Source organism: Dreissena polymorpha, chromosome 3 (assembly GCF_020536995.1).
Source record: "Dreissena polymorpha isolate Duluth1 chromosome 3, UMN_Dpol_1.0, whole genome shotgun sequence".
Classification (NCBI taxonomy): Eukaryota; Metazoa; Mollusca; class Bivalvia; order Myida; family Dreissenidae; genus Dreissena; species Dreissena polymorpha.
In genome coordinates, this window is record NC_068357.1 from 87,408,089 (window position 1) to 87,469,036 (window position 60,948).

Sequence of the window (60,948 nt, forward strand, 5' to 3'; positions counted from 1 at the left end):
GGAGAAAGCCACAATGCCCACGAGGAACCCCACGATTCCAACGCGGAACGCCACACGCTACACGCCACAGCGGACCGATTTTATGCAACCGCGGACCTACGTAATGCCACCACGGACCGACTTAACGCCAAAACGGAGCGACACATTGCAAACGCGGACAGACGTATGCCACCGCGGATTGACACAATCCTACCGTGGACTTCTGAAAAACCGACGCGGGCCGACGCAATGCAACCGCAGACGACCGCAGTGCTACCGCTTACAGACGCAATGCAACTGCGGATCGACGTAATGCAACCGCGGACCAACGTAATGTCACCGCGGACCGACGTAATATCTTCATTGACAGACGAAACACAACCGCGGATTGATTTAACGTCTCCGCGGACCGACAAAATACCTACATGGACGACGTAATGCCATTGCGGACGGATGTAATGCAACCGCGGAACGCCACAACGCCACCGCGGACCGACGCACTCCAATCGTTGACCGACGAAATGCAACCGCGGATCGCATAAATGCCACCGCGGAACGCCAAAATGGTACCTTGGAACGACGCAATTAAATCGCAGACCGATGTTATACCGCCGCGGATCGACGTTTTGCCACCGCGGACCAACAAAAATCTGGTGCGGAATGCCACAATACCACCGCGGACCGACGTAATTTCAACCGCGGACCACCTCGGTGTTACCGCGACTCGAGTATCGTTGTCAGTGCCCGCAGTAACACCGCGCTCTTGAGGTTCACCACCGGGATACTACGCATTGAGTACAGCATAACGCCATCTTTTGTGTTCACACGAAGGCTTCCAGAGTGAACACGATGCTTCAGTGAACACGTGGAAAACATGGAAACGACACAATTATGCATATACAATATATGGTAAGTCCTTTTTTCATTAAAGTCATTTTATGCCAAATAATGTCAGTTTATTAGTCTGATGCAGAAATTAATATCGAGATATTATTATTAAACGATTTACCCATACGTACTCTTTATATATTTATCGCCTCGCACTTACATGTATTTATGAAATTACTGAAATAATCGAACTTACTTTGTGTGTCTTCATGCCACTTTAAAACCTATAAACCACGTCTCATTTTATAGGTATTCATGACATTCCTTGAAATTGACCGGGACATTTGCTGCTGTGATTCTGATTTCATCGACAGAATATGGATATTTAGTTGCATAAACTCCGGCAGATCTGTATCCGTATTCATGCTGACATTCATGTCATACGTGGTTATTGTTGAAAAGTATTGTCACTTTGTTGTTTTTTGTTTAATATAAAGTTAATTGTGTTATATTTAACTGCTTTTTGAAGCACATCCAACAATTCATCACGTTTTAAAGAATGTTTTTATTAAAAGCATATCTGTGATACATTATGCCATTATTTACAATCACATCTGGGTTGTTTATCGAAAATCGTAATAGTTGTAAGTACAATTAGTACATTTATTTTGGTTTCCATAACCATTTATTTTAAAAGTTATTTATACCGACAATAATATGTGGGATTTTTTAAAGGAGTTTATTTGTTAAGTCGTTACTGATAAATTATAATATCAGGTTTTTGTGCTTACTATTGTTGATATTGTACGAATTTCTTCGATGATATGCTATTGGTATTTATATTTTGCATGCATTTCTATCATAGGTCAAAGGTTGTCTTAGGTTTACAAACATATCTTATGTATTTTTATAGTTTACGTTTACAAGCATATCTGTGATATTTTATGTATTTTTATAGTTTACGTTTACAAGCATATCTGTGATTTTTAAGATAATTTGCATTAAAAATATATCTGTTATGATTTAAGATTTTATGTTTACATGCATATCTGTGATAAATTTAGATTTACGTTTCCATGTTATTCTGTGATATTTTTCGAATTTATGTTTACAAGCATATCTGTGATATTTCAAGATTAGATGTTTACAAGCATATATGTGATATTTTAAGATGTATATGTTGTAACGCATATATAAGCATATATGTAATATTATGTAATATTTTGGTCTAAAAATAAATATTTGATAGTGTATTTCATTTATGTTTAAAAACATATGTGAGATATTTTGACAATTTTATGCTTACAATTAAGTCTGTGATATATTCAGATTTTATGTTTACAAGCAATGTCTGTGATAATTTGAGCTTTTTTTATTAACAAGCATATATGTGATATTTTATAGTTTTATGTTTCCAATTATATCTGCGATATTTTAAGATTTTATGTTTTGGGCAATATCTGCGATATTTTAAGATTTTAAAGTTTAGAAGCATATGTGTGATATTTTAAGATTGGGTGTGTCCACGCATATATGTTATATTTGAAGATATTTTTAATGCATATTATATTTTAAAATTAAATGCAAACAAGCATGTCTGTGATATTTTAAAATGTTATGTTTACAATCATATCTGTGATATTTTAAGATTGTATCTTAATAAGAATTTCTGTGATATTTTATGATTTTATGCTAACAAGTATATCTGTGATATTTTAAGACTTTATGTTTACAAGTATATATGTGATATTTAACGTTTATTTCTGTAATATTAATAGATTTTGTACATGCCTGTGATTATCTGTGATTAATTTTTTAGATATATGTTTACAAGCTTTTCTGTGATAGTTTTAAATTTTATGTTTAAACGCATATCTGTGATATTTAAAGATTTTATGTTTTGAAGCATATATGTGATATTTGAAGGTTTGAACTTTCCAACAATGTTTGTGATATTTTAAGATTGTATGTTTCCAACCAAATCTGCTGTGATATTCTATTATCTTATGTTTACAAGTTTATGTATAAAAAATAAAAATGTTTATATAGATGTTGGTTTTGTTTTTATTATTGTTGTATATTTGTTTTTGCATTAAAATCCATCTGTTGATAATTTTTAACGTATTTCACTTTTGTTACCTTTTTAATGATTAAATGCACGTGCTATATGAATACTGAAATAACTGAGTTTAAAACATTTAAGACGAATATCTATCAAATACGTTGTATGCTCAATGGTCGGTGAAAATAATCTCTCTTCAATGTAAGATAGCATGACAATATCTGAAATTGTTATGATGATCTGCTTAAACGTATAGTTATTGCTTTACAATACACGATAAGTATTGATGCATAGCATCAAAGGGCGTCGGGAATTTCAATGTAAAAGGCACTCAATGAAGTTACATGGAACGATTTTTTCTACTGTAAATATTAATATATTGGCCGATTATTTTAAACAAAATAGAAAAAGATACTGGTATAACCAATATCTATGACTTTGTGTTATAACCCCCTAATAACCATTATCTATGATGTTGTGTTATAACCCCCAAATAACCATTATCTATGACTTTGTGTTGTAACCCCCAAATATTTCATAGTTCATTTTATTTACATTGGTTTCCTTTTTTTACTGGCATCCGTGTGCAGTTTTCATTTATGGAACAGAACTGTGTAGGTTTTAAAAAATCTGCTTCATCTTGTAAGCGTAATTTCATATTTTTCTCAACTTCAAGGGGAGATGATTCTGAACTTATTCTTACGTTGCTCATTCACGATAGGGGTTGAGTACTCATTAACATGAAAACACTGTAAAAGTTTTAATGTGTTAACGACCCCCCACCCACCCTCTCACACATATATTTCAAGGGCAAAATAAAAACAAAAATGGTTACAATTAAACAGCATATTTATTTAAATTAAAATGTCTACATCAAAACAAAAAGTTAACATAGAACACAAAACAATTAATTTGATTCTACTGGGGCTCGAACCTTGGGCCTCTCACATGTGAAGCGAGCGTGTAACCATTACACTACGGAACCGCTTGAAAAATCACCTTCTAACTAAGATATTAATAAGCTATTAATAGTCGGTTTAAATGTAAACCCGGAAGTTTAAACGCTGGATAGTGAGCGGGGTTAAAGGTCCATACCAGAGGGTCCATACCACTGGTAAGATACGGGTCAGGCCTGTGTCCTTCTATATGTGGTTCTTAAAAAAACCTGTAGGAGGACTTGATAGTAATGAGACTGGGGTGCTGTGATGGTGCTCCTCATTGATAAGCGGCTGCTTCCTTTATCAAGACTCATTATTACAATTAATAATACGTGTCGCGCTTCGCGCTCTATAGCGCCTTTACTAGTAACTAGGTGGTTGCTAGTATAGTGGAACAAAAAAGTTTTGTTTTTATACAACACCAGACAGTTTCACCGGTTCGCGTATTTGCCCAGTCCCTGTGATCTTTTATTATTACCCAGTCCCTGTGATCAGTTATTAATTAAAAGAATTAGCTTTGCATTATTGGCAATAAATGTTGTAGTAAATGTAATAGCCACAAATGCAATACTTATTTACACTAATTTACACAAAAAAAACACCACTATGCAAGATATTCTGACAACAAAAAAATATACATTGATCCGTAAAATAACTTCTTCTCCAATAAGCGAAAAAACAAACGTATTACATACTAGTCGCCGCTCTTAAGTGCGACGCCAATAATTATTAACCTATAAAATTGAACAGTTATTAAAAGCAGTTATAGAAAAAGTCATTTAACGAACGTATGCGATGTATACAAATACATATATTGCCAACGTATGCGATGTATACAAATACATATATTGCAAAATTGTGATCTTAAAAGGTCTTTCCAAATATCACTTTTCCCTTCAAACAAAGCTATTATATGTTTGTTAAACTTCCGACTTGGTTTCAGGACTGTAACAAGCACAGATGCTCGCGGTACGACTGCAAGATGACGGACATACCGGCGAGAGAGAACGCCGTTGTGACGTTGACTGTCCACGTTGCTGGCGACACGTTTGATGTCGTCACGGTAAGAATCCCGCCCTGTGCTTGGTTGCACTTAGTCCCGCGTAGAGATTACACTGGTTTTGTGCACAACTCTCATCAAACCGTAAAATTAAGGGGAGGTAATCGCTGTCGTTTTAAGACAGGCAGTGGTGCATGCACATGATATATGTAAACAAAAACTGCACATCGAAGCTGTTTAGAAAGCAAAATCCAGTTTACTATGTATATTTTACTGAATCAACATGTCTATTTTTGTTCGTAAATTTGAATGCAATATTCTAACGGTCTCTATAGAACCATTCATGCACATGCCAAACTGCTTAACATTGTCTGGAAACGTTTGACTTAAGATGAGCCGCGCTCTCTTAAAGAGGTTATTTATATATGTGCGTATTGGCCCAGATTAGCCTGTGCAGTCATCACAGGCTGATTTTTCGAGGACACTTTCCGCTTTAACTAGATTTTTGATAAGGAGAGGCTTCATTTAAACGAAAAATACCAGCGGTATAAGAGCGGAAAGTGCTGTCCCTGATTAGTCGGTGCGGAAACTTCTATCATTGTAAACCCCACCGCATCCGTGTTGCATATGTGCCGGCTGTGTTCCAGGGCGGCCAGACGCTCACTATCCGCTCTGAGGCGTTCGTGCGTCTGGACCGACTCGAGCGCCTCATCACCGACACCACCACCCATGTGACAGACGTAAGTGTGATATGAAGACACGTGACTGCCACGTGCTATATTCCTAAGATGCATTCAATGCGTTTAAATAAATTATGTCATTTTATAAAATATATTCATAAAATATATTCATAGTCATTTTATGTGAATGTGTTAGTAAGAAAGTCTTATTGCTCTAGTGAGATCTGTATTTTAATTCGCCTTATGATATACTGTTAATATTGTGTGGATAAACTGAGTATCGTGAGTTCGATCCCAAACAAAGACACGTTTCATTTTCGTGTTTAATTACACTGCATGTACATAAATTTGCCTATAAATGACTTTTGCTTTAGTGTATCGGACTCTAAGATGTTTTATTGTATATGTATAAACTTATAAAATACTTTGAATAAATATTTTACGAATGTAAACGAAGCCATCTATATAACCAATCTTATAAAACGTATTTGAGCGAATGTGGGTTCCGTTTACTGATTCCACGTTCGCAATTGTCTTACTCAGTTGCTATGGTTATTGCAAGTGTTCACTGACCTAGTTCCGATGACGCCGCCCCGGAAGCCGCTCGCGTGGTGGATCATCCTGATCAGCGTCCTTTCGGGACTCCTTCTGATCCTGCTAGTCGTCTTCATTCTCTGGAAGGTTGGTACTCGGCTGGTTTACAGTCGGTATAATATGTGGGCCCCGCTCTGAAAAAACAAGGTAAATGCATGTGAAGTTCGAAGCTAATCAGTGGTGACAATTTAGGCTTTTATATCATTTCACGTCTAAAAGGAAGTCTCTTCTCAGCAAAAATCCAGTAAAACGGAAAGTGTCGTCCCTGATTAGCCTGTGCGAATATCATAGGCTAATCTGGGACGACATTTAACGCAAAATATAATATTTATATGTTAGGAAATCGCAATCAGATATATTGGTTTCTCAGTTTAGATAATTTTGATTTTGATATTCTACTCTTTGTTTGTAATTATTACACAATTTGACTCCTTTGTAATTCTGCAAGAGATTACAGACCCGAAATATCAGATATGATATTTATTCATATCTTAATAACCTTGTTGTTTAATGTAGTCGTCCGGTTTACATGGTTATAATATCGACATAGCATGACTAAAACTAATATACCAAATGTAAGACCTGCATGCCTTCAGCTGGTTTACATGAACGCCGACATTAAGTTAAAGTTTGTTGCAACAGGTAACACATCTTTTTCTGTAAACGGCATGTGTTGTGCGTACCTGTAAACAAACCTGATAGTTGTTATTAAGAAAATAAATCGCCGCCGACTTTCACGTTGCCTCATAAGTCGACCACAAGTGGCAGTTATACCACCACGTACGGCGTAGTGCCAACCCAACGTTATGCCTCTGCAGACCTACGTTAAGCCACTGCGATCCGACGTAATGTCACCTCAGAACTACATCATACCACAACGGACGAAAGTAATTTCACAGCAGAAGGACGAAAATCCACCGCGGAGCGACGTAATGCCACCACATACCGAATTAATGCCATCGCAGACCAACCTAATGCCACTGTGAACCGACGTAATGCCACAGCGGTCGACACAATTCCATTGCGGAACGACGTTATGCCACCGGAGAAAGCCACAATGCACACGAGGAACCCCACAATTCCACCGCGGAACGCCACACGCCACAGCGGACCGATTTTATGCAACCGCGGACCGACGTAATGCCACCACGGATCGACGTAACGCCAAAACGGAGCGAAACATTGCCAACGCGGACAGACGTATGCCACCGCGGATTGACACAATCCTACCGTGGACTTCTGAAAAGCCGACGCGGACCGACGTAATGCAACCGAAGACGACCGCAGTGCTACCGCTGACAGATGCAATGCAACTGCGGACCGACGTAATGCAACCGCGGACCAACGTAATGTCACCGCGGACCGACGTAATACCTTCATGGACAGACGAAACACAACCGCGGATTGATTTAACGTCTCCGCGGACCGACAAAATACCTACATGGACGACGTAATGCCATCGCGGACGGATGTAATGCAATCGTGGAACGCCACAACACCACCGCGGACCGACGCAATGCAATCGTTGACCGACGAAATGCCACAGCGGATCGCAGAAATGCCACCGCGAAACGCCAAAATGGTACCTCGGTCGGAACGACGCAATTAAATCGCAGACCGATGTTATACCGCCGCGGATCGACGTTTTGCCACCGCGGACCAACAAAAATCTGGTGCGGAATGCCACAATACCACCGCGGACCGACATAATTTCAACCGCGGACCACCTCGGTGTTACCGCGACTCAAGTATCGTTGTCAGTGCCCGCAGTAACACCGCGCTCTTGAGGTTCACTACCGGGATACTACGCATTTTTTGCGGCGTCAAGGCGGTATCTAAAAAATTACTTCACTCTACATTGTACTATTAAGAAAGCATACTACTGTAAGTATTTTATTTTATTCCTCACCAAAAGTTGAATAATTACTTTAAATTCTACATATTTTTTCTTAAACATGACGACTCAAACAATTATAGAATTTCATCTTATAGACGTAAGAATATTAGAATATGCAACTTGCTCAATACAGGGAAGATACTTCGAGTAACCCATATGGGCCTTTCTGAAAGAAGTGTTATTGCAAACAAGTTGTAATGGTCTCATGGTGCGATATGGACATCAGTTGTGCCATAGGTGGACTCCCATGTAGGTGCAATAGAGACTGTTAAATGATGACCAGGTTGATGTAGGAACAATGTTAATCATAGATTCGAATATGATGAGATCCCATCTTAAAAATAAACAAAGTAGAATTATATCAGACTACTCATAAATCAAACAGGTGGTTCAAGGACCATGAACATTAGTTTTCTATTTTTATTGCTTTTATACTGTACACGTTCACAGAGTTGAATGTTTTAAAAAAAATCCTTTTTATCATTCAGAGACTAATTTACAAGTAGTAATGAAAATTGTATGCAAACCTTTGGTCGTTATTAATATTAATATCAAATTATATTGAATATATGCATAAATAGTGTTTATTATCTATTTACATTCATATGTTTTTTTATTTATTATATCGGGAGATCGTTAATTCAAACATGTCTTAAACATAGTTTTAAATGTTACATATTAACGTTGATATTATCACCAAGTATAATCTACACTATGTTGTATAAAAAGCGCCCTATTGGAGCTTTTTTAATCATCGCGTGTACATCAGTATACAAACAGAAAAATCATATATAAATAAACAATTGTCCTATGAAAAAACTTGATATGTGTGATATTTTCAATTTTTGAATAGTCTTAAAGAATATGTTAAAATATCTAATAATGCAATCACCGACAATAATCACTCTAAATTGTGATGAGAGATTTTAACAGTTTGATGTGGGATTGGCGATTGAGCTGTTTTAGGCTTGCCGTTAACACGTTTCGCTCAGAACAACACGTCGAAATCAAAAACAATGTCAGGCGTGACAAACTCGCGCGGTCGCAGACTCTCGGTGTTTTAATATAAAGACGTGGGTTACGAAATGGTCGTTACAACACCCTCATCACTCGGACAGAGAGTATCAGAGGCCACCGGTGGACTTTTGTATTCATATTGCTGTACGTGGGGTCTAACTGTAAATATAACAAAAACGAAAATAATGGTCTTTCGAAAACGTGGGGCGCTATTAACAAACGAAAAATGGACCTATAATAGCCAGCCAATTGAAGTTGTTGATGATTTTAACTACCTAGGTACTGTATTTAATTACACTGGAAACTTTTGTAAAAACATTGAACATCTCAATGGAAAAGCGTTAAAAGCTTTAAATGTTCTAGTTTGCAAATGCAACGACTTTTACCTTTCGCCCAAAATATTTTGCCAACTATTCGATGCATTTGTAACACCCATACTTAACTATTCTTGTGAAGTTTGGGGTTATACCAAATCAAAGGAAATAGAAAGAATTCACCTTAAATTTTGTAAACAACTATTAAGAGTAAACAGCAATACGTGTTCTGCTGCAGTCTATGGTGAGCTGGGCAGATATCCACTCTATATCCATAGATACATTAGAATAATTAAATATTGGTTTAATATCAAAGACAGTGATAATATTATATTAAATGTTGTTTATAACGAGGCTCTCAAAGATTGTATTAACGGGAAAAGAAATTGGGTAACAAATGTAAAACATCTCCTAAATGATTATGGGTTCGCATACGTGTTCGAAAATTATCAGTATATTAACAAAAACGCTTTCTTGGCTGAATTTAAATGCCGATTCATAGATTGTTTTAAACAAGATTGGTTACGCTCGCTTGAAAGTCCTGTTTTAATGTTGTACAAAGAATTTAAATTAACGTTTGAATATGAAAAATACCTAGATGTTTTACCTAAAAGTCTCAGATTTTACTTCTGTAGATTACGAATGTCTAGTCACCCACTAAGAATCCAAACGGGTAGGTTTAGTACTAATCGAATTGCTAGGGAAGAAAGATATTGCATTTGTTGTAGCTCACGTGATATAGAGGACGAATATCATTTTATTTTAATATGCCCTTGTTATAACGATATCAGGAAAAAATACATCAAACCTTATTTTTTCAAGCGACCATCAGTGTATAAATTTCTAAGCCTTATGAGACTGTGTAAAAAAGAAGAAGCTATTAAAATTATCTGTTTTTGTTAAAGAAGCACTGTTGATCAAAAAGTCCATATTGAATATTGTTCAGAATACAAATACAACCAACTGAGTGCCAATATCCGCCGGTTCTATTGTATGTTTGTTTGTACAATAATTTGTTAAATGGTATGTATATAATATTTTATATCAAATCTGCACAAATACTTCTAATATAATAAGCATAATGCTCAATACCTATGTATAGCTTTATGTTATTTATTTTTTAGAAACTCTATTGTTAACATTTATTGTACGGAACTAAAAATGTATCTCTATAAATGTGTAACAGACATGTTTCATTATACATGTTGCTGCCTTATATAGCCAGTGCAATATATGTTGGCTATTTCCTTCTATTAAATAGCATAACAGCGCAAATTAAATACTTAAAATGACTAATTTGTATTTAGTCCCTTTTCATATATGTTAACAGCATAATAGCTGATTGCCACCCTTTTGCATATTTTTTGATGTAAAATGTAGTCACTGTTTTTGAGGTATTCCCACTACTGCCATGTATTATGTTTATATATGTTCATTACTAAATTCTGTATTATCACTTACTTTTCACATGACCTATTGATATATCTATTATAGTATGGTTAACACTGACGATGTACTATGTACAAGTCGTAATAAATATTCTGTTCTGTTCTGTTCTGTTTATGGTCCAACTGGCGTGTTTCGTGGACTGTGTTGTTGAAAAGATAGAAATGTCCGCAAAAGGGTATTTATTATATGATATAGTTTTTATTAATGAATTAACATTTATCTTAAATGCAAATTTTAAAGTATTAAAATGTAAAAACAACTTACTTGAAATAATAAATTATAGTTAGTACAGAATTGATAATTTGATAATAAATTAAATCGTGTTCTAATTCCAAAACAGATAAGAGGAATACAACAAACGATGCATAAAGCAGGTTTAGGAAAGAATGCGTACAGCATAACGCCATCACTTGTGTTCACACGAACGCTTCCAGAGTGAACACGATGCTTCAGTGAACACGTGGAAAGCATGGCAACGACACAATTATGCATTTTGTTACGGCATTATAGCAATATATGGTAAGTCTTTTTTCATTAAAGTCATTTTATGCCAAATTATGTCAGTTTATAAGTCTGATACAGAAATAAATATCGAGATTTTATTATTAAACGATAATAAATTATAATAAATTGCCAATAAATTAAACAATTATTTTATAACGACGTTTAGGGGTGTTTGGAATGCTGATCATGTTTATAAGGGCATTTAGCACATGATATCTGTGATATTTTTATATTTTATGTTTACAAGTTTATCTACTGAATCTACTAAATAGTATACTTAAACCTTTTAAAATGTTGTTTTTTGGCTTAATCGTGCGTGGATTCCGTTTATTGCACACATATATTGTGCGCTAGTAAGAACAATCAGCACGGTCAGCTCAGTGGTTAGCTAAGCTTGACCGATATCCATTTGGAATAGCAATAAAACACACATTGTTATATTTTGAAACACATTTGTTTGCGAAAAATCTTGCTTGAAAACCGTAAATACATCCTCAACACCATGTTCTTCTTTGAACTTTTGCCAAAAAAATAAAGGAAAAAACGCATTGCACGTAAATATTCGCTTTACGCAAATACAAGTTGGTTATTAACGGAGCTTTTGCTCAACGAAGTACGTTAGTCCGTTAGACGTTCTCAAATATTAAGCTACTTTTTATTCCAAAGAATTTAGCCCATATAAAAAGTATCTCTTAATTCTTTACGAGAGAGAGAGAGAGAGAGAGAGAGAGAGAGAGAGAGAGAGAGAGAGAGAGAGAGGGGGAGAGAGGAGGGGAATGAACGAGACGAGAGAGAGAGGGAGGGAGAGGGAGGGGGAGGAGCAGGGGAGAGAGCTTTAGAGGGAGAGAGAGGATATGCAGAGCGTCTGGTGCGAGAGGGAGAGGGAGAGACTCTTGAATCGAGGGGGGGGTGTTTTTTGGATCGGGAAGGGAGAGAGTCTCTGAGGGAGCAGTTTTTTTCTTTCCTTCTTCTCGAGAGCTCTCGAGCTCTCTTTCTTTTTTGAGGGAGATCTCTTTAGATCTAGAGGCGGTGCTCGAGAGGGTCTTTGTTGAGGGATTCTCCGGCTCCTCTCTCATCTCGAGTCTCTAGGCTCCGGCTCCTCTTCTTTGAGCTGGGGCGTTCAGCAGTCTGCGGAGAGAGCTTTTTTTTGAGTTTTGGTGTGGGCTTTTCGTTTCTCGGCCGGGGGGGCTCCTCCTCTCTCTTTTTTCTTTCTCTTTGGGCGGGCGAGGGGACGGAGGGGAACTCCTGAGAGGGGATTTTTTTTGTTTTTTTTTGTTTGCTCTCTTTTTTCTCTCTTTTTTTTTTTTGTCTTTGGAGAGGAGAGAGAGAGAATATGTACATTTTATAAAACTAAACAATATAAACTTAACATTATTACATATTTCCAAAACAACAACAAATTAGCAATAAATTTGAACTTTCTAGTCCTCTAGTCTCAATTTTGTGTTTACAATTGAATCGACTTCTCTTCAGATCAAATTTGACAATAGTGTGCAACTGAAAAGAAGAAAATAGAGAATAATAGATACGTGTTGATTATAGATCAGGTTTATCATGCGAGGCTTAGACAACAAAAAGCCTCAGCCGGGGCTTTAATCAACCGAATTCGCTTAAAAAGTGGGATAAACAACATTTATTGGAAACACCCAGAAAAAGCAACATTTTATTTCAATTGAATGATATGAAGTTTGAGCGAGTAATAGTTGCCGTAGTAGAATGCCCATATATGTAAAAATACAGCACCGTCTAACACGCGCATCACCATGTGACGTTATTTTACTATGGAATGTTTCTATTCGGTAAAATAGCAATCGAAAACGTTAAATTCTTTCTCAATCATTAACAAACTTATGTAACTGTGCTCGATTTTACCGCTGACATTGTATTTTGTTATAAACGAGAACATAGTTACCCGTAGACAGGCCATTAAACGGTTACTTTTTGTTTATAATTAAGTAAGACAATTTTTGTAAACATTCGGTACCGGAACTAAGAAGTTTTGGGACAGATATTCGGCATGGTTTAGATTACATCGATACGTCGTACCCACCGATAAGCAGTACTCGATGTATACGGTATATCCATTTAAAAAATAAACATTCAATTCATAGGTAAATCCAAATTTAAGAACAAATTAAATATCTTGATACAATTTTTTCTGCGTAGATCTAAATCGTCTAAAAAATTTAACTGCGTTTTACCCTTGACCGAGAGTTGAAAGGCCGAAAAAAAGTAGTCCTTATGTACATGTACTAGCCGTAGGATAAAGCTAACCTGTTGGATAAACCTTATCTTTATCTGACGGTCGTAATCTGTTATATAAAATCATTTAGCTGTAGAATAAATAGAGAATACTAGGTAAGCGTTGAATAAAGAGAAGTTTATGCTGCGAGGCTTAGAAGGCCTTGAGCGCGAGCATTGGCGAGCGCTTTCGGTGTTCGAGCCGAGCAACATAAACTTCCCTCTATTCAACTTTTATCCTAGTATTCTATTTATCCCATCGCATTTTTACATAACAAGAACAATAACAAACCAACACTTTGTGCACATGCAGTAAGCTCACTTTTCCCAGAGGAAGGCTCAACTATTCAAATACTTATCTTACAAGTTTATTCAACAAGGTGGGATAGAGGTTTGTTTATTCCATATGGTGTTATACCGTCATTGTCGCGGTGAAGATGGGATAAAAACGATTATCTATATGATTTTAGAGATATTCGAAGCACAATTGAATAATTATCATATTTACTTCTTACAGGCATTCGACACGGTAAAACGCAATCGATTATGGATTACGCTTGTTCCGTCCAAAATACGTACGGACAAATTTCAAGTTTTCCAATGCGTGTTCTAATGTTGTCAATATAGTGAAATCAAGTAGCCGACCCATCACCTTAATGAAAAATGCAATTTCGGGGGACGATGACTCACGTAATCTATCAATTTGGTCCTCTTGTGTTTTATGTCAAAGTGACAGTATTATATTAACTACTTTAATTTGTACGCCGATTGTCCTTAATTTTATATGAAATCTATGCATGCACTTCAAAATGCACGTCATAATACATACAAAATATTGGCAACAATTGATCATAATAATTAGACAATAACACACGGCTGAGCTGGGCCGGACGTCTATAATCGGCCTGCTGTCGGCGTAACGGCCCGAGGGCCATTCAGCGGCTAGGACCGATTAAAGACAACCGGCCAAGCCCGGCCGTGTGTTATCGTTTATATTACATATAACTGTTTTTAATCAGCATTTTCTTTCTTAATCTCGTCATAAAAATATTGTAATTCAAATAATTACTTCCGTGTGACAAACTTGGTTTTCAGTTTGAACGAAATTTAATACTTAATTGCATTGTAGTGTATACAAATGAAGATATATGCACCTGAGTTGCACCAAATAGCCCTCCCTTAAAGTCTTTAAGTTGAAAAATACTTAACATGGTGGTTAATACATGCCTTTTAAAATACAATTATTGGAAATATTCGCATTGCGATGCTAGGTTTAGTTGGAGATTGAACATTGAATTACATGCAATAATAGAACGAATGAAACATTGTGATATAGTTACCCTCTCTGAGAACTGAAAACGATTCTTTCTTTGGTTGAAAGTATGTCATTCCTGTTTGCGGTATATCTGTTATATTTATTATGTTGATATTTACACGATATTACATATATAGTATACCTCCCTTTTTCTATAAAGCTTTTTCAAAAATGACAATGCAGTTAATCGATCTATAATACTATCATCTTTAGTTTATACTGACGTTTATGTTACGAACTTAAACAGAAAACAAACTCGTGGGAATTTTTATCTTGATACAGGCAGTGTATTGCCAATAGTAACCTGGCATTTACCTTTATGCATGCAAATAGTAACGAGAGCGCCGATGGCGTTAAAAGCATAGGTGCAAGATACAGGGAAGAATGGCGTCACGTGGTATAATGTAGTTCGATATCGCCATCCGCGAATTTCTCAAATCAATAATTTCAAACAATTACCGACTATTAAATAGATAATCTTTCCATTTACATCAGTGTTTGAAACGCTTATGAAAAATAATTACCCAAGCCTTTCAAAATTTAAGCACGGACAGATCTGTATCAAACTATTCTTTTCACAAATGAAAATAGACGCTACCCTATTCGTCTGCGTCAAGAATTTGTCGTAAAACTTGTGGTAAGCGTTAGATGCAGACGTGCACAACAGATTGAGTTCTGAATACAGATTTCTGAATGCAGATTTTTATAGAAACTCCTCACAGCAGTTACTTCCCTTGCTTCGCCCGGTCAGTAACTTCTAGTATAAGGGAGGCCACTATGTAGGAGATTGAGATTTATAGTGCATATAGAATTGTTTTACGAACGAAATTTGTTTAAGGTTATAAGAAGATTTTTTGACATAAAACGGTCTTAGAAAAATTCACTAAAAACGGTGTCAGCAATATTCTTGGAAGAAAACGTTAGAAAAACGTTTCCAAAAAAAATTTGTAAGAATGACCATATACTAAATTAAATAGATATTTCGTCTGATTTTTGATCAGGTAAGGCTTCATAATGGGCAACCGATCGATGTGGATTTTCGAAATGTGGTATATACCATAAGCATAGGTGCGTAAACGCACCTATGCTAAAAACTATAAGCTCAATAACAGTTGTGTCAATTCTGGATGAGAGTTAATGGTTGACCCTGCTCTTTGTTTATTATACGGTTATTGCCTCATATTATCAAGTCGCTGGCATTCCTTTCCGAAAGAGCCTGAAAGTGATAGACAGTTCGGCTTGCGTTCATGTTGAAACAGACTGATCGTGGACCAAATAATAGTTTATAGGTTGGTCACGAAGTCGTACATTAATGCCACGGCTTCATATTTGTATATGGGTATCTTGTGCGTTTTATTATGAGCAAGATTTTGGGGGAACACACGATTTTTATACATATGAGCCTCGCTCTATGAAAAAGGGGTTGAATGAATCTGCATAAAATGTAGTCCCAGATTAGCATGTGCAGTCCGCACAGGCTAATAATGGACGACACTTTCCCCTTTTACTTTTCGTTTAAAGAAAGTTTCTTCCTGCCAAAAATCCAGTTAAGGCGTCCGCACAGGCTAATCAGGGACGATACTTTACGCACATGCATTTAACTCCCTTTTCACAGAGCGAGGCTCGTATACATTTTGCAAAGTCGTAACATTACAATGGTTATTCGCTTATACGACTTGTGTTATTAGCTTAAACGGGATTGCCATGTGCGACTTGTCATCCAGAAACAATATTTACATTTCGGTTGGATGGCGTACATAATCTCTTATCAGTTATTAGTGATTTAATATATCAAAGCTCATTTATCGCTTTTGTTTCAGTCAGATGTATCTGCGTTGTTGAGACAGTTGATAGTGGCGAGAGGTTTGTTGTATGATCGCATAGGGGATACCCTGACCCTTGTATTTTTGCAGGTTTGTTACCTGCATACAAAATGGCTTCCATTTTGGAATCTTCGCTTGCAGCAAAAGGATCAGATACGATATGCGACTATACATGCTCGGCTTGCCAGTCGCTCGAGGCTCAGTTTCATTGCAAGGAATGTTGCAAGGTTTTTTGCGACGGCTGTGTCAAACTGCACAAACAACTTTACAAGACTCATCCTGTGTTTGGCAGAGGACAAATGAATAAATGGCCGCTTGCCAAGTCAACGATAGACAGTCTGGAACAGTGTGGAAAGCATATCGACGAGAAAATAAAACTGTTCTGTGATGACCATAGTCAACTTTGTTGTCACATGTGCGTGGCACGTCAGCACAGGTAAGTTTAAAATATATTTGTTGTTGTGATGGTATGTTCGAACAATTCTGGGTTTTAACCAAACGAAACAACGCGAGAAATGAATTTTAAGAAGTGGGTGTTCTTCTTGAATATATTTTGATATACAATGTATTTCAAAAGTGAAGTTTTTATTAGCCGTTCAAAATTTCTGTACATATGATTTAGTGCACATTATGGTTTAAAATCTCTGCCGCATGTGTTTACTTAAACCGTCAAAATTTAGTCAAGAGGTTTACATTTATTTAAAGTATCGGATTACAACGTTTGGAGTGCACTTCATACATGCTTAAAGGGGCCTTTTCACGTTTTGGTAAATTGACAAAATTGAAAAAAGTTGTTTCAGATTCGCAAATTTTCGTTTTAGTTATGATATTTGTGAGGAAACAGTAATACTGAACATTTACCATGTTCTAATATAGCCATTATATGCATCTTTTAACGATTTTAAAACCTGAAAATTATAAAGCGTTGCAACGCGAAACGATTTAAAAAATTGAGTGTTGATATCAATATTTTCATTTCTCGATTACTGTCGGCTGTAGTTGGTAGAGCACAGGACTACAAATATGATAATCGAGGGTTCGATTCTCGGCACGGCTACATGACTTGTATGGTGATTGGTCATGCAATCCTTTCTATTTCTTTCTCTACCTCTGATTTACCCATTTATGCCTAGTGGACTCTACTTTCCTTCAAAATTGGATCAATTTATTTCCAAAAGTAGGGATGTCTAGTATATTTATTTTTATATTTAGAATATTTCTTACAGAAATTCCGTTAAGCAAACAGCGCAGACCCTGATGAGACGCCGCATCATGCGGCGTCTCATCTGGGTCTACGCTGTTTGCCAAGGCCTTTTTTCTAGACACTAGGCATAAATGGGTTAAGGTATGCTATTGTCAGTAACTTGAATGTGCACTTAATCCAACCAATCAATCAAACATTAACGCTTCAATGGTATACATTTTTAAAGATTATTAATTCCATGTGAAAGACGTGATGTTATTTATATAAAATGTTCGTGTTTTAAATGAACTTTGCTTAGCGAGGGCGACTTGCGCTTTATTCTAGAGCATAATATAAGCGAAGAACAAATGTACGTACACAGTGGTTACAATATACATGCATATATTGCATTGTAGATCATGCAGTAAAGTCAGACTTATTGAAGAGATAAACAAATATTCAACGGCAGACGCCCATGAGCTCTCATCAAACATTCAGAAAATACAAGAAGAGTTGATAAAACTGAAAGAAAAAGCAGAAGGCAATCTTCTGTCGCTTAAAATGACGTACAAGCGAATTAGGGAAGAGATCGACACAGTGCGGCAGAAAATCAATAATGAATTAGATCGGCTAGAGAAAGCAACAATGCAACAATTGGACAAATTAATTTCTAGCTGTACTATAAATATGTCAAAAGAAAGAGATACGTGTAACAGCATTCAAGAAAGTATGCAATATCTCAGTAAAATGGCAAATGAAGTTTGCAACAAGAGCAGTAAACTTCTTTTTATAGCTTTAGAAAAAGGTCAACAGCAGATAAAGGACTCTGAATTATTTCTAAAAGAGTCGAAAGTCACACATGAATATGGTATGAAATTTGCGCCCAGTAAAGAGATTGAAAAGTATTTATTCAAATTGGCAGATCTTGGGAGAGTTGGCCAGCTTAATAATCTTATTTCGTTGCAGACAAAGTCAGATTATTGCATTAAAATGTTTCCTGATGGATCTACATGCCGTATTTATTCAATCTGTGAGCTTCCTACTGGCGAGACGGTTGTACTAAACTATGGAAATAATAAGGTGACACTGCTAGATAAGAAATACCAGTTATTGAGCAATTGCGAAGTGTTATCCTTTTCATATGACATGTGTCTGATATCTTCAAGTGAGGTGGTTGTTACAACGAACGAGAAATGCAATGATAACGGTCTACACGGTCTACAGACGATATCTGTCAGGAATGACAGGCTGCAGAAGGGATGGAAGCTTCAACTGTCACATAGGTGTGTTGGCATTGCCCACCATGAGGGTGATCTATATGTAACTTCCGGGAAAGCTCTGTATCGTTACACTCTGACTGGAACACTTGTAAAGAAACTGTACGAGGACACAACGCGGCAAGATACAGGTAGTGAACACATAATTTTTTTGTTATAGTTATAACGATGCACACCTATTAAGAAATACATAGTGCTAATCACTCTCATGATTGACGATTTCAATGTGGCTTACTTATGTTTTATAATTTGTCTATTAAAGAATTGTACATGTATACCAACCTTTGTACTCACATGAAACAGCGATACAATAAATCTATGGAAAAACAATGGTTCGAAATATACGGGTTTCTTTTCAGATTTTAAATAATCTTCATGCTAGTTATGTACACATCTGTACTTGATTAAGCACGGTCTGCCAAGGCGCTTAAAGTGCTATTTAAAGTATAACCATACAAAATAATCTCCTTAGATTCTTTTGTCTTATGTAATTTTAGTGACTAAAATAATAAAATTTGATTATTAACTTGTTTCCGAATAACCTTAAATTGCATATAAATATTGTCGTATAATGCTTTATGTCTGCAGTGTACAAATGTGCTGTAAACCTCATGGATGACAAGATCTACGTCACCAACATGGGCAAACACACACTCCTCACACTGACTATAAATGGAACAGTTATCTCCACCTTTTCTGATATTGACCTACAGGACCCACGGGGTGTTCATGTGACACCTAGTGGACAAGTGCTCGTTTGTGGCTATGCATCCAACACGATTATACAGGTAGACAGCGAGGGAAAGAAGAAACTGGCCACACTGGCTTCACAGACGGATGGGGTAAAATGTCCACGTTCAGTCTTCTACAGCTTCAGCACTGATTCAGTGCTCGTGGGTGTTGACAACAATGACATCATTATTTTTAAAGTTACATAAGCTGCGATAAAAAAATCACGAAATAGAACGATAGAAAGGATCATCTTAGGATTGATACTATACTTATGTTAACGTGGTGATATGCAATTCAGCACAACATGTAGCACGTTTACAACGTTTTATTTCGTGATATGCTTAAAATAACAAATAAACGACTTGTGTAAACAAATAAATTGTCAAATTAATTTTTATAAAGTTATTTTTTCATGGATGTAATGCAAAAAATATTGGTTAACACATTAATATCATTTTTCATGCACGAACGAACTTAAATGGAGAATTTCAAATAGACATTTTAGTCTACTTACAAATGGGTCTTACTTATGTACTTTTGGTACTTACGAATGAGACCGTCTTTTCCTGTTTCGTTTCGTTTCTACTTTTACTATTCAAAGGGCGACGGTCGTGTTCAAAGGGCGAGATATCGCATATAAAAGGGCGACTGTCGCACAAGGACGATATTTCGTGTTAAATGTATCGTGCGTCGCCGCGACTGTCGCGCAAAATATCGTGCGTCGCCGCGACTGTCGCGCAAAATATCGTGCGTCGCCGCGACTGTCGCGCAAAATATCGTGCGTCGCCGCGACTGTCGCGCAAAATATCGTGTATCGTGTGTCGCCCTTGATGAAAGAATGGCGAGATTATATATGATACTATCCGAATTCCGTACTTTAGATGTATTTTCTTCATGTGCTGCTAATGCAATGTCTTTGAATATTATTTAGTTAAGTAGGACTGAAAATACAGCTGCTGATAGTCTTAGTAGGTGTCGATCATGTCAATTTACATGTTTTGCTAAAGAATAATTAAATTTTACAGTATAATAATAGCTGCTTATTTGTAGATTTCTCTAAAACTAGAGGTTTCGGGATGTTATGAAGGCACCTAGACACAGGTCTTGAGCAATGGGTCCTCATACGTCCCCCTGCCATTAAAAGAAAAGAGAAAGAAACGAAAAATGAGCAGTAGGGTTGTGTATTCCGCTCGCGGTTTTACCTGAATCGTTTATTACTACTGATTATTGTATGGGGTGTACGTGACGTCATGTACACTTCTCTTGATTGGTGGTGGTGGATGAATCTTGCAGATAATAGCAGCTTCTTTAAACAATTCATGTTTCACATTTGTAAATTAATAATATTTAAGCAACTTAACGTGATTGATGGGCATTGGGGGCGTCCTGTGTGCACTTTGGGCATCGGCGGGGATCAGTTTATTCAAACAGTAACTTGATTTTAGGTATATACTTGCCGTCGATTTGTTATGAATAAATTTGCACTTTTTTACATGCCACACATGTGCATGTTAAGTATTCATAAGTTCATGCCCTACATCATTTAAATAGTATCGTTTCAGTTCTTTAGACATGTGAACAAAGATGTTACACCGTTTACAGTCGTCTCGAGACTCCTCGACTGAGCGGTGGCACATGGAACACATACCGGTGTCAGAAGAATTGTTTTTTGCATTTATATGTCGAAAGTCTTGTCAAATACAAGCCCTCACTCCTATTTTGTCTTTGGGTTATTATTTGTATGATAACGATAATGATGTTGATAGGATGATGATAATATGGTTGATAAAGATGAGGAGAATTTAATAGTATTTTGGGAATAGAGAATAATAAATTTACTCATAACTATGAGTAAAGGTATTTTATTGTGCAATGATTATCGAATGCATGTTAAACATGTACTCAAATCAATTGTTTTAAACAAAAGCAGACAAACATTTGTATCATAATTTAATTTTACTAGATCTATTCATTTTCCCATTAGAGTAGCCAACAATAGCTTTCCCAAGATTCGACTATTTTCTTCTATAATCGTCTACACTTCAATAAATGTATTCAAAAATAATAAGATCTAAGGGAGAAAACTGCGAAAACAGAGCAATCACGACTTATCTCCCCAAAACAGCGGAGCGTCCCTCGTTTTCCCTACACCGTTTTATCAATTCAAGAACGGTAAATGGAAACGGGCACTGTGTTTCAGATTTCATATATTGATTTTTATGCCCCCGGATCGAAAGATCGGGGGTATATTGTTTTTGGCCTGTCTGTCTGTCTGTCTGTCTGTCTGTCTGTCTGTCTGTCTGTCTGTCTGCCTGCCTGCCTGTCTGTCTGTCTGTCTGTCTGTCTGTCTGTCTGTCTGTCTGTCTGTCTGTCTGTCTGTCTGTCTGTCTGTCTGTCTGTCTGTCTGTCTGTCCGTCTGTCCGTCTGTCCGTCTGTCCGTCCGACCGTCCGTCCGTCCGTCTGTCTGTCATTCCGTCCGTCTGTCCGTCTGTCTGTCATTGTATGTGTGTGTCACAAAACTTTAACCAAGGTTAAAGTTTTGCAATAACTTTTGCAATATTGAAGATAGCAACTTGATATTTGGCATGCATGTGTATCTCATGGAGCTGCACATTTTGAGTGGTGAAAGGTCAAGGTCATCCTTCTAGGTCAAAGGTCAAATTTATGGCTTCAAAGCGGCGCAATAGGGGGCATTGTTTTTCTGACAAACACATCTCTTGTTGTATAATTAAAATTGAAACGAAATATGAATAGGAAAATAAAATTCGTGTTTTGTTTTGTTATTTGTACACCGAAAAACGATACAAATATCTCAAATTTGATTTGTTTTTTTCTTTTTGTTCCGTTTATAAGAAAATCGAATAAGAACTTATATACAATGATTCTTGTTTTCGTTGTGTCGAATGCAACACGAAACAGGAAAAGACGCTTTATACACTGACCCAAATGTCGTTTTTATTTTAAAATGTTAAGCAGAGCAGAATAAACACGATTTATGATACGGATGCATACAGTTATTTACTGAAACTTTTTATGAAACAAGTAAACGTTGCGATCCTTGTTTTCATTTACGTACTGTGTTGGATTTTTGTTTTCATTTACGTACTGTATTGGATTCTTGTTTTCATTCACGTACTTTATTTGAGTCTCGTTTTTTTTTTATTTAATTGTTTTGAAACAAACATTGTATAATACGGTGAGTGTTTATGACTGCATATTATAACAAGTAACAACATGCATGATCAGTTGTCAAACGAAAGTAAGGTTGATATTCAAATGAATTATTTTTCTCTTGCCGGGATATTGTTTTAGTATGTTAATGCTGCATTAACAAATATAAGTGTATATAAAATGAAAACACCAAAAATAAACAACGGTTGCAATAGACACCTATAAACTGTTAGATGCCCATAATATCACTTAAAAATTGACATTTATTTAACATTTTATAAATGTTTCCAATGCGTATTAAATAATTCAGTACGGTAACACAAACTCTTATGTATATGTTATTGCTTTCTGCTGTGTATTTTGTATTGTATTCGCGTATTAGATGTAGGCATAACGTCATCGAAGTGATATGCATTGTTAAGACAGAACAAGACAGTTTAGTAAGTTCTTGTTTATAGTATATGGAAAAAAAGTATATTTAACCAATGCTAATAAATTAACACTACAACATATATACACCATGTAATTGCGGATATCTTTAAACTCTCAAAAGGAAGACGGTAGCATACTGTCGCCGCTGTGTCCGACGTCAGAATTTTTATTTTAATGGAATTGAGACAGTAATAACATAATTTTCACGATAACCATTTCCTTACTACTCGATGTGTGACATTCCATCATATTATATTTCGCTGTATCGCGCTACCTGAGACACTAACAATCCGAATTCGACGAAACTCTATGTAGCTTGATTGATTGATTGATTGATTTTATTTGGTAAAAATATGAACATAACATAGTTACTACATAATGCAGACAATATAAAATATATTATCACAGCAATATTCATAGTAAACCATGGAATGCACAAACAATACCAAAGATAACAGAAAAAAGAGAAAAATGATTTTCACTTATTTCCATTGTGGTCCTTGATATTGGTTGCAGTAACCACGAAACAGTCATGTATTAGATATTTAATAATGTATATGTATCAAATATGTACTGTTTAATATATCAAGTATATTACTGTTTAAGTTATGAACAAATATTATCACATGTTCATTATATCACAGAAGTTGCTTAAGAAAGTATAACACTGCATATGTAGTTAATAAACACACTTTGTAGCACACTAAGAGTTTGAGAATAAAAATGAGATCATTGCATCATAATGATCATAAGACTTAAAAAATTATTACAGTTTTTAAAAGAACATAAAATACATACATGTAGCAGCTTTAAATGGTGGATTTGTAATTTTATTAGGTCGTTCCGCTCCGAAAAACGCAAACATATACTCCTCGCACTGACTATGAAATGAGCAGAACTCTCCATCTTTACTGTCTCTGAACTACAAAACCCAAGGGGTGTACATGCGACATTTGCAGCGGACAACAATAACAGACATAAGCTGTCCAGATAAGCTATAGACAAGGCTCCATTGAAAAGACCATTTTTGATCTGTAACTGTAAATTGTTATGTGTACAGATATCCGTTTCTCACGTATTTCTTCATGCAATTAGGATTTTTTGTTCATGTTACATATGTTTACAGGGCTTTTTACACTTTGCTGCATTTATTGTTGCCTGCAACAATTTTTGTTAATTGCTGTTTTCGATCTATAATTACTTACAATATTTAGCGCTTTTCATTATTGCCTCATTCGTAACCTGGCGACTTGACAAGTAATACGTTAGTGAAATTAGGTATGTATAGTTTGCAGACCAAAATTAATTGTTATTTCGCTAATAATTATCTGTATTACATCTTTTAAAATACCATGTAATTGGATATTTGTTTTTCTGTACATTGCTAATTTAAAAATATATATGATATATTAGTAATGTATCTAAATAAACCAGGACATGATTCCATAACGTTAATAAAGTGCAGCATATCGTCCAAATTAAGAGTAACATGTCCTAAGTTTAAAGAATGGTACAACATGTGAAAAACGAATGAATTGGCTTCAACTTTAATCACATAACACATAACTGTTAACAATGTACTTTTATCTTTATTCACATTATTAACAATGCGGTCATAAACATAAGCACACATTTGAACATTCTTATGTACGACAGTAAATGTACTTTTAGAAATAAAAATAAACAAGAAATATCTTTAAAGTCTCTATAACGCTCACAATCAACGAAAATTTCCTAAAGTATTTCGTAAAATAAAGTTAACACCTAAACAATCAGTGTTCCTTATAGCAATAGCCACACTTTTAACGCTAGATGTGGTATGATTACATAGATTTTTGTAAATACAAAATGCTCGTTTTTATTTATTTGTGACCAAAATAAATTCCATGTTAATATCCCGTGAATATATCTATTGATACGACACACGAACACTAAAATGGTACAATGTTAAAACCATAATAAAAACGAGCATTTTGTATCCACAAACATCTATTTTACCATACCACATCTGGCGTTGAAATTTCGACAATGGTCATAAGGAACAATGATTTTTAATTGTTCAACTTTATTATACGAAATATTGTACGAAATTTTCGTTGATTTTGAGTAGTAATGTAACTTTTAAAAGATATACGGCGTTGATTGTGGTTGGAATTGGTGAAAGGTAAAGAGTTCAATGAATGAGATCAAAGATAGCGAATGTCTTTTTCTGTGCTTAGCTGCATCACACGCAGTACGGGATGTTTACGCGGAGTTCTCGCGGCCTATTTTACATTGTTCCATATTGCTGGTCATAAACCTATAGATATAAAACAGCAAACCAAAACAGGAATGGAAGTGAAATTAAAACATATGAGTCAACCGGCCACACGCGAAGTATCCGTATATATTTTTAATATTTATACGCGCGTTTTTCGAACAAACCTGTTTTAGTGGTTTGTCGGGCATTGCTATTTGATTCGATTATTAACAGTATCGAGAATCATCGCGCTCATTCTTAATACATTAGTCAATATGGTGGACTAATTCTTGTTAAATTAACCAAAAATAATATTTATCATGGTATTGTTGAAAACACATTAAGAATCTATTATTGACATACCATAATTATATCGCTGAATATCTTCATTTAACCTTTTTCTGGTCTAAAGAAAATTCCAGTTCACCTTGTTTAGCGATAGCGTCTATATTATATAACGATTATTTTACTGGCCGTGAACTGACCCTGATACCTTGCGGGTTGGAATGCAATGTATTTAAGTGAGGCCACGCTTCCACTGCTGGAACGACGGCTTGTTTAAAAAATTATACTTTTACATGTTAAATGTTCAGTTTCGAAAACAATTTAAAATGGTTTTACCAAAACGAGTATCAGGATAGGGAAAAACGATACTTTTATGAACTTAAATATACTAGTACAAAGACAGGAATATGGAAGTAATTACTAAATATGAGAACATAGCCTTAAAGTACAAACGCTCGGGCGCTGGTAATCCTCTGAAAATAAAAGGTGCACGCACAAACTGTATTGATGTCAAGAGTTGAGTGTAAAACTGTTCTATCTATCAAGCCTTTTCATTAGAGATAAAATTGTTTAATGCTGAACACGCAGTAAAACAGTGTTACAAAGACGCGGTCATGTTTCCAATGTTCTGGTGGTATGCTCAAATCAGCCAATGAAATAAATGAAGTGTATTCATTCGTGTCTAGCCGCGGGAAATTTTATTTGAATTTTATTGGACACTTACAAAGGTCAGGTAATGTCAAAAGTGACGTTAAACAGCTATGCCGAAAAAGATGGATTTTGCGTTAGATGTCATTAAGAATATCTTCATCCTTAAATATATAATACCTACCATCGGTAATCAAATGCTACAAAGATGCGCAAACGGGGGTAAAATGCATTAGCCGCCCTTGGACTGACATTCATAGGATACACAGCACAAAATGTGTACCGGTAATCAAATAAGTTTGCTAACAAAGCATTTGAGGCCAGTATGAAGTCATTGATTGTGTAACTGTAAAACTCACATAATTCAAGCAACACAATGGTTTTTTGTTTTCCTCATAGACCCCAATACCATTTTACGTTTTACGCCATATTGCACTGGGATGCTTTTTGAACAATGATTGTCATATAATAAAAGCGCCATTTATTGAATATTTCAGTGTTATTTCCACAATTTACGCTCATTTGAAATTGATTTTAATTGATTTCTATTTCTTATACCATACATATTTGTGTTCTTTTTTTTAATTTTATTTTTATGAATAATTCAATAAAACCTCACAAAGGAAATAGACTTCTTTGAAAGCATGGTAACCAATAGCCACTTGTTGATGTTGTTACTGCTGAGACCAGCTTTGTACATAGTTTCAATGTTAAATCCCTGTTAAAGTATTCACCATCACCATAACCGTGATCTTGGGCAAACGCGTACCCTTTTTTTACCCTGGACAATCCCCCTCTTCTCTTCTGGTTATGTAGCCCTCCAATTGGTTCTAGGTACACATCCTAATCCAAACCTGCTAGATGTAGTTGTCCCCATGATGTCGTGAGCCTGGATTCTGCGTCGTAGACTGTCTTGTCTGCTCTCCACTTCCGACCTGTGTTGACTCTCACCCAGGCTCCACTGACTTTCTTGTCTGCACTGTCTCACAGAAACAAGACTTATACATTATAGGCATTTTTCACTGTTGAATAAAATTGTGTCATTGTGTCGTATGAACAAATCTGCATGTAAACTACATTTGGACTCAAATCGTACATCAAATCATTTCTGTCTTAAGTTGTCAAAACACCTAAATACTGTTTGATTCCAATAATGTCGCTTTAATGGAATTACATTTTTTATTCATTTGCTTCTTAATATTAAATCACATAAACTTGTTTTATTAGTAGCACAGCCCCATTAATATTTTTATTTAGTACTGCCCTTGGAATTTGTTAACGTCATTATGTCATTATGGATTTTTGTGACGTCATACGACCGACTTTCCCAGTTGTAATCTACATGCATAGGTCATTAAGTTTATAACGTTTCATTTTATTTATATTTTCTCTCTGATAGGCGTTTCTTGTTTGATTTAATTATTTTTAATTTGTTTAGCAGTCACATAAACAACCAAGCTATGTAATATGGAATTTTTACACCCATTATTTCTGCTTCTTCCTGTATTTGCGCGATGATTATCTGAGATATTAACTCTATGATTCTATATTCTCAAATCTTTTCTATAAAAAAGGAATGTAGTTGACAATTGTTAATAGTTTTATTTGATCGTTCGTCAAAAAGTTGTAATTCTGTTACTCTTGTATCTTCAATGCACTTGAGTAATTAAATAGTAATTAAATTGAATGAGTTTTAATTCCCTTTTATTATTGTTTAATTTGAGTTACAATGCTATGACGTTAAATTTTATTTACACTTAAATGTATTATGAATATTGCTGGGCCAAGTGTGAGGTTGAGCGCTCTATAACCAGGTTTAAACCCCCAATGCTTTGCATTGACCGTTCCAAGGCGGTGACCCCAGCTTTATTCGTATTTTGTGTTTATGTTGGTTTGTATTGTGCTGTTTTGTACTGTTTGGGCAATCGGTCACTTGCCTTAAATAAAGGACCAACTAATTGTTTTTAATGAAAATTCAATACTGCTCCAGCAGCTGGAGTTTCACTTCTTTATATTGTCTGACATTGGTGACCTTGAACTTCTCTATGAGAGAGGAAAGTGGAAGCTGGAGCTTGCTGCCAGAGCTGTAAAATCCGATACTTGAGAAGCTTCTTGGAACTCCGAGCCTCTGATGTAGCCGCTTAGTTTCTTCTCCATGGCTTCGACAGTCGATATTGAGACGTCGTACACCAGAAGAGGCCACAGAAGTATTGGTAGAAGTCCATGTTTGTAGATCAAAGCCGTGTACTTCCCTGCTTCCCAGGTAAACCGCTCTTGTCCACTGCTTGCATGCAGTCTTCTGACTGCTGCCACATCTCTATCACATTTTCATTGTCGCTGAGAGAGCTTCTGAAACTCTTACCAATGCTCTTTACTGGCTGCTCGGTCACTCTCGGGATGAGTTCTCCGTTGATTCTGAAGCGAAATCGGTCCTGTTCTTTCCCTTTCTTCAGGAGTAAGCTTATGGTTTTGGCTGGCTTGAACTTCATTATTGACCATGAGATCTTTCGCTCTAAGTCTTCTAACACCCGTCTTCCTTCTGGAACTGACTTAGTTGTTATTGGTCATGTCATCCATGAAGGCTTTTGTTGGTGGCTGGCGTATATCTGAGATGGTTATTGGACCTTGACTCATCTTCTCTGCTTTTTTCAAAATTAGGTTCATCGCTGCAGAGAAGTGAAAAACAGTTCATCGCTGCAGAGAAGTGAATGACAGAGATAGTTCAACCGGTAACTATCCCAACCTCAAGGCGTTGCCATTACGTTGCATAGTCGGACACTGTTAAGCGCAGCTTAAAATAGTGTCAAAATAGTGTTTCAGCATTTATTGAACCTTCTCAGGTACAAATACTTCTTCAGGGTTAGGGCTACAAGATTGTGCGGGACTGTTCCATATGCATTGGCTTAGTTCAACAACAAGGCCGTCATATCTCCTTTGGTTGACATGGTCTCTTTTATGAGCTGTTTAAACACGCTGGTGTGTTCAAGTCATCATGAGACTCATGGAACTCCTCTTTTTTGCATTTAAGTGTCCACATATTGTCCGACAACATGTACTTAGTAAGTCGCGTTGCTTGGATGGACAAGAACGGCTTTCCTTCAACATACAGAATGAAATAGTCCGGAACTGTTTAAAGGTCTTAGAGTCCTCGCGCAGATTCTTTCTAAACTCGGCAAATGCTGATCTCTCTTCTTCTGAAGCGTCCTTATATCTTATACATGGCGCCGTATGCTTCCCCCCTGAGTAGCCAGGACAACACATTTTATACAAGTTTAAAACATCTGTGATACTTGTACATATTCTTTAAAGGACACTTAAACAAAATAAAAACTCTTTATTTCATTAACAAATGTTGCCAAATAAGGAAGATATTGATATTTTAAAAATCGGAAACTAGAAGTTTTTGTCTGTCAGTTTTTTGACAGTAAACACACTATTGTACTTGAACACATTTATTGAAGGGAATGTGTGAATATAGTAACCAATGCTAACAACTGCATTTAACATTTTATTATTTTCTGCTAAGACTGTATCAGTTTCAAGGTATTTTCTTTGAAATCTTCCATCATCTTGAAGGTGTAGATCGCCTGATCACCCGAGTTTTTGACATTATACCATGACATGAACAGTGAATTTTTTTGTTTCACATTCATGTTTATGATGTAATGGACCCAATTTGTTGATTTGAATGTTAAATAAATTTAGAAGATTATATAAAAAGAATATAGTATAATTATATACATATTTTATATCATATTATTTGTTCCGTTCTATTAAAAATCCAATGCCTACTTGTATGAAATAATAACATATTTAATACAAAAATCTGAGTATCTCATATATTAATTATATATTTATCTGAATAAATTGAATATATATTGTTGAAAAACAATACAATTAGAACTCATATTACTGACTTTTTCGTTTCCTATTTTAAAGATAAATTAATACACACAGTTCAACTTTATCGGTGTGTTCAGTGAAAGACACGCTTTTTTCAATCCAAATTATAAGACGGTTTGTAGTGTTAACAGAACATATTTAGATGTTTTGAGAACTCTGCTTTTAATAGACTATACTAAAGTACTAGAATGTTAAAAATGCATATAACATTATACAAGTGAATACCTTATGGGACAATGGGAACAGGCTTACACACAATCACTACCATAATGCTCAGTCTTAGAAATTAACTTTTAAAACTTTCAGCCATTCCGGCCGGTATGGTTTCAACATATTTTAAAATTAAATAGCATCTTTCACATCAAAAATGTTACTTGCCAGGTGGGCTAACAATTTAGAACTCATTACCGGAATGTACCTGACAATATATTTACTTGCAACGGTCTAGTGAGAAAGTTTTTATTTCTTAGACTGCATGCTGTACATTTAATTTGTAAACTGTTCAAAGCATGGTTACACTGAAGTGACCTTTATGACCGCCTACTTACATCTACTACAGGAATTTCCCTTTTCCGCTTCCTGAAGACCGGGCTTGGTAGATACTCCTATGAAAAAAACAACAGCATGTAATGAAAAAGTAAGATAAAAAGATTAAGCAATCCCAAATTATTTTCTTTAAAAAAAATCAATAAATCAGAATTAAAACTGAGCTAAATATCTTACTCTGGCAATCATTCATAAAAATGATCTGATTCTATAATTCACATCACATGAATTGAATTAATATTGATATTTGCTGATTTGTTTTTATAAAATTCATTTTAAAATTGGCCGACTGGTACATGTTTAGTAGGCTAAAAATATAAGCTTTAAATTTTACCTCCAAATCCTTTTCTGTATTCTGAATTCTGTATTTTTCTGAAGACTTAAAGTTCAGCTCCGAGTCAGAATCTGATAGGAACAGGTCCTCACTCATGTGTCATGACAATCTTAACAATTAATGACACATGTCAATAAATCTTTTATTAAAGATTGAAAAAGAGTTGATATGTACAGTATTTTTTATCTTTATTACAGTTGTTCCTCCTGAAAATTGTTTTACAAGTCATATATGAAAAAATACTCTGATGCGTTCAGCCTTTTTTAAACATAATACAATAACAAATATTCCATTGCAATAAGCAAAACCGCAGGACAAACATGTATCGGAATTGTGAGCTACATCTGAAATCATCCAAATCTAATGGGCGAGAAATTGACAGTGACGACCATGCAATATTGTTTAAATCACATTAAATGACAATATTCTACTATAAACATCATAAATATATCATTTACTTACGAGGACATCAAAAGCACTTATTCGATAAATCAATTAATTTTCATCAACTCTTGATAACAATTTATTAAAATAAAATTGCAATAACGTTGAAACATAACAATAAGTTACATGATGTTTACATGCTGACAGATACGATTCACGCAGGCGCATAATTTGTTGTCCTAGCTACCCTGAGGTAGTTGATCTTGGGTTGGCGTCGATTTAGTATCGGCGTTGTCCTTGCCGCTCTTTTCTCCTGTAACCAAATGTGCACAGTCCTATGGAGTGCATGATAATTGATATCACTGCAAGATTTCGGACCACCGTCCCGAAAGGGCCGCCTGAAACCATGTCTACCTCCTCCTCCAACGTATGCCATTCCTTCTTCTGTGAGCTTGCTGGCCATTTGATCCGCTCTGTTAGGTTGTCGTTTGCTGTTGCTCTGTGCTGAGTGCCCCCCGGTTCCATCGCACTGCTCTCCTCCGAGCCTTCTTTTGTGACATTCCCTGAACTTGCGCTGTCGACTTCATCCTCGGACGGAACATGGAGGTTTTGGACACGGTGTGGTGTAGCCTGGCCTCGCCCATTCGCCTTCTCATGAGGTTACCCTATGCGTTTTACCATCCTTATAATTGGGGGACATCTCATCTTTGCTCAGTGGATATCCAGCCCCCCTCTCGTTATTGCGCGTTTTTTCCGCAGCTACCACAAACCCTAAAGAAATCGGTGTTCTGTCTCGTAGTCTGAAGGCCAACATTTAATAGGCTATCCGTCGGTGTCTTGCTTGTAGGACGTTCATCCTTTCCCGCTCTAGCAGGTAATGTACCATAGATTGAAGCCGTAAGGCAAGTGCAAAATACCTAAATACTTAGGTTCCATATATGGGCTTAATACTTTAATCAAAGACTGCCTCGAGTCATGTCTCGTGTCAAAAGCAATCGAACTCACACACTTTTGGAATCGAAACGTAATTTTATCAACATTACGTTACGCAATTACAATTTGAAATACATGTTGTAAAGTTATCAGATATAAATCCAAAAATGAAATAATTCGTAAAAACTTGTTCAATATATAAAAATAATTATCAATTTAGAAATAAAGCATAAACCAACGAAAATACTTGATATGTGGAATATTTTATTAGTTTCTTGATAGTTTTCAACACATGGTTAAGATCTCTTTCAATGCAATCACCGACAAAAATCACTCTACTAAGTAAATACAGGTTAAAAAAGTATGATGCTGCATTGGCTATTGAGCTGATATAAGCTTGCATTCAATGAGTTTCACGCAGAAAAACGCGTCGATTTCAAAAGCAATCTAACGCGCGACAAATTTGCGCGGTCGCGAAATCTCATTACCGGACTGTGTTTCTATATACAGACGTGGTTGATGATAAGGACGTTACAACGCACGCATCAATCGGACAAAGCATATCCGAGGCCGCATGCCATGTTGTGCGGACTTCGATGTTGAAACTATGCATGTCTTCATTAAATGTAGTCTCTATACATGAATACAATATCTCATGTGAAAGGTATGCATTACATTCCTTGCGTGCGGCTGGAGTATTTGCTGCTGTGATTCTGATTTCTTAGACAAAGTATGTATATGTAATGCCAAACCTCCAGTACATATTGACTCTTGTTATTGCTGACAAATATTGAATACACAGACCATAACAAGTGACTTGGACTCGTACTGACAGACTATTTAGACTTTAATATTTTTCGTATCATTAGATTTTTTGTGAAAGTTTGTACACCTAACTTGTATCTTAATTATTAACATGAGTGTGGGTGTGTTTTCTTTTAAAAGAGTGTGATACATATATTCAACAATGATTATAAAACAATGTGTTTTTGCTTATAGATGCGGTATGATTGTATAACATTTAAATGATTGCTATCATAGACTTGACACAACGTGAAAAATTCCTTTTAGGTTTTACCGCAAAGGTAATTAAGAGCAAACAATCGTACGTTGCGTGCTAGCCTAGAATGACGAAACATACCACACGGTATGGCAACATTGCCGTCTTCTGGTGTTCGCATATTACGTAGTATAAACATGATAATATTAATTTATACTAAAAATAAACTTTGTTATTTGTTGTTTATGAACAACTATTTTCTATAGCAATCATGCCATAAAGCTAACCCAGTATAAATGAAATAACGCTATCATAAAATTAAACCGATTGAAATGGTTATATAAAATTGCACATAAATAAAGCGAACACGAGTTTGTGATCTTGTAGCATTGTTTGAGAAATTTTTTAATTAAAAATTCTTGTTTGGGGGCAAGATTGTGATATTGTCACCGTATCGTATTGCATTGTGTTAAGATATACTTGGGGTTAAAGATCTGTTCGAATAAAATTAAAATTAACATTATTATCCGAATTCAATGGAAATAAACATTATAATCCGGACTTCCACCTCTATGGAAAGCCACATCTATTCCCTATGTACAAACAACGCTGGACCTCTCACGTATATAACTAGTTCGAAGTTACGAAGAGCAAGGGTTTGCTAAAACACTCACATGGCATGAAACCTATGCTACATTGCGCGAGAAAAACATCCTACATGTTTAAAAAAACAACACAACTACTTGTTTATATCGTCTGCTTATTAAAAAACTTAAAGCACTACCATATTGATAATAATACAAAATGTATCAGATCATAATAACAATGGCTTTATATCACCAACTCGAAAACATTAACAATGGAAATATGCACAACGAACCCTTCAAACACACACAAAATACACATACTTATATACATTTAAATTTAAAACAACGTTTTATAATGCTCTAATCAAATAGTAAGAAGGTTAATATATATTTGTTTGTTAAAATATGAAAATACGAGATCTAATATTTTGCATTATGAAATGATATCTTATTGACTTTTGACTGTGAAATTTGACCTCTTAGCGAACCACTTATAATTGTTGTATAAGTATAAGGAACCTTTACAGCAAAAAATACGTATGTGGAACAAATAGTTCATGTCGATTTTTACAACAATAATGTTAATTTAGATCCAATGTCTCATATTTATAAACACACTACCGAGCACACAACATTAATAAACACATACAAATTGTTACAATTACAAAACGTAACAAAACACTTGTTTGAAAGAACAAGCATAATTTAATTGAAAGTTTTGAACATGAGTACTTGAAGTTAAATAATGAGAATCCTATTGCCCGTTGTTCCAGGATTGTTGATAATTTCTTCATGTGCTAACGAGGCCTCTTCCAGCTTATACTCCTTTTGGACGTTGGGTACGAGCCAGCGTTTAGTAAGTCCTTCTGATATCACTTGATGCATTTCTATCCATTCCTCCTGCAAATATTGTGACGGAAAGATTTTGGTCAAAATGATAATAGTTCAGGTTTGATTTTGGTGGCAATATAAACAAGAGGGCCACGGTGGCTCTAAATTGTTCACCTTTTTAATGGGTCGTAATCATTATGAAACCAACCGGTATAAGTTAAACGATCTTGTTTTATCTACGAATACTATACAACAAATAGAAAACCCTGACCATCAGGAATTGTTTTGAGAAAAAGAAAAGAAAACTTAAAGTATATTAATATTATGTGACCTATTGTAGCGGCAAGTTTTACTGTTAGTGGCATTCTTTGTAAGAAAGTAATTAAGGGACCGTTATACGACGTTAAACACCAAGTATTATACCACTGACCATTGCACTTTCAAATATTAAGATTTTATAAGTTATTTATTATATAACTATATATTCATTCATATGAGGCCTGATTTGAAAAAACGTAGTAGAGGACCAATATAAATGTTACACACCAAATACGAAACCCCTGACCACCTAAGATTACAAACAAACATATTTCGTATTTACTACATATATCTCCAGAGCGTGATATGAACAAACTTAGTAGAGGACCAATGTATGATGCTACACGCCAAATATTGAACCCCTGTCCCAGTATGTTAAAGAGAACACTTTCTCTTTTTTAACTCTATTTTCAGCTGTGTTAAACTACATATGCATGATTCCGGAACTATGTTAAATATATGGAAGAGGGTGACCTGAATATCATTCCTACGAAGTTCCGTTAAAAACGGACCAGATTAATTTGAATGAAAAGTGGACGAACTCTATACTGATGTCTGATGATGCATGACGGACTAAATGCGGTCACAAAATCTCGCCATGTGCAATTAAAAAGTGACCTTAAAAAATAAGGTTCGGTACACCAGTAAGTATTAAATGTGTGGGCATTAATTGTATCAATCGTTACGTAAGTTATACTAGCATTGAAAATATTAACTTAGTGTTATGCTTTTCATGGTTATCACAATGAAGTTTGTTATGAATGTTTGCTATTTTCAAATGTGCTTCATTTATAACACCGTAGTGATTAAACTTACTTTAACGTTTCCCCTGGGAAAGCTAGTATAGTAGTACTAAGAGCTCACATTATTCCAATAACTGAGTACTTCACTACCTGAATCAGCGGAAGAATGGGATTAAGAAATAATTTCAATCGCATATAATAGAAGTGATTTTCCGTGTCTTGGAAGAGAATATTTTAATTCTGTGTTATGAAAAAAAGAACGCAGGGTCGAAGAGACCACCATAAACCCAATTCTCTACACTTTCATGAATTGCTTTGATCTTGTTCCTCGAACATAATAGGAATGACAACATAACCTATAACATGCGTGTTCCGAAAAAACCCATTGAACATCGAGAAAGTTCAGTATAAGTATTTTAAAATCAGTTCACAGACTGACGAAGAACGACGGACAAATGGCGATCTCAATAGCTCACCATGAGCACGTGTATCTCTGGTAAGTTGAAATATAGTAAGTAATTAATAAAAAGGTTCTGCAAAAGCGATGAATACAAAACAGTTATTATACAAGTACTTGCAAACAGCTGGCATTCTTACATTGGACTACTGGCATCGTCCAATATGGTATGTCAACTAGTACTAGTATAAATACATTATCGTATTGATCAACAAAACCGTTAAATAACCGTATATAAGAACATTATATTTCATGATGTCGTAACAGTTGTACTATACACTTACTGGTGGGGCATTCCACAGTGCAAACCCAGTTACTATGGACTCTTTAAACAGGAGTAAACCTGGGGCGATCTCTGCATTACCCTGCTTCCAACGACCTAGTAAGCAACAAAAAACAAATAGCATAAACATGCAGAAGAAGAATTCTATAAGACGCAATCAATGCATACCCTAATACTGAAGTCGATGTATTCAACTAAATCACACGGTTTTGATGTATGCAATACACAATAGTCATTCCATGAAATAAAATAAAATATCAATGCATTCAAAAAAGAACAGTTGATTCAAGCTAAGCCAAACAAAGTTGTATCAAATATTGTTATGAATTGTAACAAAAGATGTCGTATTGTCCTTCTTGGCTTACATCTGATTCCGACATAAACAATAGTTTGTCGACACCATATTCGTAAACTTTGTATTTAACGGTTTACTATAATTGTATTACATTAAATTGCCTTTTAAATAGACATACTTAGGTATTACTGAAATGCATGCACACATTCAAATACCATTATAAAATATAACAGTTAAATACACGGAGAATATTAAATATGTTCAAACAGATCAGTCACTTATGAGTGTACTGGTGCAAAGTTACAAGATGTGGATATTATTTTTGCCTTGCATCTGAGATGTTCTTTGTTCATATATACCAGGGACTGTTTCCTGGTTCCAAGACACCGAGTTGTGATTCCTGATTCGTGGTTAAAAGGCACCAAGCTATCCTTTAACACTGACTCAATATTTTGTTCCTAACCGCAAAACTTTCAATACCATAACGTTTCATAAACATGCACTATCAAAGGTGACCCCAGCTTAAATCACTATTTTATTTTAATTATTGTGTAGTATGTCTTGATCTGTATTGTATAGGAAATAGGCCATTCATTAAAGACACGCCGGTGCTCAATATTCCTACATTCTACCTACCACGATGATGCCTCCCTTGTTGATTATCTTCAAGTCTGTAGCAAGATTCACGTTGGCCAACATCTCTATGATGATATCTGGTCCCGTTCCATTTGTGGCTTCCTGAAAACGGTCAAAAACTATATTATGCTTTTTGTAGTCAATAATGTAATTAAAAAATGCATCAAAATTAAATCAGTATTGATGCATTGCATGTAATAAATTTATCACGATCAAAGAGAATGACGGCATAGCATGAGGGAGTATTTTGCTGATGATACAATTGAAACAACTGGGTTATGATGATCCTTAAACGCTAATCTGAGTTCACGGACACCAATGTTGAAGACTATTGTTACCAAACATGACTCAAATGCAAACATAGCCATTATATTGTAAATATAAACAATATAACCAAGCTTCAACAAGACTGAATTAGAATGGTAACATTTGTTTTTACCTGGTGAGATTTTAGACGTACAGACCCAGACTCAATCGTGGCCTCGATATTGTCGCGATAAACATTCTGACCATGTTTCTTCAAATTTTAGTCATAAATGTTGCCCCTCGAGTGGCAAAAATGTTCTTTTATTTTATATGGTGACCTAGTTTCTATAGTTTAGTGACCTGAATCATAAATTGCCTAGGTGTAGTAAAGATAAACATTTAAATCAAGTTTCCTAAAAAATGAGTCAATAATGTAGCCTCTAGAGTTGCAATACTGTTTATCTTATATTTGACCTCGTGAACTAGTTTTTTTACACAACCTAAAAAATATCAGAATAAACATCCGGACCAAGTTTCATCAAGATTTGGTCCTAATTGTTTTTTATATATAGTGGTTACAGGTTTTCCTATGATTTGACCCGACTACCTTGTTTTCGAACCCATGTGACCCATATTCGGACTAGGAACATTTATTGTTAAGATACACAGTTTGATCAAGTTTCATCAATATTGAGTCATAAATGTGGCCTCTAGAATGGTTACAAGTTTTAATATTGTAAATTTTGGCTTGCTGACATAGTCTTTGCACGCATGGGATTTAAATGCAGCTTAGAAAATCTCACGGTTATCATTATTTAAAAGTTTATACAAATTTTAGTCATAATTTTTTTATCTAGTGAAGGGTTTCTAAGATTGCATATGATGATCTAGTTTTTGGACGCACGTGAACCAGATTCTTGCTCAGTCAATTAAATGATACACATTCTGACCAAGTTTTATCAAGATTGGGTCATTACTTCTTTTGGGGTTTTGGGGTGGTAGATTATTTTAGATAGTGTCGGTATTTCTAATTTTGACTATGTTTCATCAAGATAATGTTATAAATTTTGCCTCTAGAACGGTAAGAAAGTTTCTATGTTTTGACCTGGTGACCGAGGTTTTGGACGTAAATGATTCAGATTAGAAGTCATTCTAGATATCGTTAAGGCTAACATTCTGACTAAATTTCATAAAGATGGAGTCTAAAACATTGCCTCTATAGAGTAGTTGCTAGGTCTGTATATGATCTGAAAGGGTGACCTATTTTTTATGCCTGTGACCAAGACTTAAAGTCAGTCTAGACATTGACCCAGGAGCAAATTTAGCATATATATATTGTAAAGATAAGTATTATGACGAATTAAAAAGATAAGTATTATGACGAAGTTTAATCACAACTGAGTAATACACGTGGACTCTATAGAATTATAACACTTAAATAAAGAAATACCTGGTAACACAGACTGTTGACCCAGATTCAAACTCGGCCACGGTATTCTAAAAATACTACTTCCGACAAAGTTTCAAAGTTGTGGTCACTAGACTGGTAACGAGCCAACAATTTACGACGAACACGACATGGTAATAACAATAACCTTTAGCCGTTCATGCTCTGAACTAAGATGTTATGCTTTTGGGCATGACGAGTTTTGATGCAAGAGGAAATATTTGAACACAATTTGATTTCGCATACCAAATATAAAGGCCTTGATAATAGTGGATTAAGGGAAGATGGTTTTAAAGATATGAAGCTCTATCTACAAATCTAAATAAACACTTCATCCCAGACGCATGCTTTGAATAAATTTAGCACAATACAACTAAGCAATATTACAAGCATTATTTTTTCAAGTATAATATAGACAAAATAGTGATATATATATATATATATATATATATATATATATATATATATATATATATATATATATATATATATATATATATGTATATATTGTGTGTATCATATACAAAATAATTGACAAAAATAATTGTGAGATATGGGTATTGCCGGACCTACCAGTACTTTGTCAATGTAGCCCTGTTCCTTATGGTTAAAAGCCTTTGCAGCTCCGTGCTTAAGAACCAAGTCTAGCCCTTCTTTGGTACCTGCTGTTCCAATGACTGTTAAGCCCTTGGCTTTCCCTATCTGGACACATGCTAGACCCACCTACAACATCAGAAGAACTGAACAAGTTCTGTCAGACGCAACTTCCAGGTCACTTGTTTGAGCATCAGGTCCAGTGCTTTTTGAATAATATTCACACAATTTCTTAACGTTTTAAGATCAAATAAATCTTAATGAAATCCAAAGGTGTCTGCTTAAAAATAACTACACATGTTTCTATTGCAATAATATTTACTTGTTAAAACTTGTGAGAATAAAACAACCTACAGGTCTTTCACTTGGATCCACACCCCAAGAGTTATAATGTTAAGATTAAAATTTAAAGAGTCAAATTTAGTTGTGCTGCTTACCTATATTCGATTTATAATCTAAACTAAATTAGTGTTCTGTGTGAAAAACAAATACTGTGTCCCAACCCTATCTTATCTACAGTTATGAAATCAATTAGTTAAAAAATGGTTAAGTATTACGTTATTAGAAAATATTTTAAAATAAATAAACTTTGTGTTTGAACAACCATGTTTTTGCGATAAACAGAGGTAAAGCTCTATCTCTTTTAATGGAAAAAAACCCTTCGTAAACATCATAAAAGGATGTAATAAAAGATAACGAAAAAATTGAGATTCAGTATGACACTTTGGAAAAACATACTTAAAGTGTTGATTTGCCTTACCGCTCCACTTGCTCCATGCACAAGCACGGTGTTTCCTGACTTCACTTTACCTTTCGCTCTAAAAAACAACAACAAATATTACCATGATAACTACGGATGATTGCATTAAGAAGTGTCGAATATACTCAAATGTGAGTATATAGGGGAAGGAGTAACTGTTAGTATAATCTTTACATATAAAAGTCATAGTGTTCATAGAAAAACCACAAGGGTTAAATTATCCGATCTAAAATAGATAATTATATATACAGCAAACAAGACAAGAACAACCTAAGCCGATTTGCCGATAACATGACCATTTATATAATAGAGCCAGTGTATGAATGATCATTATTGTATCACCACAGTTATGCTATTTATTTGTCCACTGCATACGTTGAGACAACCCTTACATTTGGAGAAGAAATGGTATAGTACAAAGACGGTCCTTGCTTTTAGAGTTTGACTTTCGAAAACAAATTTTTAAGTGTAAGGATCTTTATACTTTATAAAGCATATTTATAAAGGAAAAACTAAATGGTTATCAGTCATATTTTACGGTGTAACAGTTGTTACATTTCAGTTAGCATCTGCCTTATTTACGTAAATTTCAGATTTCGATTATGACTGTTTATACACTTTATAGCTTGGTCTCTCCTTAATGTGTGTAGTTTCATCTTTTCAATTTTGATTAAACAAAAGTCATAGTCTCTAATAATAAACCGTTAACTTGTAGACCAATCTTAAAATGCTTTTTCGTAAATTGTCAATCTCATACACTCGAATCTTAATTAAGAGTTGTTTCCCTATATTTGATTGAAAAGTATACAATAAGCGTTGGCCTAGAGACCATATTAATTAGATTGCGCAAAGTGTAGTCCTCTGGCACAGCTATTCGTAGAAGACACTCTCAGGTTTATTGTTCTGTCTGTTTAAGGGAAATCCTATGTAAATAGAAATAAAACTTAATAAGCCAGTGCTTGGCCATGCTTTACTTATTATACAAATCTGAACTGATTTCCTTTCTGGAACAGTTTTCCCCAAGACACACTTCATAAGTATAGACATATTTTCTTACTTTATGAATGCCCGAGATGCTGAATAGCATGGTACACCAAGACCGGCACCCTGGGCAAAACTCAGATGGGTCGGTAGTTTCCCAACCATAGTCTCCTCAGCAACCGTGAATTCCGCATAGCCGCCGGAAACATTCTTTATAACATACACTTTATCCCCTGGCTGTGGAAATCAGACAGAAGATATAAAGACGGTTAGGGAGATAGCATTAACATTTTGTAATAGGCCCGTAGTCATCATGACATTCACTAAAGCCATTTAATTGCTGGCATTTCATTTGAATAATTATTTTAGTAGATGTTCGAAAGTTTTAAGTCAATATTGTTACATTTTTGCAATATTTTACAGCAATTTGTATTGTGTATTTGTTGAAACCCTGAGCTGGGCGTTGCAACCTTGGTCTACGCACTGTTTTCTTGACATTAACACTATCTTGCCACCCTGGATTAGTAAATAAACATCTGATTAAACAACATGAACTAAATGTTTGCTTGCCTTCAATCTCCTGATAATTCGTAACCAGAAAGACCTTACTGCACGTTTATTTATTATAACATTTACTTAAAAACATCAGGAGAGTTTATTACTATAAAATATATATAGTTAAATACCATACTATAATTAAAATAATACAGAGCTCTTAAGGAAGAGGCATAATGTCATATCACATACCTTAAACTTAGTTACTTTGGCCCCAACCTTTGACACAATTCCAGACGCATCTGAGCCCGGGGTGTATGGCAGCGGACCTGTAGTTCCAAAAGAACCGCTACGAATGTACGTGTCTACAGGATTCACCCCCGCTGCTTTTACTTCCACCAATACCTGATGAATTTCAAAACTTCAGATATCATATTTTAGGTACTCTACCAGCTATCGCAAATTGATTCAAGTCAAACTGATTCTTAAAATGACCATACACGAGAATTCGTACCTTAAAACGCTAAAAGTAGACTTTGCAGTGTGTTTTTAAACAATTTTGGGAATGGGGCCGGGTCCTTTGGATTGGGAAAAATTGCGTGCTTTTTGACACAAAATGGACTTTGTGTTGTTGTTTTGTTTGCAAATAGTTTGAACTTAAGGATGAACGTTTTTTACATATTAAACTAACGAAGGTTCAACTTTAAGAGCTTGATATGAAGGGGATTTAAATGTAACGATTTTATTCTAAAACTAGTAAATAGTAGAGATGGGCCTTCAATTAGGAATTTTTAAGTGTAATTGTTTTAAGTATATAATTTCTCGCCATAGAAATAGGGCATTCTGATCAAATGCAAGAAGTCCAAAATAATTATTTTATTATATTTAGAGTAAATAATTAAAGGTGAAGATTTGGATATCCGAAATATAAGAGTCACAAAATCCATTTTTTTCACAAAAATATATGTCCAAAAACGAATTGTGCTTACAAAACTAGTAATATAAATTAAGGTAGTTACTTACTAAATATGACAAAATATAGTTACACATATTGGTTTCACCTAACGAAATCATAACATTTATTCTCTCTCAAGTCAAAACAGTTCTTTTCCGGCATTAGCTGGTTCTTGTATTATAGAACACATTTGTATCAGGTTTTGCAGCCAGTTATTGCAGGTATAATACCTGGGTATCAGTAGGAACAGGTACTGGAATTTTGGGATCGACCTTTAACACCTCTGGTCCACCATAGTTGGCAACACGGATTGCCCGCATCTCTTTACGTCCAGACATTGTTTATAGCTGATCTAAGGAAACACACACAATAAAATCAATGAGCATTTTACTGTTTGTTATGAAGCCTTCAATCGTCATATGTATGACTATTTCAAAACATCCGTTATAACACAGCACAAGAGAACCCCAAAAGCATGTTTTTTTGAAGAAATGCATAATTGAAGTTATTTAACAGTGACATCAGATGTCAAATTGGGCATCTTGCTCCATATTGAGAGGCAAACATCACTTTGGTCGGAAACTATAATGTACATGGCATTTAAATAGAATTATGCCAAACTTAAAAAATAGCTTTTTCACAAATACAAATAACGTTACTTTTGTAAAATATTAAACCATGCATTTTGCTCATTTAAAGGAAATCATAACTCATTTAATAATGTTTTATTTAAATCGCACATAGCTCACGAACGTGATCACTGCTTGGATTTGTTTGTGTACATCTGTACTTGATGGTCATGACATTTCTTTACTTGTATTCAATAGCTTTACAAATGTGCAATTAGTTTCCGCCACAAGTGTGTAACAGTTTATGAAGAAAAATTAATATATTCAAGGAACAGAATTATTGCACATGTCAATTTTCTCTTGCACTTCCCCGTTTCGTGGTGATAACACATTTCATAAATTCATTTAATAGCTTGTAAAAAGTGAAAGCACTTTGCTCCGGAACTGGTCCTCAAATTATTGCTATGTTTTTTGTGCAGCGTATCAATGTTTGACAATACATCTTAGAATGCGTAAAATCAGTCATCTTCAGTTGCATTTTCTCGCTGTTGTCGTCTGGTGATTCGCTGACATCAATACACACTTATTTGTGAACCAGTTTCATGCGGTTCGCCATTACACCCATACTTCCGTATTTGTTAGACAACTCAACTTGCGAACAAGCTTATTAGAATTTTTGTGGTCCAGATACTTCATATTTTCGAAAAAGTGCAAGTAAGCAGACTGTTTTCCTTTTCCTGAAATCTCTCTAAAATTCAGCTGTTTTGTGAAAACGGCGGGAAAATATCCTCGTGCATTCATTGCCTACTCGCTTAGACTGTTCATGTCTTGTCACTTTTGTGGCTATGTTCTTCGTTTGTTGTATATTAAGAGTATACTTTCATGCGAGGCTGTTTACGTACAAACACGTGTTACATTTAAGGTAGCTAGAAACAGGGCAGATATGGCGCAAATGATTATCAAAGACACATTTTTGAGTGTTTTCACGAAGCTGTCAATACGTTTAACTTGCAAAAATCTAACGATATAAATTCATCAAATGCTATGTATAAAAATATATTTCTTTGATAGCAAATTCAAAAACATTGATTGAATCGGTCACATTTAAAAAACACAATTCATACAAAGTTAACTCAGTTTTAAGTATACATTATGATTGATAATAACGTCAGAGACTTTGTTTTCCGATTGTTTGTCTATGACATTGACCTTTAAACAGAGTTTCACATTTAAAGGAAATACCACATATAATAAATTTAGCCTGATATGCTGTATTCTTGCGGTAATAATGGATCATCATTCGCGTCAAAACGTGTACATACATTATTAGGATATTTGTTGGATTTGGTGGAATATCGATTTTAATTCACGAGTGATCATAGCAAATGGTATTCTATGATCACGAGTGAAATAAAATCGATATTACATCAATTTCAACCAATTATATTTTTATGTTGTTTGTATGTTTGTCATTACGGAGAATATTATTCCCCATGGGCACCCCGAAATGTTATTACGTGTATGTTCGAGGGAAGCTTATCCGTATGTTTTTATAAACATTGAATGCAGAGTTATCGCCCTGGTAACATTGGGGGTCACAATGGGGAAACCAAATATTTATAAAAACAGTTCCGGTAGAACAATTAACATTATCGATTATTTTCACTGTTATTTTTCACTGTTTGAAATAGTGAAATAGCAGTTGAATTCACATATATGTCTATATAAACCATCGAAAAGCATAAAATAAATCGGATAAATTAATTTCATTGGCAATACATATGCAGTTTTATCATCTTATTTTCATTTATGCTATAACAAAAAGCATATTACCGCAGAAAACAGGTTAACTAGCACTAATATAAAACCAAATGTGATTAAGATCTGACATACCATCACGAGCAACATGCGATAGATTTTCTTTTAGTTTAATTAATGTTATATCAGTTTGAATAAATGGAATTAACGACACAAAACTTCTTAAATATGACAGTTATTTTCAAGCACTGTTTATTTTTTAATCAATTAAATTCTAAAAATACAAATTTGAAAAAAGCCTGACTGCCAAAAATATGTGGAGTGCAACAAGACATTTGGCAATATCATTATGTCTGTCTGAACCAAGAAGACGAACACATAAACATCGAAAAGTGGAGAAATTGAATGGGAAATTTTATTATAAGACTTATTTTCCAAGAGTAGATTGATACTTACAGAAAGGGATGTTTTCTTGCTGATGTAAACAGTATTTATCATATCACCGCATTGATATCTGCCTGATATAACGTTGACTAATATATTTTTTTATATCATGGTCAACAGAAAGTTCTTGTATCAGTCAATGTTTGGAGTAACGTGGGATTTGCAATAAAGTCAACAATTTCTATCAACATGAATCAGGTTCAACAAAACAAACAATTTGATACCAAGAACGTACATATTTGATTCTAGTTTAAAGTCATAAATCGCAAAAAAAAAACGAATATTTTTTTTTAATCACCACAACCCGCACTACAGAAGTTAAATGACGTCATCAATGTGACAATAAATCTTAAAAATCGATAAAGTGATTGCATTCGCAAGTGTTGCACAGAAAGTCAAGACAAATGATAACTGTAACTCAACTATTTAAACAAACGATTTAACACGCTTATGCCAATATTGACACCATCATCAAAATGTAAATTTTAATACACATCTCTAAAACTATTCGGTGAAGTTTGTTCTTCGATTAAATTTGTCGCTGCAGTACATTCCTGATCTCCAATTCAAGACGTTTATAAATAAAGCGGGTGTACTCTGCCCATTCGTAGTGCAAACAACGTTTTTTTCTCTATACGATGTTTAAAATAAGCGATTATTCGTGTCGTCTTTTCGAACGCCGTTGCTACATGTATGGCAACATGTAAAAGCCGGATCAGCAAAATCAGCGGGGATCCGTACATTTTAAATATAAAAAATGGATTGTTTTGCAGATATTTAGGAAAATGTGGTATGATTAACAGAAGAACAGGTTACTGTCCCATTGTTTTGTAATATATCAGGCTCGGCACGAATAGCATAACGGCTCGGCAAGCCTCACCGTTTTATTATTCTTAGCCTCGCCTGATATATTACAAAACGACTGGACAGTAACCTGTTCTTCTCCATATCCCGCGCATATTTATTTGTTAACATAAGCCAGGGTCATTTACAAATACCGCAAGAATACAGGGTTAAAAATACTGTACTATTTGAATAGCTAAAAACAAAAAAGTATTACACAATTTCAACAAAAATATGCCTGGCATGAGGATCGAACCAAGGACGTAAAGAAGCAAACTGTGATGCGCTACCACTTCACCAAGAAAACTATTGATTACACTATGTAGTTTAACATCTCTCTTGGTAATACAAGTGAGTTTTTTTTTAATAATCGTTATAAAGCGCTTAAATACGGTGGCACTAAGGTGACATCATCGCTCAAAAAAAAAAGTCGGGAAAACACAAGTTATGTAGCGATTGTGTTTTCAAGTCTCAAAAAAAAGAGACGGAAAAACAGAACTTGTGTTTTCCGCTCCAAAAAAAAAAGACGTGAAAACAGACTTATTTTGTGTTTCCCCGAGATAATTTTTTTGTTTGGCGACGGGAAAACATAACTTGTGTTTTCCTGATTTTATTTTTTTTGGAGCGTTGATGTCACCTCAGTGCCACCGTACTTAAAAGCTTTATAATAGTTACAGTTCCAACTACTGATTATCAATAAGTAAACATATACTAAAATCATTTTTTCAGTTAGGAGTGTAAGTTAGTTTGTTTAAATATGCCACATGCATTATTTCCTCTCTACGACATTATTTTTAATGTCGTTTTGACAAAATGTGAAAAGTCTAGTTCAGCTTTGAGTGTTAGTACTCTTTCAGAACTTGCAACTAAAAACAAATATTATTGATTTCAGCGACTTTTTTCCTTCGTCATAAATGACCCGTAAAACCACTTTCCCATTTAGAAAAAATACAAATGTCCCATATGCCGTCCGAACAATTCTCAACAGGAAGGAAATTTGCGTTAATTTTGTTAAAAAAAACGCATATTCTGCTGGTAAGTAAATAAATAAAGCACTGATTCTGAACTTTCCTGCAAAACGCATTATACAAAAAATAAGATGGGTTCGTGCAAATACGCAAATATTTAAAAGACCAATTATTCCCTTTCTGGAGATTTCACGACGCGAATTTTCCCAGTTTTATATTTTTACACCATTTTTTCCTAACTCACGTGAAACCTACTTTTCACATATGTGCAAAACGAATCGCTGATATTATATCAAAATTATTTGATCACTAAGACAACGAGAGTTTTACTGAAAACTTATTCTAAATAACATAACATGAAATGATCGATATTTACACTTTATTTACATAAAGACTAAATAATGAATATCATTACATCTGAAAGAGATAATTCGAAAATTGCACCTTCGCTTCAAAATAGAAAAATTACCTTTATAACAACTGTCAGCAAAAGTCAACGTTTCATATCCAATACTACAGTAGGTGAATAAACCTTAAACGCTTTATATAGGATGTATAAGTTACCCCGTACTGAAACACGCTCTAGATATTAACACTCGTTATCTTACACGACGGTTAAATTGCATGCGCATCTGTGTAGACATCTATTATAGCTCAATGCTCTTCGGTGTTGAGCTTCGAAAGTAGAACGCGACTCACTTCAAGGACGACAAACTGGAACAGATTTCTACAACACTCTGATTTGTTCTAGAACACTTACAGATGCCACTTAGTTGCAATTGTGGCGCAAAGTTTCGGGTCAAATTCGATGCTTCACGTTTCTTCACTATTACAGTCAAGTTACCATTACCGGATCAGTATCGTAATTAAGTTGTTCTGGTGAAAAGCAATAAACGTTTTGAGAGTTCTTTTACACCAGTTTGATTACATATAACCTTTGCTTACTGATTCAGCGCATAGTCTTATTTTTAAACGCAGGCAAAATGTATTTGTGATACCTATTTTCGCCGCAGAATTCATGCATTAATGGATCCGCTGTAGCCATAACGGATCACGTGACAGAAGCCACTCCGGGGGCATCTAACACGCTGAACTGTCGAAAAATGTAATGTGTTGTTTACAATGGCCAAGTAACATTGCCAGTTATACAATTATATTCTTTTTTTGTTATTAATTGTTTTCTATATGTAATCTTGTATCCAAAACTTTACGCATGGTGTTCTTGTGTGAATTATCTGTCGAAAATCCTTAAAATATCGAAAAGAAATGGGCATCTTATAAACCATGTAAAGTGTTTGAATAATATATATCATCATCGATATTGAACATGGTACATAAATAAAACATTAAGATTGAGATCATTTATTGTAAAAATAAACGAGATTTGCATATATTTTAATATAATATATTAATAATATCAATACGCATATTATCACGATTGATCCGTTATTGCCCAAATTTTTCATTTCATTTAAGATGTTGCAAAATCTTAAACACGAATCAATACTGAAATGGACGTTTGCAGGCAGATATACTACTAAACGGCCTTTAAATTAATGCGTTAACTTCTTACTTTCCAACAGAGATATAGCATGTGGCCGCAAAAAATGTTCAACCTCGATTTCGAAACGAGACGGAAGTCGACAAAGTCGTATATACATGTCAGCAAAACATACCGAAATGTTTGACAAAGAGTAGCTCCGATTACGACTAAATCAATGCGCTTTAAAGAACGGGCATTGTAAATGCTGTGTGCAAAATATCATCTAAAAATGTCAACCATTTATCGCGATACGCAGTCTTGAACATCAAAGTAATCCGCTATGTGTCATGATCTGGTAATGGTAACTTGACGTTACTTACCTCCCTTAGTTTACCATCTACCATGTACCCAGTATGGAAATGTCATGTGTAATTCACAAAGTGCGATAATATTTTTAAGAAGTGATCTATTAGGTGTTTGGGTGAGTTTTGTGTCAGTGAATGAGAAATATGATCAGTAGAAATCGTCGAATGCGAAGGGCAGTCGGAAACGCCTAAAGTGTCTAAGTCTTGATCTTCCGATTAACTTGCCTCGTGGCGCTTTATATGCCTATGTATAACTGCTCGCAAACCAATCGTCAGCAAATTTCAACAGGCTGTACAGTAAGTTCAGTGCACGCGCTCTTACCAAGGCGACCCGGATTGAACGCCCCTTCCCGGAAGCAAGTACCAGGCTTTCCTCCTTGAATTTAGGCGCCCCCCCCCCCCCACCACAACACAATACCTCACTAAAATAAAAAATAATTATATGTATCAGGTAAAAAATAACAAAAGTTGGATATTGCAGTTTGAATTCAAAATTTGCCTAAACAACCGTGAGTCAAATAGTTAATTAGGTAAGATTGCTAGGACACACTCCGGGTCCACATAAAATGCAGCGTCAGGCGCGGAAGGACTTCATAAACTTTAGTTTTTGCTGACCGGTTAGCGCAGTGGTTGGTACACGCTTTTTTCATCTGAGCGTTCCGTGTTTAATCCCCGCTCCGTCGCATGTGAGGTTGGTTTGCGGTTGGGACAAGTAGGGATTCCAGCGGGTACTTTTGTTTCCTCATGAACGTTAGCTGCATAGTCATTACGTCGCTGCCCGTGTTGCAGAGATTGTTTTAAGGCCGATATAAACTTCGAAGACAAGTAGAAGGGCCCAAGGCATCCGTGGTGTATCCTAGGTACGGTGTCTTGGAAACACAAGGGGCGTCACTGAAGTCGGTAGCCTCATTAAGGCGCGCGTCAGCTTCGTGGAACCCAGAAGCCTCATTTAGACATAAGACAGCTTCGTTAAAGCCAAGTGCCGACACATAAAGATAAGCTCATTGAAGCCGGTAGCTTTACTGAGCCTTTTGTCGACTTAAAGTATGTAGCGTCTCACTTTAAATATGCAAGAGTCTTGATTTACTTTGGTTATGTCTATCAAAGGCAAGGCAGGCTTTAGAAGGCACCATGTAAGTGTGAAGCCGCGCACATAGCGTTCGATGAGCAGCCTCGGAAAGTCGGCCTCGCGCTACACAATATTCCAACTACCTGCTAATGACCATCCAGGTCGCTTTGAGCTATGCGTATGTATGAATAAAACTTAAACGGACTTGTTCACATATTTTCAAATATTTGGAAAATGTCATTTAATATGTAAAGTATATAATCTATTATTGTATCATATCGCAATGGCAAAAAAAGTTTAATAAAACATATTGTGGTTCTCGTGTTTCGAACCAGGGACCTCTGAAAGCAAAGCCAATACACTTCCGCTGCGCCTCCCAGTCGTGCATGATGTGAGACAAATTAGAACAGTATTTTCGACGTATTTTCCAAATTATCGAGGTAAAGAGTTCCAAACGCTTTATTATTTTACCGATTTCCGTTAATTAATCAATATTTCAAACATTGTTTATAGTCGAGAGCGTTATTTCGCTTGTTAAAAGATAATGCATACATTGTTGTATTATTCTAACACGGCACGTGCCAAATTTCATATAAACAAAGAAGAACTTCCGGCACTCGTGATTTAATCCCTAAGCGTCTAAACTTCTGGCTGTGGGTTAATCTTCAACAAACTATAACGTACACGAATTATTTCTTAAATATATGACAATTATTGTTCAATCGTCATTTAAACGTCAAACTGTTACCAAGTTCTTTTGAAGCATTAAAGAAGAACTAGGACACGACCCTTTTTAGTGGACGAGATAGTAAGTATTTCACTTTTACTTTTATTACTCCATATACAAGATTCGAAGATCGAAACACAATATAACTATATATGAACAAGGGTTTAGGTAAATACAAACATAAACGATATATATTGATGTTAACATCAACATCAGCAAAAAAAGAGAGAAATTTATAAAACATTATTATTTAGTAAAATCGCGATGCTTTGTTATTTTTTTATTATTCTATATATACACCGTAGGCGGTAAAATACAATACTATTATGTTGCACGTATAATTTGATGTCTATCTATAAACAATAGCGTTTCAATTATTTTTAACATTTTACTGTTGTAAACAGGGAAATATCAGTTATTTACAAACGAACATTCGCCGTAGCAAAAAAGATTATGTATAGATAAAGATATAGATATGCAGGATAACAGTAAACATGATCGATACATTTCGTTTTTCACTGTTTGTTTTTTACGCACAATTAAACAAAAAAAACGTTGAAAGGGTAGTTAATTATTTAACTATTGTTTTAAATAGAACCACCATTCTTCGCGACTGGCCGCCTATGGCCGAAGTAATAAGTCATTTAAATAGCACCACTGTTTTACATATATGAACCTCGTACTGGGAATACAAGGCTGAATGCATGTGCGTTAAGTGGCATCACAGATTAGCCTGTGCAGTCCACACGGGCTAATCAATTCGAGCAAATGCCGCTTTTATGAAATGTTTTGTTATGTCTGTTCTAACCTATGATACACTTTATGCAGAAAGTTTCTCCCTGATTGGCTAACTTGGGACTACACTACGCAGATGCATTAAGCCCAGTTTTCGCAGAACAAGTTTCATATGGCGACCGTGATTAAAATATCAGCAATATCACAGAAAGTCGGACATTTAAGAAGCGAAATTCGAAAATGAATAACAATTATCTTTCACCGTGATAACATTATTATAATACTGCTTGTGCAACAATTCATAAAAAAAACATTACACATTCAATGAGTTTAAACTTTTATTTAATTTAATTTTACGGCGCTGGATGATTTCTTTGCGTTTTATTGTTTCCGTCTTTAAAACGTATCGAACACGAAATCGTCTCTATAAAGTCTGATTTGGAAAATTCTTTAGAACCTGAAACTTTAAATAACTTGCTCTCTGAGGTAGAAGCTCAAACAAACTCAATTACAAAATCAAACACATGGGCAAAAACAAAAAAACTTAACAACTTAAGGAGTTTGCCTTTCAATAACACTTTAACGACAACAAATTCAAGCGAAAGCAAAAAGCCCAGAAATCGTCGTTTCAAGCGTTTACATTCACAAAGCTATCCCGACAGTCAATCAAACATTGTTGTAAATCTATCAAGTCATGAACTCACAGAGAACAAACAAAAGCTACTCTCGAAAGGGCTTAACTTTTGCCCCAAACCTCCTTACTTGGACAGGGGTAAATTACTTGAAGATTCTAAATCATTCAGCAGGAAACTAAGACTAAGGTCGCATTTTTCTAAAGAAGAGCCATTATATGACAACACTTCGGTCCCATTAGATCCTTCTATTAAAACATTCGGAAACACCTAACCGACTAACACGTGTCAGTCGGGAAAGGCAAACACCCACCACATCTGATGATTCTTTACTCACAAACAATGATGAAATGTACTCCAAATTCAAACTAAAAAGCGAATGGGAACCACCAAAACAATCGGTTTCGCTTGATACATTTATTCATAACATCGAATCCGACATTTCAGAATCTCAAACAAAAACACACATGAAGAGCAACCTCACTGAACGACAAGCTCTGATGTCATTGAAAAACAATGGTGACATCATTATAAAACCAACAGACAAAGGTTCCGCGGTTGTCGTATGGACAAAGAACATTATATATCTGACGCCGACCGACAACTCAACGATACCAGGTTTTACAAGCGTTTGGACTCGGATCCCACCCAGGAATATCAAACAAAAGTAAATACAAAACTTAAAGAAATGTTACACTCTGGAGAAATCAGCGAAGAATCGACTATCTCTCAGTCACAAACCTCAGAGCTGGCCGATTCTATCTCTTGCCAAAAATACACAAACCCGGCGACCCTGGGCGTCCAATTGTTTCAGCAAATAACCACCCAACTTAACGAATTTCGGAGTTTGTCGACCACCATCTTAGACCTCTTGTAGTAAAACGTCCGTCGTATGTCAAAGACACAACTGACTATCTTACAAAAGTATCATCCGACACTCTACCAAATGGCACATTACTTGTCTCCATGGACGTTGAATCTCTTTATACAAACATTCCTCACGAAGAAGGCATTGAGGCCTGCACAAATGCTTGGGAAACAAGAGACATAAAGGACCCTTCAACTAAAACATTAGTGGATTTACTGACCCTTATCATGAAATGCAATAAATTTGAGTTCAATGGGGTTCGTTACCTCCAAATATAAGGTACAGCCATGGGAACTAAAATGGCCCCATCATACGCTAACATATTCATGGGACATATCGATGAGCAGCCTGAAGTCGGTACCATTGACACTTTATCGCTGGTTGCGTTTCATAGACGATATAGACATGCAGTGGTCTCATTGACAAGACAACCTCAAAACATTCCTTGAACTCGCCAACAACTTCCATACATCAATTAAGTTCACCATCGAAATATCTAATAAACAACGCGTTTTCTTAGATACTGTCTCACGCATTGAGGACAACAACCTTATAACCGACCTTTATTCAAAACACACAGATAGTCACCAGTACCTTCTACTTACAAGCTGCCATCCAACACTCTACTGTAGGAATATACCATTTAGCCTAGCCCTTCGAATACGGCGAATTTGTACCAAAAGTCAGATTTTGAAATCCGAACAAAGGAGCTATCCAAAACAGTATGCAGACGTGGATACAATGACACGACAGTATCCCAATCCATAAGTAAAGCCGGCAATTAACAAAGGGAAGACCTACTCAAATTCAAAAGCAAAACGCCAAACACTCGTATACCATTTGTGGTCATTTACCATCCAGTGCTACCTAAAATCAAATACATCATTGACCGCCACTGGATCACAATCGAAAAATCAAGCAAGCTTAAACGTATATTTCCTGAAAAGCCCATTTTGGCATATAGAAGACCCAAAAGTATCAAGGACATACTGGTACGTGCCAAAATTACACCAAAATCCGAAGAAGCTGTTCTGTGCAAATCAAAAATCAAAACCATGCGGCACCAGTCGGTGCCAAACATGCAACATGATGCGCCAATCAAATACATTCAAAGCAACATCTGCTGCCATTTCGTCTATTACGATATAATGAATATCGCGGGCGTCAATCTCTAACACAATTTTAATATGCGTAAATAAATAAATACCAAAAAATAAAACGACAAATAACTATAAAAACAAGAAATATCTTTGAAAAAGATATACGGCGTAAATAGTTTAATGAATGAGATCAAGGATAGCGAATGTCTTTTTCTGTGCAGTTCTTAGCTGCATCACACGCAGTACGGGATGTTACGGGGAGTTTTCGCGGCTTATTTTACATTATAACATATTGCTGGTCATAAACCTATAGATACAAAACAGAAAACCAAAAGAAGAATGGAAGTGAAATTTAAACATATGAGTCAACCGGCCACACGAGAAGTATCCGTATTTATAGGCGCGTTCTTCGAACAAACCTGTTTTAGTGGTTTGTCGGGCATTGCTATTTGATTCGATTATTAACAGTATCAATTATCATCGTGCTAATGCTTAAAGTGATATTATGGGCATTTTGCACTGTTGAATTGAGCTGAAAAGAATTAACAGGTCAAAATAGTTAGTTAAAATGTGGTTACTGATTAATTATCTGCAACTCACCTTGCTACCAGTTGTTTATAAAAATATATTTTATATTCGATATTCTTACGTGACCCACCCAGTCCTGTAAGCTGAAATGATCCGTAAAACAATTTCGTGTCTTTGTGTCGTATGAACAAATCTGCACTAAAACTAAATTTAGGTTCAACTCGTAAACGCATGATCAGTTGTCAAACGAAAGTACGGTTGATATTCAAATGCATTATTTTTCTCTTTCTGGTATATTGTTTTAGTATGATGATGCTGCATTAATTAATATAAGTGTATATGAAGTAGAAACATCAAAAATAATCAACGGTTGCGATAGACACCTATAAACTGTTACATGCTCATAATATCACTTTAGTACATTAGGCAATATGGACGAATAATTATTGTTAAATTTATCAACAATAATATTTATCATTGTATTGTTGAAAACACATTAAGAATCTATTATTTACATACCATAATTATATTGCTGAATATCTTCATTTAACATATTTCTGGTCTAAAGAAAATTCCAGGTCACCTAGTTCACGGATAGCGTCTTTATTATATAACGATTATTTTACTGGCCGCCAACTCCGGTGATGACCTGTATATAAACTCTGAATGTCCGCTAATTGACCCGATATACCTCGCGGGTTGAAATGCAATGCTTTAAAGTGAGGCCTCGCTTCCATTGCTCTTTATACTTTTACATGTTAACATGTTGACAGGAATAAGGAAGTTAGTACTAAATATGAGAACATAGCCTTTTAAGTATAAACGCTCTTGCGCTGGTAATACTCTGAAAATAAAAGGTGTACGCACAAACTGTATTGATGTCGAGAATTGAGTGTAAAACTGTTCTATCTATTAAGCCTTTTCATTCGAGATAAAATTGTTTCATACAGTAAAACAGTGTTACAAAGACGCGGATATGTTTCCAATGTTCTGGTGGTATACTCAAATCAGCCAATGGAATAAATGAAGTGTATTCATTCGTACCTAGCCGCGGGAAATTTTATTGGAATTTTATTGGACACTTACAAAGGTCAGGCTAAGGTGAAAAGCTGGCTTATGCAGCTTACGCCGAACAAGACTGAATGCAAAAAAGTGTTAACCTCAATTTTTACAATGTAATCGACATCATAAACACCACGGGCGCCAGTCTATAACACACGGCTTAAATCAGCGTGAAGTTGTTTCCTATGGCTGCAGGTTTTTACAAGACAATGGTTCTATTCTGCATTCTTACTGGAGAATCGTTAACAAATATCTGTATACACCCCTGAAGCAGACGTGTAGTCTAAAGCGCTAGGGTATAAGATACTCCTTTTTTTCACTGTTTGAAAATATATTTATATATATATATATATATATATATATATATATATATATATATATATATATATATATATATATATATATATATATATATGTATATATAACATGTACAACAATATGTGGTTACTGTAATCTGTAATGGTAAACATTAAGATCAAAATGACATGCTCCGTCTGAAAGAAGCAACTTAACATATATTATTATATGATTTATTCTAAGACCACAAGCGGTTTGATTTCTATAGCCAATAAATGTATTTGATATTCTGCAATAGTCATGGGTAAAGCAACTTTTTTTAAAGCAGTTCTGCAATATGTTCGCAATATGTACATATAGAAATGTGCTTTAACGCAAACTAGAAACAACGCATACATATAATTTGCTTCGCACATAAATATTGCAGAAAAAACATTACATTATCTCCTGTATTGGCTATGAAATGAAACTGTGCGGCGTGTTAGAATTAATGGTTTTTGTATACTTCACATACTTTTTAAAAAATGGCATGTGTTTCATCAAATAGTATCTATTAACATTTACACGCCAATAAAACGTCACAAAATGTTAAGATTATTTATACTTGTTAAATTAATGTTCGACAATGCCTACTGTCTATGTATAATATCAAAGAGAGATATAGCATTCTTATTTAAAATGTTCGAGACATTACACATACAATTGTAATCATTATTATCAGGTGTTGCAGTCGCATTTATTGACGATTCAAGAGTTTGATGATGGAGTAATCAGAAGTCGCATTGAAATTCGATTAATGATTTCATAACTAATTGCGCCAACGAATCTTTTATATGCATCATCTTTAACGTTATCATCACCCTCTTTATCGTCATGGACACCACTAATGCCACGTACAGACCAGTGAGATGCGACATCATCATGATCAAAAATATCGGTTTGACGTCGTTTCCGGTCTAATATTCGGAATCGCTTCACTGCAACTTTTTTCAGCATCTCTAGTTCGTGTTGGACGACAATGTATTCCTCAGGTGGAATTCGTTTACAAGTGAAATATTCCCAAGAAGCGCAACAGAAGTCTAGGTTACTCTCAACTGTATGAGTACATGCAGACAGAGCGGCCACAAGTTCGCGTAATTCGGATGGAAGCAATGTCACACAGTAGATATTTAAATACTTCAATGATTGACGTAGCTTTATGTCGATATATGTCCACAAAATTATTGAAAGCTTTTCAAGCTGTTTAAGCGATGATAAAGATTGTAGCATCGACTCTGCACGATTAACATTCAAATATCCGCCCCGACCACTCAGACTCAGACTATTAATATTCAGACCATAGAGAGCCTTCCACAGACAGGGACTTTCATCATGCGTGCAAATACTAAAGCGAGTCCAGATGAGTGAGCGATAGTAGTGACTGGGACATCAAAACTGCATAATTTACGTTTAAATCTCCATCATCATCATCATCATCATCATCATCATCATCATCATCATCATCATCATCATCATCATCTTCATCATCATCATCGTCATCATCATGCGTCCAAATGATATGCGTGTCCAGATGAGTGAGCGATAGTAGTGACTGGGAGTCTGTATGATTCGCTTTAAAAACTGCAAACACGCCACTCAGACTCAGACTCTTGATAATCAGACCATGGAGAGCCTCCCACAGATCGGAACTGCAATTATTCACTTCAATACTAAGCGTGCCCAGATGAGTGAGCGATGAAAGTGACTGGGACATCGAGTTTGCATAATTTACATTTAAACCTCCTTTCCCGCCACTCAGACTCAGGCTCGTTATATTCAGACCATAGAGAGCCTACCACAGAACGGAATTTCATCATGCGTGCAAATACTAAGCGTGTCCAGATGAGTGAGCGAAAGTAGTAACTGGGACATCGAGTCTGCATAATTAACCTTTAAACCCCCATACTTATCACTCAGACTCAGACTCTTGATATTCAGACCATGGAGAGCCTCCCACAGACCGGGACTGTCAACATCAAATTTAATGCTAAGCGTGTCCAGATGAGTGAGCGATGAAAGTGACTGGGACATCGAGTCCGCATAATTTACGTTTAAACCTCCACTCTTACCACTCAGACTCAGGCTCTTGATATCCAGACCATAGAGAGCCTCCAATAGATCGCGACTGTCGCTGTTAAAGAGGAAGAGTTCTAATGTATTCTTGATACACGATTATGTTGCAAATGTCTCTTCATCTGCCCATCTAACTGCATCCTCTTTACAAGATGGTATGCCACATGCCGTCAGCGCACACTCCACGTTATGGTCGAGTGTAAGCAATGTGCTGAGCAGACTGCGTAGCCAGGTAGACGAACGTGTAACACTGTCCAATTTAAAGTGTTTTATGCAAGGCAGCACTGGTGGAGGATCTGCACACTGGGTTGGATTTGCACTATTTAGTACAATACACACCGGAAGTGTCGAAGAGACCGAACTCGACGAATCTGTAAACATTCAGTTACATTTATAACAGTTACGAGCATATTAACTACGGTAACAAGTGTTAACGTAGGTTACAATTTTGATAAATTAAAAACGTTTGAACCTATTGCCATAACATAATACAATATAGTGGGCATTATTACATGGGATTTGAACTGAGCAATACTACTTTTACATTTTCAATCGGTTCATAAGTATTACATGCGTGTTGTTTATGTTTCTTATCAAATTTTCCTTCCCTTGTATATGTCGTAAACTATGTTCACATACTTGTAAGTGTTTGATCAGTATTTGAAAACGAATTATTCAACACATATTCATTTTCAATAAAATAGCATGAGCCAAGGGAGACAACCATATAGTGTTTTTAACAAACTCGTTATTACGCTTATTACCCCTAATTGTTGTTCCATTACAACTGATATCAAAAGTATAAGATGTATAATTAATTATTGGACAGATTCTTACACAATAAAATTCGTGCAAATATTTGTCTTATTAAACATGCAATCAAAATTATGAATAACATATGAATATAAATACATATTAAAACTTAAAATAAAAAATATATACTTTGCATAGATTTATCACTGTAATCGACTAAAAACGTACATATCAAATCCTCAACATGTGAATCACGTTTAAAGAAATGTGGTACACGGTTTATACATTTTTACTCTAATATTTTTGTTGCTCAGGATTTTGTGTTGATGTTAACTATCATTTATCTGGGCATTTATGTATTAGCCTATGCATAATTACGGGGATAACACGGACGGATATAACATACTTGTCAATATATGCTTGTCTTTTAAGGTTTTTATTTAAAAAAAGATTTCTCATATATCCGTCTTTAAACATGTTCAACACACTTTTAATTGTTAAAACGTTTTAAATATTTAGTTTTTAAAAAGAGCTTATTCAACAAAAATAATTTTCAAAAACATTTCATTATCTAAGGGAGACACACAAATAGTGTTATTACAAATTCGTCATAAAGGTTAGGTCTCCTATAAGTTGTAACATAACAACTGCCATTACAAGTAAAATCCTTCTAGATGTGATACGATTGATAATTAGTAACGTGCTTATTAAATACGAATCGGAAAAAATAGTGTGGTCCCCCGTGCGCCATATGGCCGAAGGCGCGCACCTTAAGGGGGGACCACACGGGGCTGTGACCTCACATATGACCTCACACACAGGCTGCCACCGGCTTACACACAACACACACATACATGGGGTTTTATCAGTCACAATGGATGTGGGTGGGTGTCCCACCACACCCACCATAGATTGTCCTCTCACAGTCTATCAAGGCACACAGCACATGTGTACAGGTGTAAAAATCAATAAGGATTACAACACAATCACAGATATGATTGTCAGTAATGCAAATCACCCTAATCTCATTGGTTATTGGAAAAGGATTAGCATTGACCAAAACAAGATTCTGATTGGCCATAACAAGATTCTGATTGGCCGCAATGCATTATGGGATATCCCGCCTAGAGTAAATATTGGCTTTTCAGTCAGACATCTTGGCATTCATGTTTTTACCTGGCAGGGACAAAAAGTGCTGGATTTTTAAAAGCAACAACAGTGAGTACAATACTTTATTATAATGGCTAGTGGTAATCAGCAGCAACCGCAGACACAGGCTCCACCGGATTTAAATAATCC

General features: G+C 35.4%; 2 protein-coding genes across 2 annotated transcripts; one reads left to right on the plus strand and one right to left on the minus strand.

Annotated features, from left to right (window-relative positions):
- The first annotated feature begins 16,583 nt into the window (after positions 1-16,583).
- On the plus strand, positions 16,584-20,224 carry LOC127875143 (uncharacterized). Its single transcript, XM_052419980.1, has 3 exons — positions 16,584-17,077; positions 18,241-19,232; positions 19,690-20,224. Exons 1-3 carry the CDS (start codon positions 16,752-16,754, stop codon positions 20,037-20,039), a joined length of 1,668 nt encoding a protein of 555 aa, XP_052275940.1. The 5' UTR covers positions 16,584-16,751; the 3' UTR covers positions 20,040-20,224.
- A 12,735-nt stretch (positions 20,225-32,959) lies between these two features.
- On the minus strand, positions 32,960-48,555 carry LOC127875145 (zeta-crystallin-like). Its single transcript, XM_052419983.1, has 9 exons — positions 48,388-48,555; positions 43,567-43,688; positions 42,634-42,786; positions 41,963-42,123; positions 40,906-40,963; positions 40,125-40,274; positions 37,859-37,960; positions 36,929-37,023; positions 32,960-35,195 (listed from the first exon to the last, which is right to left on the minus strand). Exons 2-8 carry the CDS (start codon positions 43,672-43,674, stop codon positions 36,961-36,963), a joined length of 795 nt encoding a protein of 264 aa, XP_052275943.1. The 5' UTR covers positions 43,675-43,688; positions 48,388-48,555; the 3' UTR covers positions 32,960-35,195; positions 36,929-36,960.
- Between the last annotated feature and the right edge of the window lie 12,393 nt (positions 48,556-60,948).

Bases quoted from the DNA above. Each gene is read 5' to 3' on its own strand.
- LOC127875143 (XM_052419980.1), top strand. From the start codon at position 16,752: ATGGCTTCCATTTTGGAATCTTCGCTTGCAGCAAAAGGATCAGATACG. The intron at 17,078-18,240 runs GTAAGTTTAAAA...ATTGCATTGTAG, and splicing joins TGCGTGGCACGTCAGCACAG to ATCATGCAGTAAAGTCAGAC. The intron at 19,233-19,689 runs GTAGTGAACACA...TTATGTCTGCAG, and splicing joins CACAACGCGGCAAGATACAG to TGTACAAATGTGCTGTAAAC.
- LOC127875145 (XM_052419983.1), bottom strand. From the start codon at position 43,674: ATGTCTGGACGTAAAGAGATGCGGGCAATCCGTGTTGCCAACTATGGT. The intron at 42,124-42,633 runs GTATGTGATATG...TGATTTCCACAG, and splicing joins CCAAAGTAACTAAGTTTAAG to CCAGGGGATAAAGTGTATGT. The intron at 40,964-41,962 runs GTAAGAAAATAT...GTTGTTTTTTAG, and splicing joins GCATCTCGGGCATTCATAAA to AGCGAAAGGTAAAGTGAAGT.